Consider the following 72,089-nt stretch of genomic DNA (forward strand, 5'->3'; position numbering starts at 1 on the left):
CAAATAAAAAATGTACTGTGTTCCTGAAAAGCTTTTCCATGACATGGAATACAAAGTATAACACCAGAAACACGTTTTCATTTTTGGTACTCCCTAAAAACACTAATAATAACTTGTGACGTGTTAGAAGATGTTTTTTGGCAGTTCGTCAACTGTTAAAGTCACTTTGGCTAACTAACGTTAGCTAGCTGCTAGCTAGTTAGGGTAGTTAGCACAGCTAATCGGATGACACACTTGTCAGGTGTTACTCTCTATTTTTGGAAAATATTACCTGAAAACTTATGTTCATAATCACTGTAATTTAAGTTTTGGCCAGAATAACAATTGTGTTTGTGGTTAGTTAGTCAACACAACTAGCTACAGTGCTAGCTTCTTCAACAAGTTTGAACCGGCTAGCAAAAAATCTGGACCCGAAGGAGTTGCTAACTTCACGTTAGCTTAGCCGAAGGGGAGAGATGGACTCGAGTTGCTTTCAACTGTTCGCCAGTAACGGGGAAATGCCTTTACACAAAGCATGCAAGAATACGTCCCGAGTACCGGACTCTTTCTTACCGGAGTGTCGGCCCGATACAGTTCGTGTCTGTGCTCTCTATCTCCCGTAGGATGCGTTCGTGTTCCGCTGCTATTTCAACGCTCGCCATGTTTCCATATCCTACCGAAAAACACAGACACAGGACAGGGGCGTATTCATTACGGAAACCGTTTACCGACGCCAACAGAGCAAGCGAATTTTCTATTGGACAACTTCAGGTAGGACCCTCCCCGTTTCGTTCCGTTTTCTTCTGTTTATGAAATATTTTTCGGCGGAATTAATATACGCACCCCAGGACAGAGAAGAAACGCCGTTCCTGCGTCACCTACAAAAAACAACGCAGATAGACCCTCGGTTGAATTCATTAGTTCCCTTTCCTAGCTACTTGCCCAATTTCCTGTGATGAAGCTAGTTGCCCTCTTCTTCTGCAAAAATGTGCACTTTATAATAACGGATTTATGCAAAAAAATATTGTTTGATATACACTTATATGACAATTATAATGGTAAAGGGGCTTTACATTTCTGTGTTTTGACCATACACTTCAGTCTTTGGTGGCAGTAGCACTCCTCCTGTCGACCATAAATCATGGATTATTGGATACAAGCGAAGTAGCGGCAATGTTCCCTTTCCTTTGCACATTCATTGATAAATAATGCTGCCAATCAATAAAGTTGGAGTTTGGTAAGAGACACTTCCAATCCGTGTTTTAAAAATCCAGTCCATGTTTTACTTTTACCACGGGCCGTGGCAGGTGGGCGTGCATGAGGAAGACGCAATGCCAGAAGGGTAACTGGGCCCAAAACCTGTCTTCTCCAGCAGGTGGCGTTTTTTTTTTTTGCTGGCACAAATCTGCTATCACCCTTGACCCATCTACTTTTTGCACTGCCTCAGCATACGACACCTTCTGCACTAACTCTGTTTCTAGCCACCTCAACCTGCCTTTCTCTCACCGGACACTTCTGATCCCCAGCAACATGGGCACCCCTACAGTTGACACACACAACTTTATCCACCGAAACTACGCAATCTTCTGTCCCATGCCCTCTTGCACACTTCCCACATCTTGGAATCTCCCGCTCCTACATCACTGCTACAACATGACCATAAAGGTGGCACCTGAAACACCGCAGTGGATTCGGTACAAAAGCACTGATAGGATAACTGATATATCCTAACATGACTTTGTCGGGGTAAAGACTCTGATTCAAAACTCAAAAGGACAGAGTATGACGACCTCTGTTTCACCACACTCCCCCACCGGACCTACATCGCGCGAAACGACGGACATCACAAACACCAGGAATCTTCAACTTCAATTGCTCCACCTCCACAGAAATAACTCCTTTCATTGGTGCCCTGTTCCTAAGAGCACTCGCTCCCTCTGGGCGGAAGAAACACAAAGAAAATCACAAGTCCACTTTGGGTTACCTTCATCGATTTAGCAGTATCCAACATATGTTCCTCTTTTTCCTCCTCCTCCTTTTAAATCCACCTTTCTGTGTTCCTTTCCCAATATTCCTCTTCTCCCCGGCTTTGCCATCGGCCTAGTGACATTCCGACGTAACTCAATCTCATTATTGTCCTGCTCACCTAGATAACAAGCCTTCTCTCCGAGCGCTGACATTTTGAGAGCATAAGCAATGGCACAACTCCCAACCTTTAAAAAAAATAAAAATAATCTTGCCTCCTTCCGACTACCTTCTATTTTTGAGGACATTTATTTTATTGTTAGAACAGCCACTAAAGTATCTGGTCAATATAATGGATCCTCTGTGGTGAGGTTCAACGTGCAAAGCATCGGAGGTAAAACAACAGCAGAAGCATGGAGGTAAAACAAAATGTCCTAAGAAGCTCTTAATAACCCACTTCAAATGTACACATGAACTACTTCTTTCAAGTGAAAGTCTCGAAATGCTGCAAAAACATTGTCTTGGGATGTTTTTTGACCGGAGTAGCCTGCAGAACTGTTGGCCCTTTATGTGTGCATGTCAGACACCTGTTCATTTGTCATTAGTGGAAAATGGACAAATGTAGCTCACGAAAGGATAAGGCCTTGTTTTGAACAGTATTACAATATATTGTTTTATACAGTATTACATTATCTTCTTTTGTATATAACTTAAGTGTATTGTTTCTGTGATTTTTTGACTCTTAAAACTGTCTTGTTTTATACAGTATAAAATCAAATGATAATGTGACTGTGACAATTAAAACTGCCTGTAAGGTTATCCTTCCCACCTCTCCTGTCTGTTTTGTATGTGTACTATGTTGCCTATCCGATGCTCTACAGGCTTTGGGCCTGTCTCTTCTCTTCCAGCCCCAACAGAAGTTGTTAACCCCATTAGACTGCTGTGTAGACGAGGCCCTGGATGTCTGACTCTACTGGGGGGCCACAGGGTGGTGGTTAGAGCTGACCTGGAGGCCCTCATGTGCCGGGTGGGCCTGTTGTCTGGAGGGGGTCTGGACACGAGCCAGCACACGGAGGTAAGACACAGGTAGCCCTGACCGGGACTCAAACCCGAGTCCAGCGACTGTCAGCCCAACCATTCTTGGCAATCCTCTCATTGGCCGATAACATCTCAGTTGTGAGGGCTGCTTGAGCTAAGCCGGGTTTCCCCACACACACACAGCTCCTTCAATCATTCGTCTCAGTCCAGCCAGGACACTTCCATTGTAAATGACCTCAATTAGAAACAACAATCTATTGGATAATCTGCTTTCATATAGGCCGTTTATGTGCAATGATGTGTATAAACTCTTGATGACTGACACGGGGTGTCGTATTGAAGCCACCGCGCAGCCATCTTGGCACTCCTCCTCCTCCATTGTAAAAAAGTATTGTGTAATCTATAGAAATGCAATGCAAGTGCTTCTACACCTGCATTGCTTGCTGTTTGGGGTTTTAGGCTGGGTTTCTGTACAGCACTTCGAGATATTAGCTGATGTAAGAAGGGCTATATAAAATAAACTTGATTTGATTTGATATTACATTTGTTTAATCTATTATAGACACCTTAATGCAGACTGTTAAATTATATGAGATAAACAAAAATGAAAAAATCTATACAAAGTATTTTTGGGGGAACGTACTAATGTTACTGTCCTCACGACAACAGAAAAATACTTAAATACATGTAATTTCTGTCCTTGAATCATTGAAGTGAAATACTGTAGATTTCCATTCATTCCTATGGAGGACTGCTTCTTCCGGGGAGTTCCAATATGGCCGACCGGTGGCTTCATAGCAACCGCAATCCGGGGTTTATATAAGTTATTGTTTATGTGCTACATAGGACAATATACCGGTAGAGTATATTGGCTGTGACATCATCAATGAAACATCAAAGGGAGCCACTGCACAGCACCACAAATGCACAGCACCACAAATGCGCAGCACCATCATCCTCACACAACTACATGAACTTGATGTGCACCTCTAAGCAATCCACAATACAATACCCACATGAACTATAGAGCATACAGCTATATATAATTACAGGGCACAAAAAAAAGGGCATTACAGGGGCTATCTCTCTCTCTCTCTCTCCCTCTCTCTCCTCCCTCCAGCTCTCCACCTCTCCAGGTTCAGGGAGCCCCGGGGCTATCTCTCTCCCCCTCTCTCTCCTCCCTCCAGCTCTCCACCTCTCCAGGTTCAGGGAGCCCCGGGGCTATCTCTCTCTCTCTCTATCCCTCTCTCTCCTCCCTCCAGCTCTACACCTCTCCAGGTTCAGGGAGCCCCGGGGCTATCTCTCTCTCTCTCTATCCCTCTCTCTCCTCCCTCCAGCTCTCCACCTCTCCAGGTTCAGGGAGCCTCGGGGCTATCTCTCTCTCTCTCTATCCCTCTCTCTCCTCCCTCCAGCTCTCCACCTCTCCAGGTTCAGGGAGCCCCGGGGCTATCTTTCTCTCTCTCCTCCCTCCAGCTCTCCACCTCTCCAGGTTCAGGGAGCCCCGGGGCTATCTCTCTCTCTCTCTATCCCTCTCTCTCCGCCCTCCAGCTCTCCACCTCTCCAGGTTCAGGGAGCCCCGGGGCTACAGCATTGTGTCCTGCAGCCTTGTGTCAAAGGTCAATCAGAGCTGAGTGTTCCATTGGTTGTGACTAGAGGGCGTACAGCTACAGGAAGTGACTTTTCCTAGCAGGTTAGGATAGCATTTTAGCTGACCCTAGCCCTTTCCTAACCTTAACCTACGTCTCCTAACCTAACACATTAATTATCCTAACCTGCTGAGTAAATTATCCTAACCTGCTGAGTAAATTATTCTAACCAGCTGAGTAAATTATCCTAACCTGCTGAGTAAATTATCCTAACCAGCTGAGTAAATTATCCTAACCTGCTGAGTAAATTATCCTAACCTGCTGAGTAAATTATCCTAACCTGCTGAGTAAATTATCCTAACCTGCTGAGTAAATTATCCTAACCAGCTGAGTAAATTATCCTAACCAGCTGAGTAAATTATCCTAACCTGCTGAGTAAATTATCCTAACCTGCTGAGTATATTATCCTAACCTGCTGAGTAAATTATCCTAACCTGCTGAGTAAATTATCCTAACCTGCTGAGCAAATTATGCTAACCTGCTGAGTAAATTATGCTAACCTGCTGAGTAAATTATCCTAACCAGCTGAGTAAATTATCCTAACCTGCTGAGTAAATTATTCTAACCAGCTGAGTAAATTATCCTAACCTGCTGAGTAAATTATCCTAACCAGCTGAGTAAATTATCCTAACCTGCTGAGTAAATTATCCTAACCAGCTGAGTAAATTATCCTAACCTGCTGAGTAAATTATCCAAACCTGCTGAGTAAATTATCCTAACCTGCTGAGTAAATTATCCTAACCAGCTGAGTAAATTATCCTAACCAGCTGAGTAAATTATCCTAACCTGCTGAGTAAATTATCCTAACCTGCTGAGTAAATTATCCTAACCTGCTGAGTAAATTATCCTAACCAGCTGAGTAAATTATCCTAACCAGCTGAGTAAATTATCCTAACCAGCTGAGTAAATTATCCTAACCAGCTGAGTAAATTATCCTAACCAGCTGAGTAAATTATCCTAACCAGCTGAGTAAATTATCCTAACCAGCTGAGTAAATTATCCTAACCTGCTGAGTTAATTATCCTAACCAGCTGAGTAAATTATCCTAACCAGCTGAGTAAATTATCCTAACCTGCTGAGTAAATTATCCTAACCTGCTGAGTAAATTATCCTAACCAGCTGAGTAAATTATCCTAACCTGCTGAGTAAATTATCCTAACCAGCTGAGTAAATTATCCTAACCTGCTGAGTAAATTATCCTAACCAGCTGAGTAAATTATCCTAACCAGCTGAGTAAATTATCCTAACCCGCTGAGTAAATTATCCTAACCTGCTGAGTAAATTATCCTAACCAGCTGAGTAAATTATCCTAACCAGCTGAGTAAATTATCCTAACCAGCTGAGTAAATTATCCTAACCTGCTGAGTAAATGATCCTAACCTGCTGAGTAAATGATCCTAACCTGCTGAGTAAATTATCCTAACCTGCTGAGTAAATTATCCTAACCTGCTGAGTAAATTATCCTAACCTGCTGAGTAAATTATCCTAACCAGCTGAGTAAATTAACCTAACCTGCTGAGTAAATTATCCTAACCTGCTGAGTAAATTATCCTAACCTGCTGAGTAAATTATCCTAACCAGCTGAGTAAATTATCCTAACCAGCTGAGTAAATTATCCTAACCTGCTGAGTAAATTATCCTAACCAGCTGAGTAAATTATCCTAACCTGCTACGAATAAGTAACTTCGGGACATAGGCGTACTCCCTCTAGTCAGAACCTGTTCAATCCAACAGCAGTTCACTTCCTCTCTCATAGCCAATCAGATGCATGTTTTACATTCTGACAGCCTATCAGACACCTTGTTCCTCTTGTCAGTTCATGTGGTGTATGGAGAAGTGGTGCCTAGTCGCTAGTCTTGGGTCAGTTTGATATTTTCCACACTTACAGTACCAGTCAAAGGTTTGGACACACCTACCCATTCAAGGGATTGTCTTTATTTTTACTATTTTCTACATTGTATAATAATAGTGAAGACATCAAAACTATGAAATAACACATATGGAATCATGTAGTAACCAGGCAAATTAGTTTACATGGGTGGATCCCAAACTATATGTGTAAAGTTATAAAAACGAATTAAGTTAGTTGTTCAAGACATTTTATAGATAAAACAGTAGCATATCATTTTTAAATTTGTCCATGCTTTTTGTCAGAGAAAACGAAAGCTGATTCAAAAAGGGTGTGTGGCAGAACTCTTCCACAAAAGACTCGGGTAGAATACACATGACTATCCTCGATGAAACGTGGCTATCGAGGAGGGGAGGAGCCTCTTCTGTTCGCCTACTAACTAATTGACATATCCTTGACCACTGTTCAGGTCATGGAGGAGAGAGGACAGAGGAGTTGAGGAGAGGAGCCTCTTCTGTTCGCCTACTAACTAATTGACACATCCTTGACCACTGTTCAGGTCATATAGGAGAGAGGAAGGAAGGGGTTGAGGGGAGGAGCCTCTTCTGTTCGCCTACTAACTAATTGACACATCCTTGACCACTGTTCAGGTCATGGAGGGGAGAGGACAGAGGAGTTGAGGAGAGGAGCCTCTTCTGTTCGCCTACTAACTAATTGACATATCCTTGACCACTGTTCAGGTCATATAGGAGAGAGGAAGGAAGGGGTTGAGGGGAGGAGCCTCTTCTGTTCGCCTACTAACTAATTGACATATCCTTGACCACTGTTCAGGTCATGGAGGAGAGAGGACAGAGGAGTTGAGGAGAGGAGCCTCTTCTGTTCGCCTACTAACTAATTGACATATCCTTGACCACTTTCAGGTCATGGAGGACGGAGGAATTGAGGAGAGGACGGTCTTTTGCACAAATGAGAATCTCCTCCATTCATCTCTCAATTTGTTTCTATCTCTTATTAACCATTTTTATTTGATTTTAAATATTCATATCATATCCACAGTGATTTTCTGCATGTTTTCCCCAAATAAACTGAATGAATTGACGCCTAAGTTGTTTATTTGACCACACCCCTTTCCACTTAGTAACTCCACCCCCTCTTCCTCAACCAGTTATCGATTTCCAGGTCACACGAGGAGAGACCTTTTGCCCAAATGAGGAAAAGCCTTATTCTCTACCTCACTCTTTCTCTCACTCCGACCTCACTCTATTTCTCCATTCACAGATATCCAGACATGGTCCAACATCCAAGGACTCACAAACACATTGTATCTTACCACAGGCACACACTCACAATTAGTTGACGAAATCCACTTCTTTGGTTGTGAACACACACTCTTAACGAGAAAGTCCCGCCTCAGTCAACAGCAGCAATATGAGTTAAATTACCCTGTAAAAGGCCGCAGAGATGTTGGCTTGTAATGCAGAGTTGACTTGTAAAGCTCGTCTGTGGCTGCAGAAGCCCAGTTGTGGGTTGACTGCTACTATACTACACAGTACAGTACACTGCACTTCCTTATGTAGTGGTCCTACACCCCCATCTAGTGGTCGCTTGGTGCTATTACTGCACTGATACTGTAAGTTGAGCAATAGTTCAGAACGAGGAAGCAGGTCAACACAAGTTTAATTAGGAAAATGTTAAAGGGCCATTTTCCACATACATGTTTTTTTTTTACACCCGTTGCTTTTTGAAGAATATAACTTAGCAATGCTTCATTAGCTCGGTTCAAAGGTCAGAGCACAAAACATCAAATAAAATAAAATGCTAAGCGTGTTTTATGTTTCATTCCACTATTTCACATAGGTGGTGCAAAAAGCAGTCATTGATCAACCAATGGTGTGTTAGATACCACCCACAGATGTTTGATTGACACCCACTCATTATCATATTGGAGGAAGAAATACAGAAATAAATAAATATATAAATCAATAAAATGAATTAAAGTTTGAATAATTAGATAATGCGTAGAGAAATAATTAAATAATTAAATACATATATACAATACCAGTCAAAAGTTTGGACACGCCTACTCATTCAAGGGTTTTTCTTTATTTTGACTATTTTCTACATTGTAGAATAATAGTGAAGTCATCAAAACTATGAAATAACACAAATGGAATCATGTAGTAACCAAAAATATATTTATATTTGAGATTCTTCAAAGTAGCCACCCTTTGCCTTGATGAAAGCTTTGCACACGTTTGGCATTCTCTCAACCAGCTTCACCTGGAATGCTTTTCCAATAGTCTTGAAGGAGTTCCCACATATGCTGTGCACTTGTTGGAAAAACCATTGAAATAGTAGGTGTCCCAGCTTTTGACTGGTATTGTATATATATAAAATATATATATATAAAATTGCAACACAGGTGACTCCTGATAACTGTAACAGCTTGGGACTGATGTGACAATGTGCACTAAACTAGAGAATGCAGTTATCAGGAGATTTTATCACTGTTCACACCACAGTGGTCTCACAGCTCATCACTTAGCTAAGGACCCTGGGACTAAACATCTCCCTCTGCAACTGGATCCTGGACTTCCTGACGGGCCGCCCCCAGGAGGTAAGGGTAGGCAACAACATATCCGTCACGCTGATCCTCAACACGGGGGCCCCTCAGGGGTGAGGTACTCTGTCCCCTCCTGTACTCCCTGTTCACTCATGACTGCACGTCCAGGAACAACTCCAACACCATCATTAAGTTTGAAGATGACACAACGGTGGTAGGCCTGATCACGGACAACGACGAGACAGCCTATAGGGAGGAGGTCAGAGACCTGGCCGTGTGGTGCCAGGATAACTTTTTATGGCTGCAGGGGCAGTATTGAGTAGCTCTGATTAAAGGTGCCCATTTCAAACGGCCTCGTACTCAATTTTTGCTCGTACAATATGCATATTATTATTACTATTGGATAGAAAACACTCTCTAGTTTCTAAAACCGTTTGAATTATATCTGTGAGTCAAACAGAACTCATTTGGCACAAACTTCCTGACCAGGAAGTGGAAAGTCTGAAATCGAGGCTCTGTTCTTCTTCCCGCCTATAAATGGGCATGATACGTAAGAGTCTACGTGCACTTCATAGACCTTCCCCTGGATGTCAAGAGGCGGAGAGAGAAGAAATTTAGTGTTTATCTTGGTCTGAAGTGGAATACAGGCTCTTTGTATGACGTGTCCCTCATTTCCGGTACTCTGGGGAGCGCGAGGTGGACAGTGGGATTGCCTTCTGTTTAGCTGCCGTTATGGACGAATACTATCTCCGGCTTTGATTTTATTTGATACATGTGACCATATCATCGTAAAGTATGTTTTTTCAATATAGTTTAATCAGATTATTGAAAATATTTCGGGAGTTTTGCCGTGTTCTGTTCTCTTCCGTTTGTTGACATGGAGAGCGTCGTGCCACTTGGCTAGTGCGCGTGCTAAATCAAGAGGGAAAGTTGCCGTTCTAAATCCAAACAACGATTGTTCTGGACAAAGGACACCTTGTCCAACATTCTGATGAAAGATCAGCAAAAGTAAGAAACATTTTATGATGCTATTTCATATATCTGTCGTACATGTGAACTAGTCGTGGGCGCCCAACGTTTGGGTACTCTAGCTATACCGAAGCTACATATCGTAATGAAGTTATTTTTATAATTCTAACACTGCGATTTCATTAAGAACTAATGGATCTATCATTTCCTATACAACATGTATTTTTTAGTTATGTTTATGAATAGCTATTTGGTCAGAATATGTGTGTCAGAAAAAATCCGGACGTAGTGGGAAAAAGTAGCTAAGTTAGCACAATGTGTAACCATTGATTTCAGCTCTAAATATGCACATTTTCGAACAAAACATAAGTGTATGTATAACCTGATGTTATAGGACTGTCATCTGATGAAGAATATCAAGGTTAGTCAAAAATTATATATCTTTTGCTTGTTTGTTACGATCGCTTACTTTTGCTACTGGGAAATTGCTTGTGTTTTTGGCTATTGTGGTAAGCTAATATAACGCTATATTGTGTTTTTGCTGTAAAACACTTGATAAATCAGAAATATTGTCTGGAATCACAAGATGCCTGTCTTTCAATTGCTGTACACTATGTATTTTTCAGAAATGTTTTATGATGAGTATTTAGTTATTTGGCGTTGGTGTCTGTAATTATTCTGTCTGCTTTCGGTGCAATTTCTGATTGTAGCTGCAATGTAAACTATGATTTATACCTGAAATATGCACATTTTTCGAACAAAACATAGATTTATTGAATAACATGTTATAAGACTGTCATCTGATGAAGTTGTTTGTTGGTTAGTTTGGTTGGTTCTTGGTTAGTTAGGTTGGCTTTGTGCATGCTACCTGTGCTGTGAAAAATGTCTGTCCTTTTTTGTATTTGGTGGTGAGCTAACATAAATATACGTGGTGATTTTGTTAAAAATCGGACATGTTGGCTGGATTCACAAGATGTGTACCTTTCATATGCTGTATTGGACTTCTTAATGTGTGAAAGTTAAATATTTAAAAAATATATATTTTGAATTTCGCGCCCTGCACTTGAGCTGGCTGTTGTCATAAGTGTACCGGAGAATCACAGTGTATCGACGTCGGGCTTGCAGCCATAAGAAGATAACAACCTCTCCCCCAACATGATCAAGACAAAGGAGATGATTGTGGACTACAGGAAAAAGGAGGACCGAGCACGCCCCCATTCTCATCGACAGGGCTGTAGTGGAGCAGGTTGAGAGCTTCAAGTTCCTTGATGTTCACATCACCAACAAACTATCATGGTCCAAACACACCAAGACAGTCGTGAAGAGGGAGAGACAAACGTATTCCCCCTCTGGAGACTGAAAAGATTTGGCATGGGTCCTCAGATCCTCAAAAGGTTCTACAGCTGCACCATCGAGAGCATCTGGTATGGCAACTGCTCGGCCTCCGACCGCAAGGCCCTACAGGGCCAAGCTTCTTGCCATCCAGGACCTCTATACCAGGCAGTGTATAGAAGAAGACTCCAGCCACCCTAGTCATAGACTGTTCTCTCTGCTACCGCACGGCAAGCGGTACCGGGCGCCAAGTCTAGGTCCAAGAGGCATCTAAACAGCTTCTATCCCCAAGCCATAAGACTCCTGAACATCTAATCAAATGGCTACTCAGACTATTTGCATTCCCCTCCCCCCCCCCTTTTACACTGCTGCTACTCTCTGTTATTATCAATGCATATTCACTTAGTCACTTTAGTCACTTTAATAACTCTACCTACATGTACAGTCAAAATTGGAAGTTTACATGCACATCAGCAAAATACATTTAAACTCAGTTTTTCACAATTCCTGACATTTAATCCTCGTAAAAATTCCCTCTCTTAGGTCAGTTAGGATCACCACTTCATTTTAAGAATGTGAAATGTCAGAATATTAGTAGAGAGAATTATTTATTTCAGCTTTTATTTCTTTCATCACATTCCCAGTGGGTCAGAAGTTTACATACACTCAATTAGTATTTGGTAGCATTGCCTTTAAATTGTTTAACTTGGGTCAAACGTTTTGGGTAGCCTTCCACAAGCTTCCCACAATAAATTGGGTGAATTTTGGCCCATTCATCCTGACAGAGCTCATGTAATTGAGTCAGGTTTGTAGGCCTCCTTGCTCGCACATGCTTTTTCAGTTCTGCCCACAAATTTTCTAGAAGATTGAGGTCAGGGCTTTGTGGTGGCCACTCCAATACATTGACTTCGTTGTCCTTAAGCCATTTTGCCACAACTTTGGAAGTATGCTTGGGGTCATTGTCCTATTGGAAGACCCATTTGCGACCAAGCTTTAACTTCCTGACTGATGTCTTGAGATGTTGCTTCTGCAGCAAAGCACCCCCACAACATGATGCTGCCACCCCCGTGCTTCACGGTGGGATGGTGTTCTTCGGCTTGCAAGCCTCCCCCTTTTTCCTCCAAACATAACGATGGCCATTATGGCCAAACAGTTCTATTTTTGTTTCATCAGACCAGAGGACAATTCTCCAAAAAGTATGATCTTTGTCCCCATGTGCAGTTGCAAACCGTAGTCTGGCTTTTTTCTGGCGGATTTGGAGCAGTTGCTTCTTCCTTGCTGAGCGATCTTTCAGGTTATGTCGATATAGAACTCATTTTACTGTGGATATAGATACTTTTGTACCTGTTTCCTCCAGCATCTTCACAAAGTCCTTTGCTGTTGTTCTGTGATTGATTTGCACTTTTCACACCAAAGTACGTTCATCTTTAGGAGACAGAACGCGTCTCCATCCTGAGCGGTATGACGGCTGTGTGGTCCCATGGTATTTATACTTGCATACTATTGTTTGTACAGATGAACGTGGTACCTTCAGGCGTTTGGAAATTGCTCCCAAGGATGAACCAGACCAGGAGGTCTACAATGTTTTTTCTGAGGTCTTGGCTGATGTCTTTTGATTTTCCCATGATGTGAAGCAAAAAGGCACTGTGTTTGAAGGCAGGCTTTGACATACATCCACAGCCACACCTTCAATTGACAAAGTAAGCGCACTGGCCATGAAACCGAACTGCAATAATGTCCTTTTTGTTTTCAGTTGGTTTGAGGTCCAGACAGCACCCTCAAATAAGGTGACTGACTTTAATAGATTCGATCTAGAAGAAAAAGAAACGCACACCTATTTAGGCGAGGTGCTGACTAGCGGAGTAGAACACTATTTAGGCGAGGTGCTGTCTAGCGGAGTAGAAAACTTAAAAACAAAGGAGAGCCGCACACTCTAGGAGCTCAGATGCAAAAAATGTAATGTCCAACTTTTCGACAGCTTCGCCTTTAATAGAATCGATGCCTGCGCCCCTGCGGGAACCTAATTAGCATAACATTCACCGTAAAAATCTCTCATAGCTAGAGAGATCTGTTTATTTTGCATAGGCTACGTCCCAAATCCACCGCATCTGCTGAATTTGCCCTTCTGCGTCTGCAGTGGAAGGTGGCAGAGCTACAGCGGTTTTTGTCAGACCAGGAGACGTTCCGAAAAATCGGTCTTCTCACGAAAGTGTCTGTAGCTTCCCAACTGCCTATGAACTATTATGACCAATATTTGGAAAGATGAGACTCACGAACACAATGGTGTGCTCCGTACTGCCAACTTCTGTTTATAACGTCCTAACAGTTACATACGCTATGGAAAGGTGAACCTCTCATGAACGCGTACATGTTGATTGTTAAGCTCTAGGACGCCTACAAGCCTCCCAAGACCTGTCTGAGGGTCTCCGGGATCCAGTTTAAAAAAAGAACGGAAGTGTACAGCGCATTCGGAAAGTGTTCAGACACCTTGACTTTTTCTGCATTTTGTTACGTTACAGCCTTATTTTAAAATTGACTAAATTGTTTTTTCCCCATCATCAATCTACACACAATACCCCATAATGACATCACAATACCCCATAATGACATCACAATACCCCAAAAACTAGTTTTTATAAATATTTTTTGAAATATCAAATTTACATAAGTATTCAGACCCTTTACTCAGTACTTTGTTGAAGCACCTTTGGCAGCGATTACAGCCTTGATTCTTCTTGGGTATGACGCTACAAACTTGGCACACCTGCATTCGGGGAGTTTCTCCCATTCTTCTCAGCAGATCCTCTCAAACTCTATCAGGCTGGATGAGGTGCGTTGATGCACAGCAATTTTCAGGTTTCTCCAGAGAGGTTCAATTGGGTTCTGGCTGGGCCACTCAAGGACATTCAGAGACTCGTCCCGAAGCCACTCCTGCGTTGTCTTGGATGTGTGCTTAGGGTCGTTGTCCTGTTGGAAGGTGAACTTCCGCCCCAGTCTGAGGTCCTGAGGAGGTTTTCACCAAAGATATCTCAGTACTTTGCTCCGTTCATCTTTCCCTCGACCTGACTAGTCTCCTAGTCCCTGCCGCTGAAAAACATCCCCACAGCATGATGGTGTGAGGTTTCCTCCAGACGTGACGCTTGGTATTCAGGCCAAAGAGTTCAATCTTGGTTTTATCAGACCAGAGATTATTGTTTCTTATGGACTGAGAGTCCTTTAGATGTCTTTTGGCAACCTCCAAGCGGGCTGTAATGTGCCTTTTACCGAGAAGTGGCTTCCGCTGTCACGTTCCTGACCTTATTTTCTATTTTCTTATTTTTTTATTTTGTTTAGCTTTGTTTAGTTGGTCAGGACGTGAGCTGGGTGGGCAGTCTATGTTATTTGTTTCTATGTTTAGGTTCATTGTTATTTAGCCTTATATGGTTCTCAATCAGGGGCAGGTGTTTGACGTTTCCTCTGATTGAGAACCATATTAAGGTAGGCTGTTCACACCGTTTGTTTGTGGGTGATTGTCTTCTGTGTCAGTGTTTGTACCACACGGGACTGTTTCGTTTGTTTAGTCTGTACCTGTTTGTGCGTTCTTCGTTATTTGTAAGTTCACATGTTCAGGTCTGTTGACGTCGTTTGTTATTTTGTAGTTGTTCAAGTGTGCTTCGTGTTCGTCTTTAAATAAATCATTATGGATTCAACCTACGCTGCAAATTGGTCCGATCCTTCTCGCCTCTCCTCGTCCGATGAGGAGGACGACATAGACAATCGTTACATCCGCTGCAGAGTTGGTTGTCCTTCTGGAAGGTGCTCCCATCTCCACAGAGTGAGATGGGAGAACGAGCTCTGTCAGAGTGACCATCGGGTTCTTGGTCACCTCCCTGACCAAGGCCCTTCTCCCCCGATTGCTCAGTTTAGCTCAGGCAGCCAGCTTTAGAAAGAAGAGTCTTGGTGGTTACAAACTTGTGTGTTCTTGGGGACGTTCCACTGTGTTCTTGGGGACGTTCAATGCGGCAGACATTTTTTGGTATCCTTCCCCAGATCTGTGCATCGACACAATCCTGTCTTGGCGCTCTACGGACAATCCCTTCAACCTCCTGTCTTGGTTTTTGCTCTGACATGAACTGTCAACTGTGGGACCTTATATAGACAGGTGTGTGCCTTTCCAAATCTCGCGCAATCAATTTAATTTACCACAGGTGGACTCCAATCAAGTTGTTGAAACATCTCAAGGATAATCAATGGAAACAGGATGCACCTGAGCTCAATTTCGAGTCTTAAAGCAAAGGGTCTGAATACTCATGTAAATACGTTTTTTTGTTGTAAATTAGCAAACATGTATTCCCTTTGTCATTATGGGGTATTGTGTGTAGATCGCTGAGGGAAATGTTTTATTTCATCCATTTTAATATAAGGCTGTAGCGTAACAAAATGTGGAGAAAGTCAAGGGGTCTGAATACTTTCCAAAGGCACAGTGGTTCTTCCTTTAAAAGTTGCTGCATGCTGGGTGCCGCAAAATCCTATGGCACGTTATTTAAGTGTCATTTTTGCCATTAATGGTAGTTAGTCATAGTTAGCCCTCCAGAGGGCATCTTTGAGAAGCTAAGTTATTAAATCGCTCATTAATTAGTGCATGTCATGTCAATTTGTGCACGTTAATTTGTGCATACAAGTCATCCATGTCTTTAAATACAGTCAAGCATTTTAGTTATAAAACAAAATAACAAAGGGAGCCTTGATTAATTGTACAATCACGGCTAAAGCGATGTAATTCATGAATGCATCTGAAAGTTTTTAATATTGGCTTTGCTAGAGACTTTAAAACCTCTTTTAGGTAGAACAGACTGTATGTGAAAGATTTGTTAGAAATGTAGCTTCATTCATTCGATTAATATTATGGTGTTTCTATTCCAAGAAAAAAACGAAAATGCATTTCTTACTGTAGCCAATGTAGGCCTCAGGGTTTCAGTTAGGATAATATGGCGCTGTACAACGTGACCGGTCGGGAGTAGACCTCAGGGTTTCCGTTAGGATAATATGGAGCTGTACAACGTGACCGGTCGGGAGTAGACCTCAGGGTTTCCGTTAGGATAATATGGAGCTGTACAACGTGACCGGTCAGGAGTAGACCTAAGCGACTGCGAGTGAAGAGCAAAATAATCCTTACATTTCCACATACAAATCTGATTGATTTATAAAGACCAGTCCCGCTGCTCTGTCATTCAGTGATATATATTCCCATAGTAATTCGTTATGGATCCATACAGATGTAGTTAGAAACCAGTGTATTTGGTGGGCTATGCAAGATTTGTGTCACGTTCCTGACCTATATATGTAAGTTTGTTATGTGTGTTAGTTGGTCAGGACGTGAGGTTGGGTGGGCATTCTATGTTTTCTGTTTCTGTGTTGGTTTTGGGTTGCCTGGTATGGCTCTTAATTAGAGGCAGGTGTTTGGCGTTCCTCTAATTAAGAGTCATATTTAGGTAGGCGTTGTCACAGTGTTCGTTGTGGGTGATTGTCTTCCGTGTCTGTGTAATTGTTTGCACCATACGGGACTGTTACGGTTTGTTCGGTTTGTGTAGTCTAATTGTCCTATTCGTGCGTTCTTCTTGTTTTATGTAAGTTCGTCGTATAGGTCTGTCTACATCGTTTGTTGTTTTTTGTTAGTTTAGTCAAGTTCGTGTTTTCTTTATTAAATTATGTGTTCAAACTTCGCTGCGCCTTGGTTCCCTCAATACTCCTCCTTTTCGGTTGAAGAGGAGGAGGACCGCCGTTACAATTTGTTTTCAAAATGCCTCCAGCTGTACATCAACAGAACATGAACCATGTGTGTTCTCTTTAAAAAATATATATATATTTATTTATTTATTTATTTATTTATTTAATATTTTTTTAGGGGGTGGAGCATTAATATTGCTGATAGATTGTTGCTTCCATCAATGTAATTGTCTGCATCATTTCCAATCCCCCATATATTTTGGGGGGTAAATATATAAACTCAGCAAAAAAAGAAACGTCCCTTTTTTGGGACCCTGTCTTTCAAAGATAATTCGTAAAAATCCAAATAACTTCACAGATCTTCATTGTAAAGGGTTTAAACACTGTTTCCCATGCTTGTTCAATGAACCATAAACAATTAATGAACATGCGCCTGTGGAACGGTCGTTAAGACACTAACAGCTTACAGACGGTAGGCAATTAAGGTCACAGTTATGAAAGCTTAGGACACTAAAGAGGCCTTTCTACTGACTCTGAAAAACACCAAAAGAAGGATGCCCAGGGTCCCTGCACATCTGCGTGAACGTGCCTTAGGCAGCTGCAAGGAGGCATGAGGACTGCAGATGTGGCCAGGGCAATAAATTGCAATGTCTGTGCCTAAGACAGCGCTACAGGGAGACAGGACGGACAGCTGATTGTCCTCGCAGTGGCAGACCACGTGTAACAACACCTGCACAGGATCGGTACATCCGAATCACACCTGCGGGACAGGTACAGGATGGCAACAACACCTGCCCGAGTTACACCAGGAACGCACAATCCCTCCATCAGTGCTCAGACTGTCCGCAATAGGCTGAGAGAGGCTGGACTGAGGGCTTGTAGGCCTGTTGTAAGGCAGGTCCTCACCAGACATCACCGGCAACAACGTCGCCAATGGGCACAAACCCACCGTCGCTGGCAAAAAGTGCTCTTCACTGACGAGTTGCGGTTTTGCCTCACCAGGGGTGATGGTCGGATTCGTGTTTATCGTCGAATCAATGAGCGTTACACCGAGGCCTGTACTCTGGAGCGGGATCGATTAGGGGGTGGAGGGTCCGTCATGGTCTGGGGCGGTGTGTCACAGCATCATCGGACTGAGCTTGTTGTCATTACAGGCAATCTCAACGCTGTGCGTTACAGGGAAGACATCCTCCTCCTTCATGTGGTACCCTTCCTGCAGGCACATCCTGACATGACCCTCCAGCAAAACAATGCCACCAGCCATACTGCTCATTCTGTGTGTGATTTCCTGCAAGACAGGAATGGCAGTGTTCGTTTCTTTTTTTGCTGAGTTTATATCTATATACACTACCGTTCAAAAGTTTGGGGTTCTTTTTTTGAAAGAAAAGCACTTTTTTTGTCCATTAAAATAACATCAAATTGATCAAAAATACAGTGTAGACATTGTCAATGTTGTAAATCACTACTGTAGCTGGAAACGGCAGGTTTTTTATGGAATATCTACATAGGCGTAGAGGCCCATTATAAGCAACCATCACTCCTGTGTTCCAATGGCACGTTGTGTTAGCTAATCCAAGTTTATTATTTATAAGGCTAATTGATTATTAGAAAACCCCTTTTGCAATCATGTTAGCACAGCTGAAAACTGTTGTACTGGTTAAAGAAGCAATGAAACGGGCCTTCTTTAGACTAGTTGAGTATCTGGAGCATCAGCATTTGTGGGTTCGATTACAGGCTCAAAATGGCCAGAAACAAAGAACTTTCTTCTGAAACTCGTCAGTCTATTCTTGTTCTGAGAAATGAAGGCTATTCCATGCGAGAAATTGCAAAGGTACTGAAGATCTCATACAACGCTGTGGACAACTCCCTTCACAGAACAGCACAAACTGACTCTAACCAGAATAGAAAGAGGAGTGGGAGGCCCCGGTGCACAACTGAGCAAGATGACAAGTACATTAGAGTGTCTAGTTTGAGAAACAGACGCCTCACAAGTCCTCAACTGGCAGCTTCATTAAATAGTACCCTTCAAAACACGAGTCTCAACGTCAACAGTGAAGAGGCGACTGCAGGATGCTGGCCTTGTTATGTTACTGTTCTGAGTTAGATTCTCCATAGGGCCCACTCACACATTCCAATCCTTCACACTGAGAGGACAAAATATTTTTTTTCTGCTGCCTTAAGATTTACAATGGGCGTGAGGTGTCATAAAAAAACACCGCCCTACCTCTCTACCCCCCGCCCCACCCCCTTCCTGGCTTTCCTCTATTTCTGATGTCCATCCAGTTTTATATTTGTAACTATTTCACAAAAGTTCTGAACCTATATACATTTTACAGATCCCGTATGTTTTACATTTGTTTATCTTATTGTTATTAAGTCCCACCCTTCAGCTCCACTCAACCCCTCCCATCTATCTCTCAACATCATCCATTTTGGATTTCTATTTGCCATATATGTTTCAACTGTGCTGTGATGCTTCACAAAAGTACTGAACCTTTCTATTCTCAGTTTCTACAGATTGTAAATTAAAGATACACATTTTTGCTAAAATAATGATATTATTGATCGATTGATTATGACTTTTCAAATCACCCATTATTGCTGTCTGCAGCGTTAGTTCTAGGTAAAGGATGCAAATCTTCAGCCATTCCTGGACCATAAACGCGCTACATATGGATAGTACCAAAATAAATGATCTAATGACTCTGTCTCCTCGCAGCAAAATCTGCAGAGCTGGGAAGATTGTATCCATATACATATATATATATATATATATATATATATATATATATATATATATATATATATATATATATGATATAGAATGTTATATAGAATGTTATAATAGAATGTTATATGTATATAACATTCTATTGGTTGCAAGAATTTTGTATAATCATTTATACAAAACGAAGTAAGAAGTTTTGAATTCGGTGTCGTTTTGCATGTCAATTCATAAACCATGTGCCATGGAATCGGTACATCAAAAATCTCTTCCCAACAATTTCTTTGACACAACTGTAATTTTTTTGGTCCTTAAATTAAACTGGTATATATTTTTATTCATCACAATTGTCTTCAACCAATTTTGGTCTTTAATGCAGGGCTGACAGACAAGTTCCTTACTTTTCCCCATTCCACTTGCCTCATCCATTTTCTGTTCCTGCAATTAGTTGATTATCATTTTGGGTAGAGCAGACATTTCCATATGTCTGTGTTAGCTGCATGTGTGACATAACTCCACCAGTCCTATTTATGTTATCATTGACACACAGCCAGAGCAACTAAGGAGTGGCCCCGTAAGAAGCATCTCAAGGTCCTGGAGTGGCCTAGCCAGTCTCCATACCTGAACCCAATAGAAAATCTTTGGAGGGAGCTGAAAGTCCGTATTGCCCAGCGACAGCCCCAAAACCTGAAGGATCTGGAGAAGGTCTGTATGGAGGAGTGGGCCAAAATCCCTGGTGCAGTGTGTGCAAACCTGGTCAAGAACTACAGGAAACGTATGATCTCTGTAATTGCAAACAAAGGTTTCTGTACCAAATATTAAGTTCTGCTTTTCTGATGTATCAAATACTTATGTCATGCAATAAAATGCAAATTAATTACTTAAAAATCATACAATGTGATTTTCTGTATTTTTGTTTTAGATTCCGTCTCTCACAGTTGAAATGTACCTATGATAAAAATTACAGACCTCTACATGCTTTGTAAGTAGGAAAACCTGCAAAATCGGCAGTGTATCAAATACTTGTTCTCCCCACTGTACACCACTTGGATCCTGTTTCAGTAATAATGAAATCAGACCTTGTTGTTGCTTGTCTGATAATCTACCGTTTATATATGAGTGGTTAAAACATGCTAATAATGGTCCTCTGGTTATATCAAAAAAAGTTTGATATACCTCAACTGGTATGCCATCCAGTCCTGGAGTTTTCCCAGCCTTAAATGCTTTAAGTGCATCAAGCAGTTCCTCCTCTGTAATTTGGCCATCACCTGAGTGCAACTAAAATGTAGCTGAGATTTTGACCGTAATTGAAATAAGCATCTCCATTTTGAAAGTATTTTTTATCGTTATTTTATTAACGAAAGATGTGGATGAACAAATACTTTACAGTATATGCTTTATCCGACATTTTGCGGTTGCATGAGGTTTTGAGGTAGAAATGTAAAAACTTTAGAGTACTTTAGAGCATCGAATACATTGCAAGTTGGGGGGATTTTCCCACCTACAGTAGCCGGGCTATTAAACAACCATTTTGTAAATAAATTGAAGTACGAAGAATTCACAACCTGTTACACTTGTGAAAAACAAGTGTTTTAAAACATGTTTTTGAAATTCCTCCAGCTGTCCATCATCATCATTATTACATCATCGTCATCATGTAAATAAAACACAACAGAGGTACAAATATATGATTGAATTTTATTTGTTTTATTTTTATGCACAATCTTTTCATGCATTTTTTTGTGAGGGAAAATCTGGTCTGTGATATTGAGTTAGAAATGGTGTTCATTGTAACCACAATGTCACAAATAACCGAACACACACAACATGAGCAGATTAACTTGGTCAAAACATTTATTTATCGATCAGAAAGAATGTTGGTATTTATTTATTTAGATCCAAAGCCATTAACGAATCACTCAGCTTTATGCTGACAAATTCTCACTGGACTCTCTTCATTCAGTGTCTTCTTTCCATCAACAAAGAAGGACTCCGTGTTTCAGAAACTCACTTTATTTGTCATTAGGTTATCATAATCCATGCTATGGGTGGAGTTTGATGTATTAAAATCAACAAAATGTCAGCCTTTATATTATCCAAATGTATCTTAATAGCTTAATTATCCAAATGTTGAAAGTGTTTGTGGGCGACGGAGAGAAAGAAAATGGTGCAGTTTGAGGCCGTGTGGAGGAGTGTGATGTAGTTGGTCTGGAGATGGAGGTGGGATGTAGTTGGTCTGGAGATGGAGGTGTGATGTAGTTGGTCTGGAGATGAAGGTGTGATGTAGTTGGTCTGGAGATGGAGGTGTGATGTAGTTGGTCTGGAGATGGAGGTGTGATGTAGTTGGTCTGGAGATGGAGGTGTGATGTAGTTGGTCTGGAGATGAAGGTGTGATGTAGTTGGTCTGGAGATGAAGGTGTGATGTAGTTGGTCTGGAGATGGAGGTGTGATGTAGTTGGTCTGGAGATGGAGGTGTGATGTAGTTGGTCTGGAGATGGAGGTGTGATGTAGTGGGTCTGGAGATGGAGGTGTGATGTAGTTGGTCTGGAGATGGAGGTGTGATGTAGTTGGTCTGGAGATGGAGGTGTGATGTAGTTGGTCTGGAGATGGAGGTGTGATGTAGTTGGTCTGGAGATGGAGGTGTGATGTAGTTGGTCTGGAGATGAAGGTGTGATGTAGTTGGTCTGGAGATGGAGGTGTGATGTAGTTGGTCTGGAGATGGAGGTGTGATGTAGTTGGTCTGGAGATGGAGGTGTGATGTAGTTGGTCTGGAGATGGAGGTGTGATGTAGTTGGTCTGGAGATGGAGGTGTGATGTAGTTGGTCTGGAGATGGAGGTGTGATGTAGTTGGTCTGGAGATGGAGGTGTGATGTAGTGGGTCTGGAGATGGTGGTGTGATGTAGTGGGTCTGGAGATGCAGGTGTGAGCAGGTGGGTCTGGAGATGGAGGTGTGAGCAGGTGGGTCTGGAGATGGAGGTGTGAGCAGGTGGGTCTGGAGATGGGGGTGGGATGTAGTGGGTCTGGAGATGGAGGTGTGAGCAGGTGGGTCTGGAGATGGAGGTGTGAGCAGGTGGGTCTGGAGATGGGGGTGGGATGTAGTTGGTCTGGAGATGGAGGTGTGATGTAGTGGGTCTGGAGATGGAGGTGGGATGTAGTTGGTCTGGAGATGGAGGTGGGATGTAGTGGGTCTGGAGATGGAGGTGTGAGCAGGTGGGTCTGGAGATGGAGGTGTGAGCAGGTGGGTCTGGAGATGGAGGTGTGAGCAGGTGGGTCTGGAGATGGAGGTGTGAGCAGGTGGGTCTGGAGATGGAGGTGTGAGCAGGTGGGTCTGGAGATGGAGGTGTGAGCAGGTGGGTCTGGAGATGGAGGTGTGAGCAGGTAGGTCTGGAGATGGAGGTGTGAGCAGGTGGGTCTGGAGATGGGGGTGTGATGTAGTTGTTGTTTGTATGTGTATGTTTTGAATTGTCTCAAAATATAAAATAGAGAAACTGAAAGCCCACCTTGCCTATTTTTCGAAAATCGTCGGTCCACATGTCAAGTGTGTTTGGGCCTTTGTATTTATCTAAGTTCTCTCTCAACTCCAGGACCACCGCCAGATTTTGTGTTTTGTTGTGGCCTGATGCAGGACTAGTGCCAGAGAAGAGAGACTCTCAGACTGAAAACACATCCATTAATTCAGGAAAATATAATACATTTCTGTCACAGTTTAGACTACGGATAAATCAGCGTTCTAACTCCCCCTTGTGATAGTGTTGTGCAATGACAGAATGCCACCATCTACTACAAACGGTCGCGGCATAAACTCAAAACGTTTAATTGAGGAACCACTGCATGTGTGAGTGGGACCAGTGGACTCAATAGGCTGAGTGAATGATGAGAGGATGTCGTCAACCTTCTTGATAAACTGGTCCACAGGAGGAGGGAGGTGTAGCGGATTAAGGAGGGAAAATAGTTTCTGGGGTTAGAGGCAGAAGCTTGACATTTAGAGAGAAAGTGGCTTTAGCAGTGAATACAAAGGAAGACAAGGTAGAGGGGAGGGAGTGAAGGTCCTCCGGAAGTATTCCACATTTTCGCTCAGCTGCCCGTAGCTCTGTTCTGTAAGTTCGCAATGAGTCACTCAGCCACGGAGCAGGAGGGGAGTACCGAGCCAGACGGGAGGAAATATGGGACAGAATAAGGAGATGGACAGGTGAGTGAGGGATAAAATAGAACATCTCCATTTAAGAGAAATAAGTAGCCCCGTGCCACCACCGTGACGACCAGACGCTCTCAGACAATGAAAGAACACACAGTCAGATGCAGAGAGCAGCTGGCGTAGTATCTGGGATAATATATGTTTCCATAAGCGCAAAAGGTTTAGTGACTGAAGGGCAGCATAGGCTTAGAAGGGTTGCAGCCAAGCTTCAGGGATCCATCCGATACCACATCAGTCACCGGCTTCATTAATAAGTGCATCGACAACATCGTCCACACAAACCGTAGGTACATACGCCAACCAGAAGCCATGCATTACAGGCAACATCCGCACTGAACTAAAGACTAGAGCTGACGCTTTTCAAGGAGCGGGACGCTTATAAGGAATCCTACACCCTCTGACGAACCATCAAACAGGCAAAGCGTCAATACAGGACTAAGATAGAATCCTACTACACTGGCTCTGACGCTTGTCTGCACTGATATGGTAAATTGTGCAATATTTAATGTAATACATAAGATTAACTATCATAAATCTGTCTGAATTTGAGTGTTTACATTTCTCCAACCCCTTTCCCTCAGCTGTTTAGCAAAACATTGGCGGGTGCCCACTTTGTTGTTGTTTTAACTGCAGAGGGGTACACTACAAAGCAGGGTCAATGAGTTAGCCAGCTAACTTTGATAAGCAGCCAGAGGGGTACACTACAAAGCAGGATCAATGAGTTAGCCAGCTAACTTTGATAAGCAGCCAGAGGGGTACACTACAAAGCAGGGTCAATGAGTTAGCCAGCTAACTTTGATAAGCAGCCAGAGGGGTACACTACAAAGCAGGATCAATGAGTTAGCCAGCTAACTTTGATAAGCAGCCAGAGGGGTACACTACAAAGCAGGATCAATTCAATGAGTTAGCCAGCTAACTTTGATAAGCAACCAGAAGGGTACACTACAAAGCAGGATCAATGAGTTAGCCAGCTAACTTTGATAAGCAACCAGAGGGGTATACTACGTAGCTGGTTTGAGGAGTTAGCCAGCTAACTTTGATAAACAACCAGAGGGGTATACTACGTAGCTGGTTTGAGGAGTTAGCCAGCTAACTTTGATAAGCAACCAGAGGGGTATACTACGTAGCTGGTTTGAGGAGTTAGCCAGCTAACTTTGATAAGCAACTAGAGGGGTATACTACGTAGCTGGTTTGAGGAGTTAGCCAGCTAACTTTGATAAACAACCAGAGGGGTATACTACGTAGCTGGTTTGAGGAGTTAGCCAGCTAACTTTGCTAAGCAACCAGAGGGGTATACTACGTAGCTGGTTTGAGGAGTTAGCCAGCTAACTTTGATAAGCAACCAGAAATAACAATTGATTTTCTAATTCACTTAGTACCCTACACTTAGATATATGTTTTTTGGGTTGTTGAGACAATCAGACCATAACCCTTTCATGCTTATCTTTCTAACACGTTATTTCAGAATATTTTGGCTAGCTAAATGACTAACTTGCCAAATCATACATTGTAGTATACACTTCTGTTTCCCCCTTTCAAAATGAACAAGTAGCTACAGGCAAATTAGATACATTAGCTCAATAGTTTGACATCTTGCATCCATTTATCAAATCTATGCATTTTAGTGTTTTACAACTCTCCAACACCATCCCTCAGTTGTTTACCTAAAAAATGGTGGTTGTCTGAACTGCAGATTGTCCATTTCATACACAAAGAGTAGCAACATTACCTGTTAGGTTCAGACAACAGCCCCATTATATCATTACTGTGACATTGGACTGAGCAGGATCAGGAGGACCAGCTAGAGTTGGTCCACAGGTGTATCTCAATACTCTCTTAGTCCCCTCTCTGTGTCCTCATTTACTTTCTTTGTGGTTGTTTTTGACATGCCTCAGCAGATTAGTCTTCTGAGTGAATATTTTATCACAGACTGAGCAGCCATGTTGTTTCTCTCCTGTGTGAGTCAGTTTGTGTTTGATTAGGTTCCTCTTGACACTGAATATTTTACCACAGTCGCCACAGCTAAATTGTTTCTCTCCTGTGTGAGTCCGTATGTGTCTCCCTAGAACCACCTTCTGACTGAAGCTTTTCCCACAGTAACAACAGCTAAAAGGTTTCTCTCCTGTGTGAGTCCGTATGTGTCTAACTAGGACCCCCTTCTGACTAAAACTTTTCCCGCAGTAACAACAGCTAAATGGTTTCTCTCCTGTGTGAGTCAGTATATGCTTATTTAGGTGGTCCTTCAGACTGAAGCTTTTCCCACAGTCACTACAGCTAAATGATTTCTCTCCTGTGTGAGTCAGTATGTGTCTCCCTAGGACACCCTTTTGACTAAAGCTTTTCCCGCAGTCAAAGCAGCTAAATGGTTTCTCTCCTGTGTGAGTACGTATATGATTATTTAGGTGGGCCTTCTGAGCGAAGCTTTTCCCACAGTCATCACAGCTAAATGATTTCTCTCCTGTATGAGTCAGTATGTGCACAGTTAAGTGCTTCTTCAGACTGAAGCTTTTCCCACAGTCACCACAGATAAATAGTTTCTCTCCTGTGTGAATCAGTATATGTGCCTTAAGGGACCCCTTCTGATTGAAGCTCTTCCCACAGTAACCACAAATAAATGGTTTCTCACCTGTGTGAGTCAGCAGATGCACGGTTAAGTGTTCCTTACGATAAAAGTTTTTCCCACAGTCACCACAGCTAAATGGTTTCTCTCCTGTGTGAGTCCATATATGTTTGGTTAGGGACCCCTTGTGTCTGAAACTTTTATCACAGTCTTCACAGCTAAACGGTTTCTCTCCTGTGTGAATCAATATATGCCTCCCTAGGTCCCCCTTCTGACTGAAGCACTTCCCACAGTAACCACAACTAAATGGTTTCTCTCCTGTGTGAATCAGTTTATGCATGTTTAGGTTATTCTTGATACTGAAGCTCTTCCCGCAGTCACCACAGATGAAGAGTTTCTCCCCTGTGTGAATCCGTAAATGCATAGTTAGGTTCTCCTTGCGGTAGAAGCTCTTCCCACAGTCACCGCAGATAAATGATTTCTCTCCTGTGTGCATCCTGATGTGTCTGGACAGATATTTCTTTAGTTTGAAGGTCTTGCCACAAACAGGGCAGGTGAAAGGTTTCACACCGTGACAGAGTCGGACATGGGCCTTTAGTTTACAGGTGGAGTTGTAGCGTTTTTTGCAGAAGACACATTCACTGGGTCTCTTCTTGGTGAGAGTCACATGCTTCTGCAGATCAGCTTTCAGAGCAAAAGTTTCACCACAGTCATGGCAACACTGTTTCCCCATTGACGTGTTCGGATCCAATGGTGGGATTGAACTTTTCACACAGGAAGGAGTGAATATGGAGTCTTTGGTATCAAAGCGCCCTTGAAGCTGCTCTTCCTCCTGACTGGTCCTGACTTCCTCCTGTTCCTCTTTAATCTGTATGGTCTCTGGGTCCTCCTGTCCCAGACTGGGGCTCCACTCCTGCTCACAGTGCTGCTGCTCAGGGGGAACCTCCTCTTCAGAGACAGAGAGCTGCAGGGAATCTGGAAGGAAGGAGAGAGGAGGGGAGGTTATTTATATACTACAGAATTAAATAGAACACTTGAAATCACAAATGTGAATTATAGATCTCAATGAATATCATCATAACACCACATAATTAAATAAAACACCGTTTTTAAAACACAGCCTTTAAAACACAGCCTTTAAAACACAGCCTTTACAACACAGCCTTTAAAACACAGGCTTTAAAACATGTCTGAGTGAAGTTAGCTAAGTATTTACTCTCATTCACTCGGGTTCCTACTATGGAACACACCGCTGCCAACGTGTACAAAAGTCACGCAGACTTTTTAGTATAACTGCAAAACAAAATATTGGTTTGTGTTAAAAAAAAACAAAAAAAGTGTATCTTCTTATATTTGTAAAGATATTTAGGAAAATTCTGAATGTGTGTTCGAGGTTTCCAATAACCTTATCGCAATCAAGGATCAATTGTTTCTAGATAAAACGTTTCACACTTGACCAAATCATCGTCCTCAGCTAAAACAAAATAGACGTTGAATTACTTCAATGTAGCACTGGAGTCAGAAGGGCAACATAAGGAAGAACTTTCTAGAAATAGAGTACATTAAAATACAATTTTATTCAACATTCGTCAATGGAACAATGTGTGACGATGCTGTCCAAGCATTGGTACGTCAGTGCTACTTTTATCCCATCACAGTACAATTATTTATAAAAAAGCTACTAGTTAAAATTGTCTGAAAGCCTAAACAGTTTATTAATTTACTAGAACTATTGCAAACTATCAGTAGATCTACATACGAACCTATTCTACATAGTTGTATCTCCGGTGTGATCCGCAGCAGTCTCCGTAGCAGATCATTCTCCTCCTGGTACTCTGCTACAGTTTCCTCAACCGCACCAAAAATCTCCACAGCAGCAGATGCCGTTAAACATTCATTTAAAAACACACGAAACAACTGTAGTTTAGATGTTTTCAGTGGACTGAGAGTTGGGTATTCAGCTAGTATGGCTTCTTGATCTGGGTCCTCCTGATCACATTCACTTTTCACACAGGAAGTAGTGGATATGGAGTCTTTGGTATCAAAGCGCCCTTGAAGCTGCTCTTCCTCCTGACTGGTCCTGACTTCCTCCTGTTCCTCTTTAATCTGTATGGTCTCTGGGTCCTTCTGTCCCAGACTGGGGCTCCACTCCTGCTCACAGTGCTGCTGCTCAGGGGGAACTTCCTCTTCAGAGACAGAAAGAGAGAACTGCAGGGAGTCTGGAGGGAAGGAGGAGGAGGAGCAGAGGTTATTTATATACTACAGAATTAAATAGAACACTTACATTTTAGATCTCTGATCTACAGTGCTTTCAGGAAGTAAACGTTACAGCCTTATTCTACAATATATACAATTTTAAAAAGTAAATCCTCAGCAATCTACACATAATAACTCATAATGACAAAGCGAAAAATTGTCTTTTTAAATTTGTGCAAATGTATTAAAACAAAAAAAAACAGGTACCTTATTTACATACAGTATCAGTCAAAAGTAATTTGGACGCCATTCAAGGGTTTTTCTTCATTTTTTACTATTTTCTACATTGTAGAATAATCGTAAAGACATCAAAACTATGAAATAACACACATGGAATCATGTAGTAACCAGAAACAAGTGTTAAAATAAATCCAAATATATTTGAGATTCTTCAAATTAGCCACCCTTTGCCTTGATGACAGCTTTGCACACTCTTGGCATTCTCTCCCCAGTCTGAGGTCCTGTTTTTGCTTTGTCATTATGGTGTATTGTGATGTCATTATGGGGTATTGTGATGCCATTATGGGGTATTGTGATGTTATTATGGGGTATTGTGATGTAATTATGGGGTATTGTGTGTAGATTGATGACGGGGGAAAAAAACAATTTAAACAGTTTTAGAACTGTTTAACGTAACAAAATTATGAGAAAAAAAAATCAAGGGGTCTGAATACTTTCTGAATGCACTGTAGATGCCTTTCTAATTGTTTTAGAATGCAAAGATAAATAAATTGGTTTTAGCTGTTCTCACTAACAGCACATTATTCCATCTTGTTATTATATTTAGCTAACAGTTAAAAAAAAAATGTATGAATAAGAGTCACAAGGCTTTTGCTTTCTTGTATTCCAAATACAGACACCACTAGAAAACAGTGTCTATTCATGGTGGAAGGTCTGCGAGGATAAGCACATTCTCAAGTCAAGGTAATGTTTTTAAAAATGCTAAGTTATTTGTGAAAAATTGGCATAAGCATGTTATGGGGTTGATAAATGAGGCACCTAATGCTCTGTGGCTACGTCAGGAATTAGTTCCAGTTCTACGTAACCATATTACAGTGATTTATTTCAGCAGTATGTATGTAAAAACATCCCTGCTACCGCCACCAAATATCAAACTTAGTTTGAAGTGTTTTTGAGGAAGTTTCAACTTGCAATGCAGTATTTCCTGTAACGGTCCAACCGTTTCCATTCACAGATTTAGACACTGCTAGCTAATTATGCTAACTCAAGGCTGAAGTAAACAACGGTTCATTGTAGATTCTGACACCGTGAGCCTTCAGACACAAATCCACTGTAAGGGGCATTTCACCCCAAATATGATGTTCTCCCTTTGATAAATTATCCCTGAAGGGTTCTACTTTGTCCTCTCTGCCACAACATATGAATTCAGACACTAGTCTCATCACGGGGGGAAAAAATGTCATCGTTGATGTATTGAGTCACCATTTTATTCCAGCGGGCTGTCTCTCTCTTTCAAAGAACTTCTAAACCTATTCACAATGATATTGGGCTGGATGCTGACATGGGAAACCTGCTGAATGACCAGAGAAATGATAGCCTAAAAATAATTGCTTTGACTATTTACAGAAGAATAAGTCGTGGGATGCTTTGCTAGTAGACAAGAAATCCACAGCAGTCAAACAAACCGGGATCCAATTGGTCAAGTGTGCAGCGCCCATTATTGTTGGCTCAATAACCCACTCTTTTTTTGTATTTAACAATATCAGGAAATATTCCATAAGTATGGTAATCAGGTCTCCATAAGGACGGGATAGTAGAGATCTTAACCATTATCGCCCCATTTCAAGACTTCCTGGTCTAGATAAGATTCTAGAATCCTTGGTAAAAATGTACAACTTTGCTCTTTTTTTATCTGAGAAATGTATTTTGAGTGTAAATCAATCAGGGTTCGGTCCTGGGGCCTCCACTCAGGGTTTAGTCCTGGGGCCTCCACTCAGGGTTTAGTCCTGGGGCATCCAATCAGGGTTTAGTCCTGGGGCATCCACTCAGGGTTTAGTCCTGGGGCATCCAATCAGGGTTCGGCCCTGGGGCATCCAATCAGGGTTTAGTCCTGGGGCATCCACTCAGGGTTTGGTCCTGGGGCATCCACTCAGGGTTCGGTCCTGGGGCATCCACTCAGGGTTCGGTCCTGGGGCATCCACTCCGGGTTCGGTCCTGGGGCATCCAATCAGGGTTCGGCCCTGGGGCATCCAATCAGGGTTCGGCCCTGGGGCATCCACTCAGGGTTCGGCCCTGGGGCATCCACTCAGGGTTCAGTCCTGGGGCATCCACTCAGGGTTCGGTCCTGGGGCATCCACTCAGGGTTCGGTCCTGGGGCATCCACTCAGGGTTCGGTCCTGGGGCATCCAATCAGGGTTTGGTCCTGGGGCATCCACTCAGGGTTTGGTCCTGGGGCATCCACTCAGGGTTTGGTCCTGGGGCATCCACTCAGGGTTTGGTCCTGGGGCATCCACTCAGGGTTTGGTCCTGGGGCATCCACTCAGGGTTTGGTCCTGGGGCATCCACTCAGGGTTTGGTCCTGGGGCATCCACTCAGGGTTTGGTCCTGGGGCATCCACTCAGGGTTTGCTCCTGGGGCATCCAATCAGGGTTTAGTCCTGGGGCATCCAATCAGGGTTTGGTCCTGGGGCATCCAATCAGGGTTCAGTCCTAGGGCATCCAATCAGGGTTCAGTCCTGGGGCATCCAATCAGGGTTCAGTCCTGGGGCATCCAATCAGGGTTCAGTCCTGGACATCCAATCAGGGTTCAGTCCTGGACATCCAATCAGGGTTTAGTCATGGGGCATCCAATCAGGGATCAGTCCTGGACATAGCACTATTACAGCCACCACATTAGTTGTTAATGAGATTCTCAATACTTTAGACACTAAAATGACATGTGCTGCTTTGTTTGTGGACCTGTCTAAAGATGTTGATACTGTTTATCATGCTATTTAATTGAATAAAGTTGTCCTCGATAAGCCTGAGGTCTGACGCCTGTTCACGGTTTCATGATCATATCAGTGACAGAACTCAGGCCATCGTGATTGATGGGGTAAAGTCAGACTTTTCCTGAAGTACATCAAGGAGTTCTGAAGGACCTGTTCTTTTCACTATTTGTCAATCTGTTAAAAGTGGTACATTTAATCTCTATGCCTCATGATACTATTATGTTACGCAACTGCTGACCTAGCTGAGACAAGACTACGGTCTGACTACCCCCCCCCCTCCCCCCGCTAACTTGGCTGAGACAAGGCTACAGTCTGATTACCCCCCCCCCCCTTGCTGACCTGGCTGAGACAAGGCTACAGTCTGATAACCCCCCCCCCCTGCTGACCTAGCTGAGACAAGGCTACAGTCTGATTACCCCCCCTGCTGACCTGGCTGAGACAAGGCTACAGTCTGATTACCCCCCCCCGCTGACCTAGCTGAGACAAGGCTACAGTCTGATTACCCCCCCCCTGCTGACCTAGCTGAGACAAGGCTACAGTCTGATTACCCCCCCCCCCTGCTGACCTAGCTGAGACAAGGCTACAGTCTGATTACCCCCCCTGCTGACCTAGCTGAGACAAGGCTACAGTCTGATTACCCCCCCCCCCCCTGCTGACCTAGCTGAGACAAGACTACGGTCTGATTACCCCCCCTGCTGACCTAGCTGAGACAAGGCTACAGTCTGATTACCCCCCCCCGCTGACCTAGCTGAGACAAGGCTACAGTCTGATTAACCCCCCCCCCCTGCTGACCTAGCTGAGACAAGGCTACAGTCTGATTACCCCCCCTGCTGACCTAGCTGAGACAAGGCTACAGTCTGATTACCCCCCCTGCTGACCTGGCTGAGACAAGGCTACAGTCTGATTACCCCCCCTGCTGACCTAGCTGAGACAAGGCTACAGTCTGATTACCCCCCCCCTGCTGACCTGGCTGAGACAAGGCTACAGTCTGATTACCCCCCCTGCTGACCTAGCTGAGACAAGGCTACAGTCTGATTAACCCCCCCCCCTCCCCCCCCTGCTGACCTAGCTGAGACAAGGCTACAGTCTGATTAACCCCCCCCCCCCCCCCCCTGCTGACCTAGCTGAGACAAGACTACGGTCTGATTACCCCCCCCTGCTGACCTAGCTGAGACAAGGCTACAGTCTGATTACCCCCCCCCCCCCCCCTTGCTGGCCTAGCTGAGACAAGGCTACAGTCTGATTACCCCCCCCCCCCCCCCCCCCCCTGCTGACCTAGCTGAGACAAGGCTACAGTCTGATTGCCCCCCCTGCTGACCTGGCTGAGACAAGGCTACAGTCTGATTACCCCCCCTGCTGACCTAGCTGAGACAAGGCTACAGTCTGATTACCCCCCCCCCCCTGCTGACCTAGCTGAGACAAGGCTACAGTCTGATTAACCCCCCCCCCCCCCCCCTGCTGACCTAGCTGAGACAAGGCTACAGTCTGATTACCCCCCCTGCTGACCTAGCTGAGACAAGGCTACAGTCTGATTACCCCCCCCCCCCCCCGCTGACCTAGCTGAGACAAGGCTACAGTCTGATTACCCCCCCCTGCTGACCTAGCTGAGACAAGGCTACAGTCTGATTACCCCCCCCCCCCCCCTGCTGACCTAGCTGAGACAAGGCTACAGTCTGATTACCCCCCCTGCTGACCTAGCTGAGACAAGGCTACAGTCTGATTACCCCCCCCCCCCCCCCCCCTGCTGACCTAGCTGAGACAAGACTACGGTCTGATTACCCCCCCTGCTGACCTAGCTGAGACAAGGCTACAGTCTGATTACCCCCCTCCCCCCCGCTGACCTAGCTGAGACAAGGCTACAGTCTGATTACCCCCCCTGCTGACCTAGCTGAGACAAGGCTACAGTCTGATTACCCCCCCCCCCTGCTGACCTAGCTGAGACAAGGCTACAGTCTGATTACTCCCCCCCCCTGCTGACCTAGCTGAGACAAGGCTACAGTCTGATTACCCCCCCTGCTGACCTAGCTGAGACAAGGCTACAGTCTGATTACCCCCCCCCCTGCTGACCTAGCTGAGACAAGGCTACAGTCTGATTACCCCCCCCCCCCCCCCCCCGCTGACCTAGCTGAGACAAGGCTACAGTCTGATTACCCCCCCTGTTGACCTAGCTGAGACAAGGCTACAGTCTGATTACCCCCCCTGCTGACCTAGCTGAGCCAAGGCTACAGTCTGATTATCCCCCCCCCCCCCTGCTGACCTAGCTGAGACAAGGCTACAGTCTGATTACCCCCCCTGCTGACCTAGCTGAGACAAGACTACGGTCTGATTACCCCCCCCTGCTGACCTAGCTGAGACAAGGCTACAGTCTGATTACCCCCCCCCCCCTGCTGACCTAGCTGAGACAAGGCTACAGTCTGATTACCCCCCCTGCTGACCTAGCCGAGACAAGGCTACAGTCTGATTACCCCCCCCCCCCCTGCTGACCTAGCTGAGACAAGACTACGGTCTGATTACCCCCCCCTGCTGACCTAGCTGAGACAAGGCTACTGTCTGATTACCCCCCCCCCCCCCCCTGCTGACCTAGCTGAGACAAGACTACGGTCTGATTACCCCCCCTGCTGACCTAGCTGAGACCAGGCTACAGTCTGATTACCCCCCCTGCTGACCTAGCTGAGACAAGGCTACAGTCTGATTACCCCCCTCCCCCCCGCTGACCTAGCTGAGACAAGGCTACAGTCTGATTACCCCCCCTGCTGACCTAGCTGAGACAAGGCTACAGTCTGATTACCCCCCCCCCCCCCCTGCTGACCTAGCTGAGACAAGGCTACAGTCTGATTACTCCCCCTGCTGACCTAGCTGAGACAAGGCTACAGTCTGATTACTCCCCCTGCTGACCTAGCTGAGACAAGGCTACAGTCTGATTACCCCCCCTGCTGACCTAGCTGAGACAAGGCTACAGTCTGATTACCCCCCCCCCCTGCTGACCTAGCTGAGACAAGGCTACAGTCTGATTACCCCCCCTGCTGACCTAGCTGAGACAAGGCTACAGTCTGATAACCCCCCCCCCCCTGCTGACCTAGCTGAGACAAGGCTACAGTCTGATTACTCCCCCCCCCCCCCTGCTGACCTAGCTGAGACAAGGCTACTGTCTGATTACCCCCCCTGCTGACCTAGCTGAGACAAGGCTACAGTCTGATTACCCCCCCCCTGCTGACCTAGCTGAGACAAGGCTACAGTCTGATTACCCCCCCCTCCCCCCGCTGACCTAGCTGAGACAAGGCTACAGTCTGATTACCCCCCCTGTTGACCTAGCTGAGACAAGGCTACAGTCTGATTACCCCCCCTGCTGACCTAGCTGAGACAAGGCTACAGTCTGATTACCCCCCCCTGCTGACCTAGCTGAGCCAAGGCTACAGTCTGATTATCCCCCCCCCCCCCCCCCCCGCTGACCTAGCTGAGACAAGGCTACAGTCTGATTACCCCCCCTGCTGACCTAGCTGAGACAAGACTACGGTCTGATTACCCCCCCTGCTGACCTAGCTGAGACAAGGCTAAAGTCTGATAACCCCCCCTGCTGACCTAGCTGAGACAAGGCTACAGTCTGATTACCCCCCCCTGCTGACCTGGCTGAGACAAGGCTACAGTCTGATTACCCCCCCTGCTGACCTGGCTGAGACAAGGCTACAGTCTGATTACCCCCCCTGCTGACCTGGCTGAGACAAGGCTACAGTCTGATTACCCCCCCCCTGCTGATCTAGCTGAGACAAGGCTACAGTCTGATTACCCCCCCCCCCCGCTGACCTAGCTGAGACAAGACTACGGTCTGATTACCCCGCCCCCCCCCCCCCCCCCTGCTGACCTAGCTGAGACAAGGCTACAGTCTGATTACCCCCCCCCTGCTGATCTAGCTGAGACAAGGCTACAGTCTGATTACCCCCCCCCCCCCCGCTGACCTAGCTGAGACAAGACTACGGTCTGATTACCCCGCCCCCCCCCCCCCCCCCCCCCTGCTGACCTAGCTGAGACAAGGCTACAGTCTGATTACCCCCCCTGCTGACCTGGCTGAGACAAGGCTACAGTCTGATTACCCCCCCTGCTGACCTGGCTGAGACAAGGCTACAGTCTGATTACCCCCCCTGCTGACCTAGCTGAGACAAGGCTACAGTCTGATTACCCCCCCTGCTGACCTAGCTGAGACAAGGCTACAGTCTGATTACCCCCCCTGCTGACCTGGCTGAGACAAGGCTACAGTCTGATTACCCCCCCTGCTGACCTGGCTGAGACAAGGCTACAGTCTGATTACCCCCCCTGCTGACCTGGCTGAGACAAGGCTACAGTCTGATTACCCCCCCTGCTGACCTAGCTGAGACAAGGCTACAGTCTGATTACCCCCCCTGCTGACCTGGCTGAGACAAGGCGACAGTCTGATTACCCCCCCTGCTGACCTGGCTGAGACAAGGCTACGGTCTGATTACCCCCCCTGCTGACCTAGCTGAGACAAGGCTACAGTCTGATTACCCCCCCTGCTGACCTAGCTGAGACAAGGCTACAGTCTGATTACCCCCCCTGCTGACCTGGCTGAGACAAGGCTACAGTCTGATTACCCCCCCTGCTGACCTGGCTGAGACAAGGCTACAGTCTGATTACCCCCCCCCTGCTGATCTAGCTGAGACAAGGCTACAGTCTGATTACCCCCCCCCCCCCCCCCGCTGACCTAGCTGAGACAAGACTACGGTCTGATTACCCCGCCCCCCCCCCCCCCCCCCCCCCCCCCCCCCGCTGACCTAGCTGAGACAAGGCTACAGTCTGATTACCCCCCCCCTGCTGACCTAGCTGAGACAAGGCTACAGTCTGATTACCCCCCCTGCTGACCTAGCTGAGACAAGGCTACAGTCTGATTACCCCCCCTGCTGACCTGGCTGAGACAAGGCTACAGTCTGATTACCCCCCCTGCTGACCTGGCTGAGACAAGGCTACAGTCTGATTACCCCCCCCCCTGCTGATCTAGCTGAGACAAGGCTACAGTCTGATTACCCCCCCCCCCCCCCCCCGCTGACCTAGCTGAGACAAGACTACGGTCTGATTACCCCGCCCCCCCCCCCCCCCCCCCCCCCCCCCGCTGACCTAGCTGAGACAAGGCTACAGTCTGATTACCCCCCCTGCTGACCTAGCTGAGACAAGGCTACAGTCTGATTACCCCCCCTGCTGACCTGGCTGAGACAAGGCGACAGTCTGATTACCCCCCCTGCTGACCTGGCTGAGACAAGGCTACAGTCTGATTACCCCCCCTGCTGACCTAGCTGAGACAAGGCTACAGTCTGATTACCCCCCCTGCTGACCTAGCTGAGACAAGGCTACAGTCTGATTACCCCCCCTGCTGACCTGGCTGAGACAAGGCTACAGTCTGATTACCCCCCCTGCTGACCTGGCTGAGACAAGGCTACAGTCTGATTACCCCCCCCCTGCTGATCTAGCTGAGACAAGGCTACAGTCTGATTACCCCCCCCCCCCCCCCCGCTGACCTAGCTGAGACAAGACTACGGTCTGATTACCCCGCCCCCCCCCCCCCCCCCCCCCGCTGACCTAGCTGAGACAAGGCTACAGTCTGATTACCCCCCCCCTGCTGATCTAGCTGAGACAAGGCTACAGTCTGATTACCCCCCCCCCCCCCCCGCTGACCTAGCTGAGACAAGACTACGGTCTGATTACCCCGCCCCCCCCCCCCCCCCCCCCCCTGCTGACCTAGCTGAGACAAGGCTACAGTCTGATTACCCCCCCTGCTGACCTAGCTGAGACAAGGCTACAGTCTGATTACCCCCCCTGCTGACCTAGCTGAGACAAGGCTACAGTCTGATTACTCCCCCTGCTGACCTAGCTGAGACAAGGCTACAGTCTGATTACTCCCCCTGCTGACCTAGCTGAGACAAGGCTACAGTCTGATTACCCCCCCTGCTGACCTAGCTGAGACAAGGCTACAGTCTGATTACCCCCCCCCCCCTGCTGACCTAGCTGAGACAAGGCTACAGTCTGATTACCCCCCCTGCTGACCTAGCTGAGACAAGGCTACAGTCTGATTACCCCCCCCCCCCCCCCCTGCTGACCTAGCTGAGACAAGGCTACAGTCTGATTACCCCCCCTGCTGACCTAGCTGAGACAAGGCTACAGTCTGATTACCCCCCCCCTGCTGACCTAGCTGAGACAAGGCTACAGTCTGATTACCCCCCCCTCCCCCCGCTGACCTAGCTGAGACAAGGCTACAGTCTGATTACCCCCCCTGTTGACCTAGCTGAGACAAGGCTACAGTCTGATTACCCCCCCTGCTGACCTAGCTGAGACAAGGCTACAGTCTGATTACCCCCCCCTGCTGACCTAGCTGAGCCAAGGCTACAGTCTGATTATCCCCCCCCCCCCCCCGCTGACCTAGCTGAGACAAGGCTACAGTCTGATTACCCCCCCTGCTGACCTAGCTGAGACAAGACTACGGTCTGATTACCCCCCCCCCCCCCCCCCCCGCTGACCTAGCTGAGACAAGGCTAAAGTCTGATTACCCCCCCTGCTGACCTAGCTGAGACAAGGCTACAGTCTGATTACCCCCCCTGTTGACCTAGCTGAGACAAGGCTACAGTCTGATTACCCCCCCTGCTGACCTAGCTGAGACAAGGCTACAGTCTGATTACCCCCCCCTGCTGACCTAGCTGAGCCAAGGCTACAGTCTGATTATCCCCCCCCCCCCCCCGCTGACCTAGCTGAGACAAGGCTACAGTCTGATTACCCCCCCTGCTGACCTAGCTGAGACAAGACTACGGTCTGATTACCCCCCCCCGCTGACCTAGCTGAGACAAGGCTAAAGTCTGATTACCCCCCCTGCTGACCTAGCTGAGACAAGGCTACAGTCTGATTACCCCCCCCTGCTGACCTAGCTGAGACAAGGCTACAGTCTGATTACCCCCCCTGCTGACCTGGCTGAGACAAGGCTACAGTCTGATTACCCCCCCTGCTGACCTGGCTGAGACAAGGCTACAGTCTGATTACCCCCCCCCCTGCTGATCTAGCTGAGACAAGGCTACAGTCTGATTACCCCCCCCCCCCCCCGCTGACCTAGCTGAGACAAGACTACGGTCTGATTACCCCGCCCCCCCCCCCCCCCCCCTGCTGACCTAGCTGAGACAAGGCTACAGTCTGATTACCCCCCCCCTGCTGATCTAGCTGAGACAAGGCTACAGTCTGATTACCCCCCCCCCCCCCCCGCTGACCTAGCTGAGACAAGGCTACAGTCTGATTACCCCCCCCTGCTGACCTGGCTGAGACAAGGCTACAGTCTGATTACCCCCCCTGCTGACCTAGCTGAGACAAGGCTACAGTCTGATTACCCCCCCTGCTGACCTAGCTGAGACAAGGCTACAGTCTGATTACCCCCCCTGCTGACCTGGCTGAGACAAGGCTACAGTCTGATTACCCCCCCTGCTGACCTGGCTGAGACAAGGCTACAGTCTGATTACCCCCCCCTGCTGACCTGGCTGAGACAAGGCTACAGTCTGATTACCCCCCCTGCTGACCTAGCTGAGACAAGGCTACAGTCTGATTACCCCCCCTGCTGACCTGGCTGAGACAAGGCTACAGTCTGATTACCCCCCCTGCTGACCTAGCTGAGACAAGGCTACAGTCTGATTACCCCCCCTGCTGACCTAGCTGAGACAAGGCTACAGTCTGATTACCCCCCCCTGCTGACCTGGCTGAGACAAGGCTACAGTCTGATTACCCCCCCTGCTGACCTGGCTGAGACAAGGCTACAGTCTGATTACCCCCCCTGCTGACCTGGCTGAGACAAGGCTACAGTCTGATTACCCCCCCCCCGCTGACCTAGCTGAGACAAGACTACGGTCTGATTACCCCGCCCCCCCCCCCCCCCCCCCGCTGACCTAGCTGAGACAAGGCTACAGTCTGATAACCCCCCCCCCTGCTGATCTAGCTGAGACAAGGCTACAGTCTGATTACCCCCCCCCCCCCCCGCTGACCTAGCTGAGACAAGACTACGGTCTGATTACCCCGCCCCCCCCCCCCCCCCGCCCTGCTGACCTAGCTGAGACAAGGCTACAGTCTGATTACCCCCCCTGCTGACCTGGCTGAGACAAGGCTACAGTCTGATTACCCCCCCTGCTGACCTGGCTGAGACAAGGCTACAGTCTGATTACCCCCCCCTGCTGATCTAGCTGAGACAAGGCTACAGTCTGATTACCCCCCCCCCCCCCCCGCTGACCTAGCTGAGACAAGACTACGGTCTGATTACCCCGCCCCCCCCCCCCCCCTGCTGACCTAGCTGAGACAAGGCTACAGTCTGATTACCCCCCCCCCCCTGCTGATCTAGCTGAGACAAGGCTACAGTCTGATTACCCCCCCCCCCCCCCCCCGCTGACCTAGCTGAGACAAGACTACGGTCTGATTACCCCGCCCCCCCCCCCCCCCCCCCGCTGACCTGGCTGAGACAAGGCTACAGTCTGATTACCCCCCCTGCTGACCTAGCTGAGACAAGGCTACAGTCTGATTACCCCCCCTGCTGACCTAGCTGAGACAAGGCTACAGTCTGATTACCCCCCCTGCTGACCTGGCTGAGACAAGGCTACAGTCTGATTACCCCCCCTGCTGACCTGGCTGAGACAAGGCTACAGTCTGATTACCCCCCCTGCTGACCTGGCTGAGACAAGGCTACAGTCTGATTACCCCCCCTGCTGACCTAGCTGAGACAAGGCTACAGTCTGATTACCCCCCCTGCTGACCTGGCTGAGACAAGGCGACCGTCTGATTTTGCAGCAGTGCAGGAAGCCCTCACTGATTTAAAACGGGTACTTATTACGTTCCAAACTAAATACTTGTTTTCAAGTTCTCCTAAGATTCTCAGACGGATTACATCTCTACTCATCGGCTGGTTCTATAATCGAACGAGTCCCTGTATACAAATACTTTGGTACTTGGATTGACAATGATTTATTGTTTAAAAAACATACGAATGAGCTCGTTAATGGTCTTTCTTGTTTTACAGAAACAGATCGTGTCTCTCTCTAGTCAGCAGGAAACAGATTGTCCAATCAACCTTTCTACCAGTTGTTGATTATGGTGATACTATTTATCAACGTGCAGCTGCCTCTACTCTTAAACCCCTGGATGCCGTTTGTCATAGCGCCCTTCGTTTTATCACAGGACACAGTTTTATTACTCATCACTGTATTCTTTACCAAAAGGTTGGCCGGACCTCTTTGAAGTCACGTAGATCACATCATTACTCTCATTTTGTTTGCAAAGCCCTGCTCCACAAACGTCCAACTTTACCTAACTTCACTGTTAAGATTTAAAATGACAAGTTATCAAACCCATTCACAGGGTCGGTTAACTCTGGAGACTCCTTTGATGTCTAGAGATTTAGGTAAATCCGCCTTTAACTTCCTTGCACCTTACGTGTGGAATGATCTGCAATACACTTTAACTTTGGAGGAAAGTGGTGACTCTAGGGAATTTCAGATGGTTGCTAGGAGACGTTTTTACTGAAGAATGACCGTTTTGTGTTTTGCTTTTCGTGTGTTGTGTATAACTACATATTTTGTGCATATTTTTTTTATTTTGTCTATATTTAACTAGGCAAGTCAATTAAGAATAAATGATTATATAGAATGATGGCCTAGGAACAATGCCTTGTTCAGGGGCCGAACGACATATTTTTTTATCTTGTCAGCTCGGGGATTCGCTCTAACAACCGAATCCCTAGCAGCCTTTCGGTTACAGGTCCAACGCTCTAACCACTAGGATACCTGCCGTATATGAATGTGTAGTTTAATATGCTTATTGTATGTGTATTGTATTCCTCAAAGAGTATCTTAAACACCCCCCCCCCCCCCCAACAAAAAAAACACAAATATATATATAAATACAAACTTTCCTCAAACAAACAGCACTTGAACTTGACCCCCCCCCCCCCCCCCCCCCCCCCAGCTCTGAATTTGCTCATAACTATTTTGAGGAAAAGTGTACTTACTATGCCTGTGAGATGTGGTTGTCCCACCGAGCTATCTGAAGATAAATGCACTAACTGTGAATCGCTCTGGATAAGAGAGTTTGCTAAATTCCTAATGAAAATGATGTATTGTGATGCTAGAGGGCTCATCTGGAAAAGAGACCGTGGTCTCAGCATTGACTCCCTGTCAAAATTAAAGGTTAAATAAATACAAATCTTTACCTTCCAGATGAGAATTAAGGAAGTATCGGCAAGTAAAGGTTGGTTGAAAATGTACCGCGCTTTGAATGGACCCAAACTACGTCGTATGCAAGTACAGATTAAAATTATTGCATATCGACCGTTGCACAGCTAAAGTAATGATCTAGGCTGACAGGCGCCGCATTAGTCAATCCGACATCTGCATTGGTCGAGCAGCATTTACTGTGATACGGCCTCAGCAGATGTCCGGGCATTTATACTTCTTGCGCTTCCCGGAACAACGCAGAGCTGTTGTGAAGGAAGTTGTCAAGGAAGTGAGTTTGTGTTTATTACAAGATCTCCCGCCCTCACCTACCGTCAACCAATCATGTCAATGCGGAGCTATATGGCGCCATCCACATTGTCACAACATTTGAGAGGTGCGATGGTGTACAGAGCTCAATTTAGCCTTTTATATTATTTTATTTTTTATTCATTATACAAAATGATCAACAACTTACATCCCTACATCAAACATGTCAAATAATAATAATAATACAGGTATAAACAAAAAAATACTAAATAATACAAAAATATATAACATATATAAATAACATAAAAAATATTATATTTTCTTTTTTTTTAAATATGACAATTCTAATCCAATTGTATTCACTCTGAAAAAAATCTACACGATCCAGGAATATGTTATTCTTGTTGTTATTTATTAAGGATAATGTCTTTACAAGATAATTAAATTCAAATACAAAATATTTGTTATTATAGTGTTCAAAAAGGTAAATAAGTATTTTTTTTATTTTTATTTAAAATCTATCACAGATTTTCACCTCCACAGATATTATCAATATCAGCAAATTTGGACAACATAGAATTACATGGATATATCTTATGTAGAATCTTAAAGTGCACTTCCTTAAATTTGTTTGGTATACAATATTTGTAAGGCATCAACCAAGCTTTTTTTCCCCAGACTATGTCAGGAATAAGCATGTTCCAAAAAACAAGTTCCCTCCTCCAGGCATAAGTTGGTTCCTTGAATGGAAAAAATGTGTTTTATGTATTTGTTACAACAAGATTTCTTAAGTAAGCCCACGCCTTCCAAACTGAGTTCTGGGTAAGATTTGTCATCATCACCAAAGCTAAGATGAGTTTTCATTAGTGTAGTTAGACCACTGGGAACGGCTTTGATCACAGAAATAAACTCTCTGAAAGGTATTGGAAACTCTGTCAATGTTATAAATTGTTCATATGTGAGAATATTACCCTTGTTGTCAAAAACATCAAGAACAAAGTCAATATTCCTCTCATGCCAGCTGGGGTAGAACAATGACTTATTCCTTACAGTTTTCCCCATGTTATGTGGGGAAAAATTGTGCAGGATACATATTTTCCAGGACATTAAAGCTTGTTGGTGAAACCTAGCTAATTTAGCAGGTAATCTTTCAGGAATATAATTACATTTCAGTAAAAATTGACCTCCCAAACTCCCATCTTATTAAAACACATTGTTTGGCATTAAATACCAAATTGATTCTGTATTGACCAAACATTTTTTCAACCAGTTGATCTGGAAAGTGATATTTATGTCAACAACCTCCAACACTTCCAGACCTCCTTCAGGTCTTTAATTCGAGAGGACTGACTTCTTCACTTCCAGACCTCCTTCGGGTCTTTAATTTGAGAGGACTGACTTCTTTAAGTTTGTTTGACCTATTTTTTTTACAAGTCAAGAAACGTCTTGTTGATCTCTTTACAGGTAGAGGCATTTACACATAAAGATAATGAAGGGGTACACAAAGCGAAACAGCCCCTCTGCCTTGGACAGAAGTACTCTCCAAAGTATAGAAAGATACCTTTGTAGACAATTATTAAATATATTCTCGGTTTTATACATTTTAGGAGAGAAATTCATATGTTGTCTGTTTTCCTAAATATTTAACACCGTACTTTAGAGGAATGTTTTTAATTTCTTTATCATCAGAGTCATATAGACATAATATTTCACATTTAGAAACGTTCAGTTTTAATCCTGATGCAATAGAAAATGCAGTTATAGCATTAAGGGCATGGGCGACCTGGTCTTTGTCTCTTAACAAAAGAGTAGTATCATCAGCCAATTGGGACATTTAGATTTCTTTGTTAAAAATGGTTAAGCCATACAAATGTGCATTATTCAGAATATCTAGAGGTAGAAGTTCCACAACCAAAATTAATAAAAATGGCAAAATTGGGCATCCCTGTCGTACACTTCTGTTGATACTGAATCTTTTGGATGTATTACGGTTTAGTAACAGAACTATTTATACATTTTTTTTAAAACATGCGAATGACCTTGACAAAATAAAAATTGCCGAAACCCAAAAAGTTTAAGTGACCTAAAGAGAAATTCATGTTCCATTGTGTCAAAGGATTTACAGAAGTCCAAAAATAAGACAACCGCATCTGAGTCAATTGCATCTGTATGATCTAGAAGGTCCAAGACTGAACGAATGGTAGAGCTTATGTGACGGCCCTTCATAAAAACCTGTTTGAGTCTCATTTATAATGGTATCTATTCCTTTCATTAATCTTTTGGCATAAACCAGAGCAATCAATTTGTAATCAATATTTAATCAAGTAATTGGTCTCCAATTGTCAATAAGAGAAGGGTCTTTATCGGGCTTCAGTGAAATAAGGGCCTGTTTCATAGTGGAGACCATTTCACCTTTTTCAATGCAATCTTGAAACATTAAAAATAGTGTGCTCTAGTAACCTCCAAAACTGTCTATAGAATTCAACTGACAGGCCATCAGTGGCAGGAGATTTCCCATTCTTCATTGAATTCAGAGCCTCTCTAATTTCTTCAATTGACAGAGGTGAATCGCAAACTGAGTGGAAATCATCCTCAATTACAGGGACATCATTCTGAATGTGGCAAATGTCACAACCATCTTCCTGAAATTGTGAGGTGTAAAGGTTTTCATAAAAGGAATTGACAAATGTTGATATTGTAATGGGATCTTTGCATAAAACATTATACATTTTAAGTGCAGTTATATATTTTCTTTTGTAGTTTCTCTTTTCAAGTGCAAAGCAATTAACTGGTGTTTCTTTCCCCCTCTTCAATCCATTTTGCTCTTGATCTTTGACAGATCTGTGTAAAACTGTTCTAATTCTAGTTGTAAAGATTTAGATACAGACTCTTCTTCTTGAGATGATCTTTCTGTAGAAAACTGTCAAGCTTGCTCATCAACTCTTTTTCTCTAAGATTCTTCAGGTGCTTCAGCTCTTTGGCACGTTTAATGGCTACAACTCTGACTTTAAATTTGAAGAATTCTACTTCCTGGACCCAAGTCTTCTCTTGCAAAAAATAATAATCTTTGGCTAACGATTTGATGTTTCCAGTGAAAATAGGATGTTTAAGAAGTGTGTTGTTTAAATTTCCAATATCCTTGAATACCTTTAGATTTTTTTAGTAGCTTTAAAATTCAGGGAAATCAAATGAGGATCAGAAAAGGGAGCCAACTGATGATCTACATCTGTAACAAAACGGGAGGAATTAGGAAATCTATTCTAGATTTTCGTTGGTCCAGGTATAACCTTTTGCATCCGGGTTGAAATAACGCCCGGCATCAACAACAGAGAGATCATTGCATAATGTTGTGGCGATATTGCTATTTTGAGAGCTTTGACTCATTCTAGGAGGAAAACGATCAGCAGAGTCCATCGGGTGTTTCATTAAAATCCCCTGAGAGAATTAGAAAAGCCTCTGACTATTTGTAAACCCTGTCGTTTTCTAGGAAGTTGGGCAAAAGGGGTCTTATTTGAAGCATGTGTCCATACACATTGTCAAGTTGAACAGTTACTATGACCCATCTCCCAACCTGTGCAGATGTGTATTCTAGAATGTCGCCTTTAAACTTGTTGATAAGCGTCAAAACACCAGCAGAATGGTTTGATCCATGACTGAAAAAGGCCATGTCTCCACATTGTGACTTCCAACATTTCAAGTCACTTTCACTTTCCTGAAGGGCAAAATCTGCGTTACTGCGTTTACAATATAACAATAAAGCTTTACTTTTTGTAAGATCTCTCAAACCACTAGCATTCAGGCTAACGATATTGAGTGAGTTTAAAACAAACTTCTGCATTAAAAAAAAGATAGAGGCAAACTAGACAACAGAGGTGAACAATAAAACAAATCTGGCCTGTGTGTGCCTCTGGAGGGTTCGCGAGTTGCGTCACACCATCCATACAACGCCTACGACCACATCTTCAAGCATAGCATAAATTGTCTCTTAGTCGCCCTTCTTAGACGTAACCGAGTGCAGATAACTGTAAGCTATTTCAATCATCTTTTCGTGACAAAGACAACTGTAAAATTAAAACAAATTAAAAAAAAAATAATTCTTAAAATTGTTGAAATGGTGATCTCTTATAAGTAGAATTGAGTAGAACTATAGCTAGCTATAGGTATAATTTAATACGATTACGAACCTATTCTACATAGTTTTATCTCCGGTGTGATCCGCAGAAGTCTCCGTAGCCGATCATTCTCCTCCTGGTACTCCACTACCGTTTTCTCAACTGCCCCGACAATCTCCACATCAGCCGCCGTTAAACGATCATTTAAAAACACACGCAACAACTGTAGTTTAGACATTTTCAGTCGAATGAGAGTTGGGTTGTCTATTTAGTTCGGTCAATATGTCTTTCTTTACTCCACAAAAGGAATGCAAAAAACCAACAAACTCGTCTCCAATCCTACTTCCGTGTTGTAGTGAAATCATTTTAGAAAACGCAATGGTTCTAGTGAGGGTGAGCAGCGCCCCCAGCTGGATGGAGGTTTACTGTGCAAGGCAGCCTACAGACCAGTAGTAAAAGGGAAACGATGACTACATGTAGACAAAAGGTGGTTATCATAAGTACAGGATGATCTGAGAGAATCAATTATTAAATCAGGAGTCGACTGAATATCATTACTCTATACAAGATTAAATCACTATCGTCAATGAGCAGCATTAGGTCAGAACTGATAAGAAACACTATCGGAGAAATGCAATATGTTTTCTTGAAAGCATATTTGAAATGTATCAATCTTTTTATATAATCTGGGCTTTTACGACAAATCCAGACCAGTAATACATTCAGTCTGGGGTGTGAATACTTTCCGAAGGAGCCGTATGACCGGTGTAGATTGGGTTATGTTCTGTAATGCTTATCTATGAATATTGGATCAGGGTTATCTATGAATATAGGATCAGGGTTATCTATGAATATAGGATCAGGGTTAATCTATGAATATTGGATCAGGGTTATCTATGAATATAGGATCAGGGTTATCTATGAATATAGGATCAGGGTTAATCTATGAATATAGGATCAGGGTTAATCTATGAATATAGGATCAGGGTTAATCTATGAATATAGGATCAGGGTTATCTATGAATATAGGATCAGGGTTAATCTATGAATATAGGATCAGGGTTATCTATGAACATAGGATCAGGGTTATCTATGATCATAGGATCAGGGTTATCTATGAATATAGGATCAGGGTTATCTATGAATATAGGATCAGGGTTATCTATGAATATAGGATCAGGGTTAATCTATGAATATAGGATCAGGGTTATCTATGAACATAGGATCAGGGTTATCTATGATCATAGGATCAGGGTTATCTATGAATATAGGATCAGGGTTATCTATGAACATAGGATCAGGGTTAATCTTTTATTCCCTGATAATGACAGGAAAAACTTCAATAAACAAATGCTGTGATGCCCTACTTCTCCAACTCCTCTTCCAAATGGGTAGACAATATAACAATCTCGTTTCACCAAAGCGTATAATATAAGGTAGATGCAATGTACAGTATAGCCTATGGGCTGGGCTAGACAACTTTCATAATGTATAATAATGTACAGTATAGCCTATGGGCTGGGCTAGACAACTTTCATAATGTACAGTATAGCCTATGGGCTGGGCTAGACAACTTTCATAATGTACAGTATAGCCTATGGGCTGGGCTAGACAACTTTCATAATGTACAGTATAGCCTATGGGCTGGGCTAGACAACTTTCATAATGTACAGTATAGCCTATGGGCTGGACTAGCCAACTTTCATAATGTACAGTATAGCCTATGGGCTGGGCTAGACAACTTTCATAATGTACAGTATAGCCTATGGGCTGGACTAGCCAACTTTCATAATGTACAGTATAGCCTATGGGCTGGGCTAGACAACTTTCATAATGTACAGTATAGCCTATGGGCTGGACTAGCCAACTTTCATAATGTACAGTATAGACTATGGGCTGGGCTAGCCAACTTTCATAACGTATAATAATGTACAGTATAGACTATGGGCTGGGCTAGCCAACTTTCATAATGTATACTAATGTACAGTATAGCCTATGGGCTGGGCTAGCCAACTTTCATAACGTATAATAATGTACAGTATAGCATATGGGCTGGACTAGCCAACTTTCATAATGTATAATAATGTACAGTATAGCCTATGGGCTGGACTAGCCAACTTTCATAATGTACAGTATAGCCTATGGGCTGGACTAGCCAACTTTCATAATGTACAGTATAGCCTATGGGCTGGGCTAGCCAACTTTCATAATGTACAGTATAGCCTATGGGCTGGGCTAGCCAACTTTCATAATGTACAGTATAGCCTATGGGCTGGGCTAGCCAACTTTCATAATGTACAGTATAGCCTATGGGCTGGGCTAGCCAACTTTCATAATGTACAGTATAGCCTATGGGCTGGGCTAGCCAACTTTCATAATGTACAGTATAGCCTATGGGCTGGGCTAGCCAACTTTCATAATGTATAATAATGTACAGTATAGCCTATGGGCTGGGCTAGCCAACTTTCATAATGTACAGTATAGCCTATGGGCTGGGCTAGCCAACTTTCATAATGTATAATAATGTACAGTATAGCCTATGGGCTGGGCTAGCCAACTTTCATAATGTACAGTATAGCCTATGGGCTGGGCTAGCCAACTTTCATAATGTATAATAATGTACAGTATAGCCTATGGGCTGGGCTAGCCAACTTTCATAATGTATAATAATGTACAGTATAGCCTATGGGCTGGACTAGCCAACTTTCATAATGTATAATAATGTACAGTATAGCCTATGGGCTGGACTAGCCAACTTTCATAATGTATAATAATGTACAGTATAGCCTATGGGCTGGACTAGCCAACTTTCATAATGTATAATAATGTACAGTATAGCATATGGGCTGGGCTAGCCTTGGGGTACTCCCTTGGTTAAAGGCATTAAAGGCAGTGGCTGAGACAGCAGATTGTCTGACTTTATACACTGCACTCTTAGAAAGAGGTAGTTAGCAAACCAGGCCAAAGACCCCTCAAAGACATCAATACTCCTTAGCCGGCCCACAAGAATGGAATGGTCTACCGTATCAAAAGCTTTGGCCAAGTCAATAAAATTAGCAGCACAATATTGCTTAGAATCAAGGGCAATGGCGACATCATTGAGTATCTTTAAGGTTGCAGTGACACATCCATAACCTGAGCGGAAACCAGATAGTATTCTCTCAGGTATACAATAGATATCAAGAAAGCCAGTCAGTTGATTATGGACAAATTTTTCTAACACTTTTGATGAACAGGACAACATAGAAATAGGCCTGTAACAGTTAGGATCAGCTTGATCTCCCCCTTTAAATAAAGGACGAACTGTGGCTGCCTTCCAAGCAATGGGAACCTCCCCAGAGAGGAGAGACAGGTTAAAAAGGTCAGAGATAGGCTTGGCGATGATAGGGGCAGCAACCTTAAAGAGGAAAGGGTCTAAATCATTTGACCCTGATGTTTTTTTTGGGGTCAAGTTTAAGGAACTCCTTTAGCACCTTGGACTCAGTGACTGCCTGCAGGGAGAAACTTTGTAGCAGGGCAGGGGGAAAAGAGGGAGGAGCATAGGTGCTAGTCAAATTAGAAGAGGTAGGAGACATTGGACGAATTGATTTTAGGCCACGGCCTAAAGGACAGCTACATGATTTAAAGAAAAGCAGCAAATAGACAAAACATTGTCTTTTATTAATTGAATGTGAAACAAAGAGAAACAGGAAGTTTATGATTACATTTATAAACCTGGTTCGAACCCTGAATGCTGATTGGCTGAAAGCCGTGGTATTTCAGACCATATACCACGGGTATGGCAAAATATTTATTTTTACTGTTCTAATTACAGTGGTAACCAGGGGTTTGTGGTTTTTGGCCAACATACCACGGCTAAGGGCTGTATCCAGGCACTCTGCGTTGCGTCGTGTTAACAACAGCCCTTGGCCGTGGTATATTGGCCATATACCATACCCCTTTGTGCCTTATTGCTTAATCACAGCAGTCAAACGAGTTAAATCGACATCCATTGATGGAAAATGATCTGCCGAGTTTAATAGGGGAGAATGAACTTTTCTCTTGCCACATATTCAAATTCCTTTATTACGTCATGTCACAGCTAGCAATAATTGTTATTTTGAAGAAAACCAAATTTAGCTTCTAACGTCGTTACAAGTTACTGTGATGTTCATATTCCTTCTTAATTGGCTCGTTAGCGTCACGGGAAAAAGGGTTTATTGCATAGATATGACAACTCCTCTCTTGCTGTGAAAAAAAACAAAAATGGGGCTAGTTTTCAGGCCTTTAGGGCGGGTTTTGAGTGGTCTTTGGGCTAGACATTTTTGCATGACCTGGCAACACTGACTTGTTGAGTCCGACACCTCGGACAAGCTCACTTTATATCATATGAAAGCCAGTGAGGGCTATGGCAAAACTGAGCTATTTCAAAAAAGTAATATTTAAATGGTTAAATAATCTAATAGTCCACGAGGAGTACTTAATACTTTTGCTACATTGTTTGCTAGCTGCATGAAAAGCCAACTGACATTTACTCCTGAGGTGCTGACTTGTTGCACCCTCGACAACTACTGTGGTTATTATTATTTGACCATGCTGGTCATTTATGAACATTTGAACATCTTGGCCATGTTCTGTTATAATCTCCACCTGGCACAGCCTGAAGAGGACTGGCCACCCCTCATAGCCTGGTTCCTCTCTAGGTTTCTTCCTAGGTTTTGGCCTTTCTAGGGAGTTTTTCCTAGCCACCGTGCTTCTACACCTGCAATGCTTGCTGTTTGGGGTGTTAGGCTGGGTTTCTGTACAGCACTTTGAGATATCAGCTGATGTAATTGGGCTATATAAATACATTTGATTTGATTCTCATTGACCACCAAACGTTGCTAACGCTAGCTAGACACTTATTTTGGTGTTGTTTCTGATTGTCTCTATGTGCTCTGCAGTGTGAGAGTTTCAGTGATGACCTTTGAGGGAACATACTGCAGGTTAGCTGAGGTGGGACTACTGACAGACCAGACTGGAGGCAAGGTGAGAGGCACAGACACACCTGTAAATGGTACTGATAGCGTCGGTCTTTAAGGATTCAGAAAAATAAAAACATTGAGGAAGAGTTGTGGTAGAGAGATTAGGAGATTATAGGTTTAATTTACATGCCAGGTGTGTGGGATTGTTTTACCAGTCAGACGTTGAAAGAAGTGGTTCCTGGTTGCATTCACAGTGTTCTAGAACAGTCTTAATATGTCTGTCATCTTTATCACAGTACTCTGGGCATTTCAAATATGTATTTTTCCTCTTATTTGAGGAAAATAAATATCGAAAGTTCACTCATCTCCTACTTTTTCCTCTCCTCTCACCTCTTGCTCTCTTTCCCCTCCGTCTTCCTCCTCTCTCCTCTCACCTGTTCAGGTGAACATAGTAAACATTGGTACCGTAGAAACAGAGATCCAGTCAACTCTGACCGTCAACATCTTAGAAACGGGCATCACCTAGCAACTGATGATGTGCGAGTATAACTTCATTATGGGCCAGGTATCTCTCTCACACAGGCACACACAGTGACCCCATAGTGATGCCCAGTTTGTGTGTGTGTGTGTGTTGTACAGGTTTCATGCACTTGCGTGTCTTTTTGTGGAAAACTCTTTGTGCATACTGCCCTGTCGTTGAGATGCATCGAGTTTCCTTGTCGGCCTATTTTTTTTAACGGGGAAACTGAAGCCAGCTCTATAGCCTATTGCCTGCTTCTGTTTGTCTTTTATTAGAGAAAACATTGTTTCACATTCTTTATTTGCTGCTTTTCATTAAATCATGTAGATGTTCTTTGGGCCGTGGCCTAAAATCAATTTGTTCATATAGGTGCAGAATATTATATTTTCTATCTTAGGATACCGAATATATAAAAATAAACGGCCTGGTTTCCATGAAAACGCTGGTGAATGATGCGTCAAATTACACCGATTGGCCCAGAGGGGGGCGCTGCATCATCCTGGGGGATGTTTACGGTTGCCTTGTTTGCGTTTACGTTTGGTTGTCAACTATCTTGAATTGAACATGAAATCAATAACAAAAAAGCACCATGTCATTGGACTTCAGTTAAAAGTCGGTAAAAAAAAAAAAAGACAAAATACCGTTACATTGATGACTTTTTGCAAATCCAAACAGTTTCCCACATTGATTAGACGTCATAACATAGATTTTTTTTGGGGGGGGGGGGGGTTGAAATGACATGGAAACATAGTTGATTCAACTAGTCTTTGCCCAGTGGGATGATGGGAAATGTCTTCACTTAGCCGCCCACAACGAATGAGACATCAACATATTCTGGACAGTTTTCCCGAACACCATTTTGTTACTTGACTGTCATTCAGAAAAATATTTCCTTGATCAGCTGATGATGGTCAACAGTATCACGAGGCCTAACAAAACAGATGGATGCCAAATTGCACATCCAACAAATAGGTCTATTAGCCTACGCATAGACTATTGAAGTACCAGCCCACACTGGGCAAAAAACTGGTAGAATCAACATTGCCCAGTGGGACACAAGTTAGGTGACTCTTTCGGTTAGAAGCATTTGATTTTTCAATTGCATACATCATTTTGTATTTGTGTGCCCATAAATCGGTTTTCACAGCGTAGCTTAAAATATCAATATGAACATTTTAAAAAAAACGGTTTAAAAACACATCATCTCGTAGACTCTGCGAGACTTTTTGTCCCGCTGATGGCCCATAAGAGGTTGAATGGTTCCTTAATGGTTTCATAACTGATTAGAATGAAGCTTCCAGAATATTCACACCTACTGATGATTCTGCACATAGCCAGAGTCATCTGGACACTTTCTGTGCAGGTCAGTCATTTCCGTCTACTTTCATATCAAAACAATACAACCGGTAGTCTATTAACAAAGACTTTACATTGGTCTTGATTCCTATAGCCTAATACTCCTCTCTAATCGATGAAAAGACTGTGCTGAAAATGAATGCCCTTGCAAAAGCCAATTATTATGTTTGAGTAGGCTAGGCTTACTCAATGAAAGATCATAGGCCTAGTTGAATTAATGTATTAGTAGGCTTATGGATAAACGTTTCAGTTATTTGCCAACCCTGTTTTATTTATTCTGTCTAAGAAGGAAGGCAACGAATGGAGCACATTCAAAAATACAAATGTTATGTTTTCTAAATGTTTTTTATACAGTATTCTGCCCATATGAACAAATGTACACACAATATATTACTGCACTGTCGGAGCTAGAAACACAAGCATTTCGCTACACCTGCAGTAACATAACTGCTAAACACGTGTATGTGAAAATACATTTAATTTGATTTTGATATTCTGCCCAGCTCAACAAATTGATAGACAATATTCTGCCCATATGCACTATTGTAAAGTGGCTGTTCCACTGGATGTCATTAGGTGAATGCACCAATTTGTAAGTCGCTCTGGATAAGAGCGTCTGCTAAATGACTTAAATGTAAATGTAAAATATGAATGAATTGCTATTCAATATTCTGCCCATATGAATGAATTGCTATTCAATATTCTGCCCATATGAATGAATTGCTATTCAATATTCTGCCCATATGAATGAATTGCTATTCAATATTCTGCCCATATGAATGAATTGCTATTCAATATTCTGCCCATATGAATGAATTGCTATTCAATATTCTGCCTATATTAATACATTTATTTTAGGGCATAAGTGAACCAATATATGACAGCATTCAGGTTTAACCGAGTTCCCTCAAAGAGCCAATAGACAGCCGTTATTCCTCAGCCAATCTTGCACACAGAGCCGGTCTTGACCTCCCTGGGGCCCTAAGCAAAATTCTGCTAAGGGGCCCTCCTACCTGACCCGTGAGCCATGTAAACCATTTGTCATTGTCACACAGTCACACCTGACACCCCAGTGCTCCCACTACAATCCTCATTCCTTTAAAACAGTTGGCTCCCATCTGTTGGTCTAAGAACAAGTAGACCAATACAGAACAGAATGAGGTATAAACAAACAATATTTATTGAATATAATATTTTCTATAGAACCTTAAGATACAATGGGGCAAAAAAGTAAGTTCAAACAGGTGCCATTAATACAGGTAACGAGTGGAGGACAGAGGAGCCTCTTAAAGAAGAAGTTACAGGTCTGTGAGAGCCAGAAATCTTGCTTGTTTGTAGGTGACCAAATACTTATTTTCCACCATAATTTGCAAATAAATTCATTAAAAATCCTACAATGTGATTTTCTGGATTTTTTTCTTCTCATTTTGTCTGTCATAGTTGAAGTGTACCTATGATGAAAATTACAAGCCTCTCATCTTTTTAAGTGGGAGTACTTGCACAATTGGTGGCTGACTAAATACTTTTTTTGCCCCACTGTAAGTGAATATTAACATAAATAAGAAATCCAGTCCAGTATAATTCAGTCCAGTATAACCCAGTCCAGTATAATCCAGTCCAGTCCAGTATAATTAAGTCCAGTATAACCCAGTCCAGTATAATCCAGTCCAGTATAGTTCAGTCCAGTATAGTTCAGTCCAGTATAATTCAGTCCAGTATAACCCAGTCCAGTATAATTCAGTCCAGTATAATTCAGTCCAGTATAGTTCAGTCCAGTATAATTCAGTCCAGTATAACCCAGTCCAGTATAATTCAGTCCAGTATAATCCAGTCCAGTATAATCCAGTTTAGTATAATCCAGTCCAGTATAATCCAGTCCAGTATAATTCAGTCCAGTATAATCCAGTCCAGTATAATCCAGTCCAGTATAATCCAGTCCAGTATAATTCAGTCCAGTATAATCCAGTCCAGTATAATCCAGTCCAGTATAATTCAGTCCAGTATAGTCCAGTCCAGTATAGTCCAGTCCAGTATAGTCCAGTCCAGTATAATCCAGTCCAGTATAATTCAGTCCAGTATAATTCAGTCCAGTATAATTCAGTCCAGTATAATTCAGTCCAGTATAATCCAGTCCAGTCCAGTATAATTCAGTTTAGTATAATCCAGTCCAGTATAATTCAGTTTAGTATAATCCAGTCCAGTCCAGTATAATTCAGTTTAGTATAATCCAGTCCAGTATAATTCAGTCCAGTATAATCCAGTCCAGTATAACCCAGTCCAGTATAATCCAGTCCAGTATAATTCAGTCCAGTATAATCCAGTCCAGTATAATCCAGTCCAGTATAATTCAGTCCAGTATAATTCAGTCCAGTATAATCCAGTCCAGTATAATCCAGTCCAGTATAATTCAGTCCAGTATAATTCAGTCCAGTATAATTCAGTCCAGTATAGTCCAGTCCAGTATAATTCAGTCCAGTATAATTCAGTCCAGTATAATCCAGTCCAGTCCAGTATAATTCAGTCCAGTATAATTCAGTCCAGTATAATTCAGTCCAGTATAGTTCAGTCCAGTATAATTCAGTCCAGTCCAGTATAATCCAGTCCAGTATAATTCAGTCCAGTCCAGTATAGTTCAGTCCAGTATAGTCCAGTCCAGTATAATTCAGTCCAGTCCAGTATAATTCAGTCCAGTATAATTCAGTCCAGTATAATTCAGTCCAGTATAGTCCAGTCCAGTATAGTTCCGTCCAGTATAATTCAGTTTAGTATAATTCAGTCCAGTATAGTCCAGTCCAGTATAGTTCAGTCCAGTATAATCCAGTCCAGTATAATCCAGTCCAGTATAATTCAGTCCAGTATAATTCAGTCCAGTATAATTCAGTCCAGTATAGTCCAGTCCAGTATAATTCAGTCCAGTATAATTCAGTCCAGTATAGTTCAGTCCAGTATAATTCAGTCCAGTCCAGTATAATCCAGTCCAGTATAATTCAGTCCAGTCCAGTATAGTTCAGTCCAGTATAGTCGAGTCCAGTATAATCCAGTCCAGTATAATTCAGTCCAGTCCAGTATAATTCAGTCCAGTATAATTCAGTCCAGTATAATTCAGTCCAGTATAGTCCAGTCCAGTATAGTTCCGTCCAGTATAATTCAGTTTAGTATAATTCAGTCCAGTATAGTCCAGTCCAGTATAGTTCAGTCCAGTATAATCCAGTCCAGTATAATCTAGTCCAGTATAATTCAGTCCAGTATAATTCAGTCCAGTATAATTCAGTACAGTATAATTCAGTCCAGTATAATTCAGTCCAGTCCAGTATAACCCAGTCCAGTATAATCCAGTACAGTATAATTCAGTCCAGTATAATTCAGTCCAGTATAATTCAGTCCAGTATAATTCAGTCCAGTATAATTCAGTCCAGTATAATTCAGTTTAGTATAATTCAGTCCAGTATAATTCAGTCCAGTATAATTCAGTCCAGTATAATTCAGTTTAGTATAGTTCAGTCCAGTATAATCCAGTCCAGTATAATTCAGTCCAGTATAATTCAGTCCAGTATAATTCAGTTTAGTATAATTCAGTCCAGTATAATTCAGTCCAGTATAATTCAGTCCAGTATAATTCAGTTTAGTATAGTTCAGTCCAGTATAATCCAGTCCAGTATAATCCAGTCCAGTATAGTCCAGTCCAGTATAATCCAGTCCAGTATAGTTCAGTCCAGTCCAGTATAGTTCAGTCCAGTCCAGTATAATTCAGTCCAGTCCAGTATAATTCAGTCCAGTCCAGTATAATTCAGTCCAGTATAATTCAGTCCAGTCCAGTATAATTCAGTCCAGTCCAGTATAATTCAGTCCAGTCCAGTATAATTCAGTCCAGTCCAGTATAATTCAGTCCAGTATAATTCAGTCCAGTATAGTCCAGTCCAGTATAGTTCAGTCCAGTATAATTCAGTCCAGTCCAGTATAGTTCAGTCCAGTATAGTCCAGTCCAGTATAATCCAGTCCAGTATAATTCAGTCCAGTATAATTCAGTCCAGTCCAGTATAATTCAGTCCAGTCCAGTATAATTCAGTCCAGTATAGTTCAGTCCAGTATAGTCCAGTCCAGTATAATCCAGTCCAGTATAATTCAGTCCAGTATAATTCAGTCCAGTATAATTCAGTCCAGTATAATTCATTCCAGTCCAGTATAATTTAGTCCAGTCCAGTATAATTCAGTCCAGTATAATTCAGTCCAGTCCAGTATAATTCAGTCCAGTCCAGTATAATTCAGTCCAGTATAGTTCAGTCCAGTATAGTCCAGTCCAGTATAATTCAGTCCAGTCCAGTATAATTCAGTCCAGTATAATTCAGTCCAGTCCAGTATAATTCAGTCCAGTATAATTCAGTCCAGTCCAGTATAATTCAGTCCAGTATAATCCAGTCCAGTATAATCCAGTCCAGTATAGTCCAGTCCAGTATAGTTCAGTCCAGTATAATTCAGTCCAGTCCAGTATAGTCCAGTCCAGTATAATTCAGTCCAGTCCAGTATAGTCCAGTCCAGTATAATTCAGTCCAGTATAATTCAGTCCAGTCCAGTATAGTCCAGTCCAGTATAGTTAAGTCCAGTATAATTCAGTCCAGTCCAGTATAGTTCAGTCCAGTATAATCCAGTCCAGTATAGTTCAGTCCAGTATAATTCAGTCCAGTCCAGTATAGTCCAGTCCAGTATAGTCCAGTATAATCAAGTCCAGTATAATTCAGTCCAGTATAATTCAGTCCAGTATAATTCAGTCCAGTATAGTCCAGTCCAGTATAATCCAGTCCAGTATAATTCAGTTTAGTATAAATTAGTCCAGTATAGTTCAGTCCAGTATAATTCAGTCCAGTATAATTCAGTTTAGTATAATTCAGTCCAGTATAGTTCAGTCCAGTATAATTCAGTTTAGTATAATTCAGTCCAGTATAGTTCAGTCCAGTATAATTCAGTTTAGTATAATTCAGTCCAGTATAATCCAGTCCAGTATAACCCAGTCCAGTATAATTCAGTCCAGTATAATTCAGTCCAGTATAGTCCAGTCCAGTATAATTCAGTCCAGTATAGTTCAGTCCAGTATAATTCAGTCCAGTCCAGTATAATCCAGTCCAGTATAATTCAGTCCAGTATAATTCAGTACACTATAATTCAGTCCAGTATAATTCAGTCCAGTATAATTCAGTCCAGTATAGTCCAGTCCAGTATAGTTCAGTCCAGTATAACCCAGTCCAGTATAATTCAGTCCAGTATAATTCAGTCCAGTATAATTCAGTCCAGTATAACCCAGTCCAGTATAATTCAGTCCAGTATAATTCAGTCCAGTATAGTCCAGTCCAGTATAGTTCAGTCCAGTATAACCCAGTCCAGTATAACCCAGTCCAGTATAATTCAGTCCAGTATAATTCAGTCCAGTATAATTCAGTCCAGTATAATTCAGTCCAGTATAATTCAGTCCAGTATAATTCAGTCCAGTCCAGTATAATCCAGTCCAGTATAATTCAGTCCAGTATAATTCAGTCCAGTATAATTCAGTCCAGTATAATTCAGTCCAGTATAGTTCAGTCCAGTATAATTCAGTCCAGTATAATTCAGTTCAGTCCAGTATAATTCAGTCCAGTATAATTCAGTCCAGTATAGTCCAGTCCAGTATAGTCCAGTCCATTATAGTTCAGTCCAGTATAATTCAGTTCAGTATAATTCAGTCCAGTATAGTCCAGTATAATTTAGTCCAGTATAGTTTAGTCCAGTAGAGTTCAGTCCAGTTTAATCTAGTCCGGTCCAGTACAGTAGGCTTTTTCTTTGTATTGTCTTTTACCAGATCTATTGTGTTATATTCAAACTTCAAAGTGTTTCCTTTGAAATAGTATCAAGAATCAGCATATAATTTCTTCAGGTCCTGAACTACAGGCAGTTAGATTTGGGTATGTCATTTTAGGTGGAAATTTGAAAAAAGGGGGTGGATCCTTAAGAGGTTTTAAGATTAATAAGCTTTTTTTTGTGTGTATGAAAAATTTCTATGTCGTATAATTTCAGTTCATGAAACATGGGACCAACACTTTAAATGTTGCGTTTTATAGTTTTTGTTCAGTGTACATTGTGTAATTTACTAAATGGTCCTTGACTAGCCCCATATCGAATGTCAAACCAGAAATGTAGCATGTCATTATGATGTCATTATGATGGGGTCGTGTGCAGCTGTCCTCTGAATGGATAATTACTGATGCTGTCAGCTGAGGGCAGGACAGAAATAAACCCGTATAAAACCGTTAACAGTTTTTCATTCTGTGACATAAAATGTTTTCCTATCATCTCGCAAGTCTCCTTTTTTTTGGACGAGACACACTTTATGACCAAAATTATCCTATTTACACTTTGTAGTCCACTATGACACTATAATTAAATGTCTCTGACTCATATCGATGCCACATAGGCCGTTTTCAAAATGGGAAAAAAAGTAGCTTTTTAGGGGCAGTCGCTCTTTAGAGTGAAAAAGAGAGTCAGCGTCACTAGGTCACTGTGGAATTGCCCTGGAGCAGGGGTATTTAACTCTTACCCTACGACACGCGTCAAACTCATTCCACGGAGGTCCAAGTGTCAGCGGATTTTCACTCCTCCCTTGTGCTTGACTGATTGAATTAAGGTCACTGATTAGTAAGGAACTCCTCTCACCTGGTTGTCTAGGGCTTAGTAAGGAACTCCCATCACCTGGTTGTCTAGGGCTTAGTAAGGAACTCCCATCACCTGGTTGTCTATGGCTTAGTAAGGAACTCCTCTCACCTGGTTGTCTAGGGCTTAGTAAGGAACTCCTCTCACCTGGTTGTCTAGGGCTTAGTAAGGAACTCCTCTCACCTGGTTGTCTAGGGCTTAGTAAGGAACTCCTCTCACCTGGTTGTCTAGGGCTTAGTAAGGAACTCCTCTCACCTGGTTGTCTAGGGCTTAGTAAGGAACTCCTCTCACCTGGTTGTCTAGGGCTTAGTAAGGAACTCCTCTCACCTGGTTGTCTAGGGCTTAGTAAGGAACTCCCCTCACCTGGTTGTCTAGGGCTTAGTAAGGAACTCCTCTCACCTGGTTGTCTATGGCTTAGTAAGGAACTCCTCTCACCTGGTTGTCTAGGGCTTAGTAAGGAACTCCTCTCACCTGGTTGTCTAGGGCTTAGTAAGGAACTCCTCTCACCTGGTTGTCTAGGGCTTAGTAAGGAACTCCCCTCACCTGGTTGTCTAGGGCTTAGTAAGGAACTCCTCTCACCTGGTTGTCTAGGGCTTAGTAAGGAACTCTCCTCACCTGGTTGTCTAGGGCTTAGTAAGGAACTCCCATCACCTGGTTGTCTAGGGCTTAGTAAGGAACTCCCATCACCTGGTTGTCTATGGCTTAGTAAGGAACTCCTCTCACCTGGTTGTCTAGGGCTTAGTAAGGAACTCCTCTCACCTGGTTGTCTAGGGCTTAGTAAGGAACTCCTCTCACCTGGTTGTCTAGGGCTTAGTAAGGAACTCCTCTCACCTGGTTGTCTAGGGCTTAGTAAGGAACTCCTCTCACCTGGTTGTCTAGGGCTTAGTAAGGAACTCCTCTCACCTGGTTGTCTAGGGCTTAGTAAGGAACTCCTCTCACCTGGTTGTCTAGGGCTTAGTAAGGAACTCCCCTCACCTGGTTGTCTAGGGCTTAGTAAGGAACTCCTCTCACCTGGTTGTCTATGGCTTAGTAAGGAACTCCTCTCACCTGGTTGTCTAGGGCTTAGTAAGGAACTCCTCTCACCTGGTTGTCTAGGGCTTAGTAAGGAACTCCTCTCACCTGGTTGTCTAGGGCTTAGTAAGGAACTCCCCTCACCTGGTTGTCTAGGGCTTAGTAAGGAACTCCTCTCACCTGGTTGTCTAGGGCTTAGTAAGAAACTCTCCTCACCTGGTTGTCTAGGGCTTAGTAAGGAACTCCCCTCACCTGGTTGTTTAGGGCTTAGTAAGGAACTCTCCTCACCTGGTTGTCTAGGGCTTAGTAAGGAACTCCTCTCACCTGGTTGTCTAGGGCTTAGTAAGGAACTCCTCTCACCTGGGTGTCTAGGGCTTAGTAAGGAACTCCCCTCACCTGGTTGTCTAGGGCTGAGTAAGGAACTCCCCTCAAAGTATTCACACCCCTTGACTTTTTCCAAATTTGTTGTGTTAGTCTGAATTTAAAATGGACATGTTTGTGTCACTGGCCTACACACAATAACCCATGATGTCAAAGTGGAATTATGATTTTGTCTTGAGGCAATAAGTATTTGAACCCGTTGTTATGGAAACACCTAAATAAGTTCTGGAGTAAAAATGTGCTTAACAAGTCACATAATAAGCTGCATGGACTCACTCTGTGTTCAATAATAGTGTTTAACATTTTTGAAGGACTACCTCATCTCTGTACCCCACACATACCATTATCTGTAAGGTTTCTCAGTCAAGCAGGGAATTTCAAACACAGATTCAACCACAAAGACCAGGGAGGTTTTCCAATGCATCACAAAGAAGGGCACCTATTGGTAGATGGGTAAAAAATAAAAATCCTAGTGAAGTTATTAATTACACTTTGGATGGTGTATCAATACACCCAGTCACTACAAAGATACAGGCGTCCTTCTTAACTCAGTTGCCGGAGAAGAAGGAAACCTGTGACTTTACAAAAGTTTAATGGCTGTGATAGGAGAACTGAGGATGGATCAACCAGTACAGAATAAAAAATATTCCAAAACATGCATCCGATTTGCAATAGGGCACTAAAGTAAAACTGTGTCAAAGAAATTAACTTTATGTCCTGAATACAAAGCATTATGTTTGGGGCAAATCCAATATCACTGAGTATCACTCTCTTTATTTTCAAGCATGGTTGGTGGCTGCATCATGTTATGGGTATGCTTGTCATCGGCAAGGACTAGGAACATTTTTTTTAGGATAAAAAGAAACGGAATAAAGATAAGCATAGGCAAATCCTAGAGGAAAATCTGGTTCAGTCTGCTTTCCAACAGACACTAGGGATCTTTCTCAAAATGCAAACGACCGTGCTCCGAGCATGCACATGGTAGGGTCGGAGTACGTGTCCAAATCAAAGTATGTGAAACGGAGCTTGGAGGGCACTTCTCGAATGCGTACTAAGTTTGTACATATTTTGAAGCATGCATCGAGGCTTCAACAGAAAGTATGCAAAGAAGTTTGACGCAACCACGTAAAAAATCACGCACATTTTCTCAAAATCACTAGTGGCCATATTTGCGCTGAAGCGAGAGAAAATACACTCCGACTTCGGAATGAAACGTTGCCTATTCACATCTCATATGTTGCCTGACTACAATATTATCTTGATAAGTTAATAAATACATGCTGTGTTAATTTTGGTATGGTTACCTGCCTATAATACCCACTGTAGTGTGCATAGACAGCAAGCTCATAATAAGTCAATAGGGCTGACTGGCTAGCTACTAGTACTGTTAGCTAGCCAGATAGCCACAAAGAATTGCTACCTAGCTACCCACCAATAATTGACATCTACCTTGGATAACATTTGTTTTAGGTCATTTTTTCCCTGTTATACTATCTGGTTAGCTACATTATTATGATTCATATATAGCTAGCTGATAGTTATGAAGTAAAACATTTGCTTTGTTTATATCTTGTTTTGTCTCTATTGCCGTTGTTCTGGCTAGGAGGAGGAAGGTTCTGTGAATGGGTAAGTCCATAGTAAGTCAATAGGGCTAACTGGCTAGCTAGCATACAAAGAATTGTTATCAACTGTACCTTGCATGAAATTAGTTTTAGGTCATTTTTACCTGTTTAACTTGCTAGATTACAACAATTCACATATATCTAGATGATAATTATGAAGTAAAACGTTTGATTTCTGTACATCTTGTTTCATCTCTGTTGTTGCCATTGTCCTGGCTGCAAGAAGGTTCAGTGAATGGGCAGATGCAGCGTGAGGTAATACAGTAGGGGGAGTGAGTGCTTCTCAAATGTAATGTTTTACCCGTTCTCCACACTCGTCCTCCACGAGAACGTACTCAAGAGAGCGTGGAGCACGATAGCGTGTGTATTGAGAAACACCCTGGGAGACAAATTCACCTTTCACCGTACAGATTTGGAGGTAGGACGGTAGGCTGTTTGGAGAGTTTATCAAACAGAATTTTTTATTTTTTATTTTAATTTATGCCCCACTTCTTAAACCAAAGTTGCACCCCTGCATTTTTATTTATTTAACTAGGCAAGTCAGTTAAGAAGAAATTCTTATTTTCAATGATGTCCTAGGAACAGTGGATTAACTGCCTTGTTCAGGGGCAGAACGACAGATTATTATCTTGTCAGGCTCAGGGATCCAATCTAGCAACCTTTCGGTTACTGGCCCAACACTAGCCACTAGGCTACCCACTGGGGGAGGGACACACACAGAGAGTACGGACTAGTCTGCTTTCACGCTCCCTACATGTCTATCATTAATATATCATGTTAAACTGACCCCCACATGTGTTTGTCAGTCTGCGTTTAAATAAGGCTTTCCGGGGTTACTAGACTGTAAGATTCAGACATATTGAATTATTCAGGCTTCGTGTGCGTGTGTGTGTGTGTGTGTGTGTGTGTGTGTGTGTGTGTGTGTGTGTGTGTGTGTGTGTGTGTGTGTGTGTGTGTGTGTGTGTGTGTGTGTGTGTGTGTGTGTGTGTGTGTGTGTGTGTGTGTGTGTGTGTGTGTGTGTGTGAAGGTGGGCTGTGGTGTGTGTGTTGTGCGTATGCAATTATTCAGATAGGTTGCTTGGATCGTCATGGTTGACTCTCTCTCTCACACACACACGTTAATTAAATGTTTCGGTTTAACCAGAGTATCTATTCCCGTTGTTAAAATAAAAGGTGGCCTCTGCGTCAAACACACACAGAACAAATGCCCACGTGCTGTCAACAGAGACAATATTTTCGTTTCCTGTTTCCCGAGAGAGATATTTGGGACGCACTCTGTATTTTATCTCAAGGTAGTCTCCTGTGGAGAGAACAGACTAGTCTACTATTGGGAGTACAGACTAGTCTACTGTGGAGAGAACAGACTAGTCTACTATTGGGAGTACAGACTAGTCTACCGTGGAGAGAACAGACTAGTCTACTATTGGGAGTACAGACTAGTCTACTGTGGAGAGAACAGACTAGTCTACTATGGAGAGAACAGACTAGTCTACCGTGGAGAGAACAGACTAGTCTACTATGGAGAGTACAGACTAGTCTACCATGGAGAGTACAGACTAGTCTACTATGGAGAGTACAGACTAGTCTACTATTGGGAGTACAGACTAGTCTACTATGGAGAGAACAGACTAGTCTACTATTGGGAGTACAGACTAGTCTCCTGTGGAGAGAACAGACTAGTCTACTATGGAGAGTACAGACTAGTCTACTATTGGGAGTACAGACTAGTCTACTATGGAGAGAACAGACTAGTCTACTATGGAGAGAACAGACTAGTCTACTATGGAGAGTACAGACTAGTCTACCATGGAGAGAACAGACTAGTCTACTATGGAGAGAACAGACTAGTCTACTATGGAGAGAACAGACTAGTCTACTATGGAGAGTAGAGACTAGTCTACTATGGAGAGAACAGACTAGTCTACTATGGAGAGAACAGACTAGTCTACTATGGAGAGTAGAGACTAGTCTACTATGGAGAGAACAGACTAGTCTACTATGGAGAGAACAGACTAGTCTACTATGGAGAGAACAGACTAGTCTACTATGGAGAGTACAGACTAGTCTACTATGGAGAGTACAGACTAGTCTCCTGTGGAGAGAACAGACTAGTCTACTATGGAGAGTACAGACTAGTCTACTATGGAGAGTACAGACTAGTCTACTGTGGAGAGTACAGACTAGTCTACTGTGGAGAGAACAGAATAATGGTTCTAAACCCTAATAAACACATTTTTCTAAGGGTGTTCGGTAGGCCCATGGCGGTTATAAGGGTGTTCGGTAGGCCCATGGTGGTTATAAGGGTGTTCGGTAGGCCCATGGCGGTTATAAGGGTGTTCGGTAGGCCCATGGCGGTTATAAGGGTGTTCGGTAGGCCCATGGCGGTTATAAGGGTGTTCGGTAGGCCCATGGCGGTTATAAGGGTGTTCGGTAGGCCCATGGCGGTTATAAGGGTGTTCGGTAGGCCCATGGCGGTTATAAGGGTGTTCGGTAGGCCCATGGCGGTTATAAGGGTGTTCGGTAGGCCCATGGCGGTTATAAGGGTGTTCGGTAGGCCCATGGCGGTTATAACATTTACATTTACATTTAAGTCATTTAGCAGACGCTCGGTGTTAGGTAGGCCCACGGTGGTTATAAGGGTGTCCGGTAGGCCCATGGCGGTTATAAGGGTGTTAGGTAGGCCCACGGTGGTTATAAGGGTGTTAGGTAGGCCCATGGCGGTTATAAGGGTGTTAGGTAGGCCCATGGCGGTTATAAGGGTGTTAGGTAGGCCCATGGCGGTTATAAGGGTGTCCGGTAGGCCCATGGCGGTTATAAGGGTGTTAGGTAGGCCCATGGCGGTTATAAGGGTGTTAGGTAGGCCCATGGCGGTTATAAGGGTGTCCGGTAGGCCCATGGCGGTTATAAGGGTGTTAGGTAGGCCCACGGTGGTTATAAGGGTGTTCGGTAGGCCCATGGCGGTTATAAGGGTGTTAGGTAGGCCCATGGCGGTTATAAGGGTGTTAGGTAGGCCCATGGCGGTTATAAGGGTGTTAGTTAGGCCCCATGGCGGTTATAAGGAATTGTCTTGAGAATAGAACGTGTGCAAGAAATAAACTATAATCTTATAAGTACTAAAATGGCGACTGGTGGAATATGCTGCTTGTGCTATGTGGTTAGTAGGCCTATGGTAGTGAATTAAAGTGTCAACATGTGTGACAGGCGGAAAGAGAGAGCTATTGTAGTTGGAACGATGGCAGGCGAGAGACAGAGAGAGAGAGAGAGAGAGAGAGAGAGAGAGAGAGAGAGAGAGAGAGAGAGAGAGCGAGAGAAGCTTGTGCAATGGCAGGAGAGAGAAATAATCACTGCTTGATTCTGTTGGCGCGAGTGAAGATGGAGGAAATGGCTGGAATACCGTAACATCTTAGAATGGAGCCAAAAAGGGCTAAACTGGTCAATCGAGATAAGCATCGGTATGATAATGCCTCATTCGAGTGTGATTCATGAGCAAGGATAGTCTATTTGGGGGGGGGGGGGGGGGGGGGGGGGCAGTTTGCGATCACAAAGATGTTGACGGATGCATTGGGAGGAGTGGAGCCAGTCATATTGACTAGGAGTGGTAGGATGTTGATTTCATGTGTGTCAAAAGAACAAAAGCAGAAAGCACTATGGATGTCCAAATTATCCACGTGTAACAGTTTAACAGTCCCCTCGCCCATACCCGTGCTCCTCTGCACACATCAACAACAGTCACCCACCCAGCATCGTTACCCATCGCTCCACAAAAGGAGGGAGGCTCTTTCAGAGCAAGGGGAACCACTACTTCAAGGTCTCAGAGCGAGTGACGTCACCGATTGAAAGGCTATTAGTGCGCACCACCGCTAACTAGCTAGCCATTTCACATCCGTTACACACACCACCGCTAACTAGCTAGCCATTTCCCATCCGTTACACACACCACCGCTAACTAGCTAGCCATTTCACATCCGTTACACACACCACCGCTAACTAGCTAGCCATTTCACATCTGTTACACACACACCACCGCTAACTAGCTAGCCATTTCACATCCGTTACACACACACCACCGCTAACTAGCTAGCCATTTCACATCCAATACACACACCACCGCTAACTAGCTAGCCATTTCACATCTGTTACACACACCACCGCTAACTAGATAGCCATTTCACATCCGTTACACACACACCACCGCTAACTAGATAGCCATTTCACATCCGTTACACACACACCACCGCTAACTAGCTAGCCATTTCACATCCGTTACACACACCACCGCTAACTAGCTAGCCATTTCACATCCGTTACACACACCACCGCTAACTAGCTAGCCATTTCACATCCGTTACACACACCACCGCTAACTAGCTAGCCATTTCACATCCGTTACACGCGCATGAAGTGCAATGCTATGATTATCGGAGTAGGACAGTGACAAGAAGGTGTCATATCTGGCGTCTCCATGGAGATGGAGGCTTCATGGTTTATTAAGATGAACATGCCACGAATAGTTGATTCACGTCGCTTAACCCACACTGTGAATAGAAAGGAGGAAAAGCATTTCTGTATTATTGATGTTTGATGAAGAAGTTCTCCCGACCCCATATACAGCTGGGATATATGAGATATGAGGCGGGAGCTTATAAAGCCACTTCAATGTCATAAATGTAAAAAGTTTGGCCACGTGTCAAGTGTTTGCAAAACGGAAATATCACTCTTGAAGAGTCTGAGGATGCAAGGTGTTGCAATTGTGATGGGAATCACGTTCCAGAGTTCCCAGAGTGCCCTGTTGGGGTGAAGGAGGTCAAGGTAGGAAAGGTCAGGGCTGGGGAGAAGGTCTACTATGCAGAGGCAGTGAAAAGGGTTGAAGCAGCGAGTAGAGGTGATGGCAGAAGATGCCCAACAGTCTGTAGATGTCAGTCAGTTGAGAAATCCTGAAACACTAATCATGAAAAAGGTTGATTATTTTGTGTTTATTGTGCAGGTGATTCATTGTACAGGACAAACTAACAAAAAAAAATGGAGGAAACTGGAAATCACTGTGAAAGCGGTTAGAAGTTTCTGGAATCTCTGTGATTTCACAGCTGAAATATTGCAGGGAATGCTGTCTGAAGATGCTTCCCCCTCTCAGGCCCCAGAGACTGTAGGGATCTGACTACATTTTACTAAGTGAAGGAGTACATTACATTTTATTATATATTTAAATAATATGAGTGTGTTATTATTTATTTTAGAAATGTTTTTTGTTAAAGTATCTCAGTTTTTACCTCACCCAGTAGGTGGTGGCAATACAGAGAGAGAGAGAGAGAGAGAGAGAGAGAGAGAGAGAGAGAGAGAGAGAGAGAGAGAGAGAGAGAGAGAGAGAGAGAGAGACAGAGAGACAGAGAGAGAGAGAGAGAGAGAGAGAGAGAGAGAGAGAGAGAGAGAGAGAGAGAGAGAGATGTATTTATTCCTGAGATCGATGTTAATCTATGCAAGAGGCTAACAAATGATTTAGATTCAACAGAAATGGTTGTGATAATTGTTGGATTGCAATGGAAAGAGTAGGTGTAAGACTATTAATATGAACGGGACTCTGCATCAGTGTTATAGTTTAAGATCTGGGAAGTCAAAACGTGAGGGTTTAAGGGTAGACATAACAATGCTGTTGTCCGGGTAACCAGGAGATGGTAATGAAGTTGAGCTCTGTTGGATTCCGGGCTCGTATGGGAATTCAGGGAAATGATATAGTAGATACCGTAAAATGGCTAGAAGAGCAGTAAAATAAATAGTATTGTGGATATACAGGCGCAGTTGGGTCGAAAATGGGTTAGATTTTTTAAATTGAACTAGGTCAGTTAAGAACAAATCAAAATCCTTATTTTCAATGACGTCCTAGGAACAGTGGGTTAACTGCCTTGTTCAGGGGCAGAACGACTTGATATTTACCTTGTCAGCTCGGGGATTCGATCTAGCAACCTTTCGGGAGATAGTGTCATATAATGGGAACAGCATGGAGGAGGTTATGTTGTGTAGGATGAGATTCGGGATTGAATTGATCTTTGAGAACGGATAGGGAAACAAGGACTTGATGAGAAAAATCAGTCAATTGAAATAAATGAATTTAGTTTAAATAATCTATCGATTTCACATGACTGGTAATACAGATATGCATCTGTTGGTCACAGATATCTTCAATAAGAAATGGCTTCACGATATTTTTTTGTGCATTTAAATGGCCGTCGATAAAATGCAATTGTGTTCATTGTCCGTAACTAACGCCTGCCCCATACCATAACCCCACAGCTATCACGGTGCTCTCTGTTCACAACGTTGACATCAGTGAACCGCTCACCCAGATGTCACCATACACGTGGTCTGCGGTTGTGAGGCCAGTTGGACATACTGCCAAATTCTCTAAAATGACGTTGGAGAGAAATGAACATTCTCTGGATACAGCTCTGGTGGACATTCCTGCAGTCAGTATGTCAATTGATGGCTCCCTCTAAACTTGAGACATCTGTGTCATTGTGTTATGTGACAAAACTGCACATTTTAGAGTAGCCTTTTATTGTCCCCTAGCACAAGGTGCACCTGTGTAATGATTATGCTGTTTAATCAGCTTCTTGATATGCCACACCTGTCAGGTGGATGGATTATCTTGGCAAAGGAGAAATGCTCACTAACAAAGATATAAACAAATTTATGCACAAAAAAATGTAAAAAAATAAGCTTTTTGTGCGTCTGGAACCTTTTCTGGGATCTTTTATTTCAGATCATGAAACATGGGACCAACACTTTACATGTTGCGTTTTATATTATTGTTCAGTGTATTTTGTAAAATGTATCATGTAGAAAAGAAAAGGTTGTATGACAGTATCAGAGAGGGTAGATGGGAACGGGGTGGTATTTTGGGTTGAGGGGGGGGGTGGAAGTACTGAGGTTTGTAGGGAAATATTGTATTTTATTAGAAATTCATTAGGAGAATATAGTGGTATATAGGTCGTGGCCGTCGTCACATTCCTGTACAGTAGGTGGCGGTGTATGCACCTGTCAGTTGGTTGCGATTCGCCATAGAAAACTTAAAGAAGAAGAAGAGGCGTTGCGTTCGGAGAGAAGAGAGAGACTGAAGAAAGAGAGACGGAGGACGGGAAAGTAGAAGAGAGGAGGGAATAGTAAAGAATTCAGAAATATACTTTTTTTTTTGTCTACGTAAGGTTAGGTTTTCCGTAGATGAAGGAAAAGTCAGCCGCTTTTACGTTGCAACAACACGAGGACAGAGGAGAGACGGCACGGAAGATATTCTCTTTGTACTTAAAATAAGTGTAGTACTGCTGGTTTGTAGGCTATCCTAAACCTTTATACGCTGTATTCTAATACTGTAAATAACCAATTATATAGCCTTTAAAAAAAATATATATGTATTTTTAGGTCAATTTGGAAACCACGAAGTGAACCAAATGCCGTGCTCTTTTTTTGCAAGAAGGCAACAATAGCAGTAATATACTTGAAATTTCTAGCTTCTCCTTATGAGAATCACGGCTGTTTAGCAACCACCAACACCGCGACGAACAATACAAAACAACGCGTCTGAAATTCGCACTACCACCAGAACTTTCAGGATTTTCTTCAGCGGACCGACCATGGCTGCGGTTACCAGCCCAGAGACGAGCCCTCAACCCCGTGTATATTTCCAGACGGTAGCCGCCGGTTCAACCGAAGAACCGGAGATACCTGTTCGGAAGCAAGGGCGAGTAACCGTCAAATATGACCGGAAAGAACTAAGAAAGAGACTAAATCTGGAGGAATGGATAATCGACCAGCTAACGGTTCTTTACAACTGTGAGGTGAGATACCGAAAATAAATTACACACATTTTAGATATCGCAAATGGCACCATATTGTCAACTACTTTTGACTAGGTACTATGAGGGCTATGGTCAAAATTATTGCACGAGGGAGTAGGGCAACGCTTCCAAACCAAGGGTACCTCGCCTGTCCACAGACCCATGAGACCATAGGGCTACTGGTAAAATGCACATGAGGGAGTACTGCAGGGGACTTTGGGTAGAGCAAAATTCAGTTGGTGGTACAGTAACCCGAAAAAGGTTGGAAACCACTACTGAAAGGCTACCGTATCACATCGATTACGGTTAACGAGCCCCCTGAGGTTCACTAATGAGTTAACTGAAAGATGGTATTTATTTTAAAGTAGAACAACATTGGTGTGCTCAGGAATAGGCTGACTAAACATCATCATTATAATAACATAGTATTTCACAACATAACATAGTATTTCACAACATAACATAGTATATCACAACATAATATAGGCAAACTAAACATCAGTATCATTATAATAACATAGTATATCACAACATAATAGTATATCACAACATAATAGTATATCACAACATAATAGTATATCACAACATAATAGTATATCACAACATAATAGTATATCACAAAATAATAGTATATCACAACATAATAGTATATCACAACATAACATAGTATATCATAACATAGTATATCACAACCTAATAGTATATGTTGTGATATACTATGTTATGTTGTGATATACTATGTTATGATGTTATAATGATACTGATGTTTAGTCAGCCTATACAGTAGACTGGCTGGAGGGGGAGAAAGACAGACAGTAGACTGGCTGGAGGGGGAGAAAGACAGACAGTAGACTGGCTGGAGGGGGAGAAAGACAGACAGTAGACTGGCTGGAGGGGGAGAAAGACAGACAGTAGACTGGCTGGAGAGGGAGAAAGACAGACAGTAGACTGGCTGGAGGGGGAGAGAGAAAGACTGTAGACTGGCTGGAGAGAGAACGAGAGACTGTAGACTGGCTGGAGAGGGAGAGGACTGGCTGGAGAGAGAACGAGAGACTGTAGACTGGCTGGTGAGAGAGAAAGACAGACTGTAGACTGGCTGGAGAGAGAACGAGAGACTGTAGACTGGCTGGAGAGAGAACGAGAGGCTGGCTGGCTTGCGAGTTCTTTGTTTCTGGCCATTTTGAGTCTGTATTGGAACCCACAAATGCTGATGCTCCAGATACTCAACTAGTCTTAGGAAGGCCAGTTTTATAGCTTCTTTAATCAGGACAACAGTTTTCAGCTGTGCTAAAATAATTGCAAAAGGTTTTGGCTGGCTAATAGAAATAAGCCTTTTTTTCCCTACTGTATGTGACGTTGGCACAAGGGAATAAACATTGTTTGTTTTCCTAAACCCATGTCCCCCCCCCCCCTGC

The 72,089-nt window shown here is 43.5% G+C and overlaps 3 protein-coding genes across 3 annotated transcripts in view; 1 reads left to right on the forward strand and 2 right to left on the reverse strand.

Annotated features, from left to right (window-relative positions):
- exoc6b (exocyst complex component 6B) overlaps positions 1-841 on the reverse strand; it is a 178,021-nt gene extending 177,180 nt beyond the window's left edge. Inside the window, exon 1 of the mRNA XM_055911912.1 lies at positions 553-841. Within this exon, the coding sequence (XP_055767887.1) occupies positions 553-641 (89 nt within the window). The 5' untranslated portion in view covers positions 642-841. The remainder of the gene's footprint in view (positions 1-552) is intronic.
- A 20,609-nt stretch (positions 842-21,450) lies between these two features.
- LOC129843291 (oocyte zinc finger protein XlCOF6-like) lies at positions 21,451-46,691 on the reverse strand. Its single transcript, XM_055911915.1, has 3 exons — positions 46,414-46,691; positions 28,291-28,746; positions 21,451-27,502 (listed from the first exon to the last, which is right to left on the reverse strand). The coding sequence occupies exons 1-3, from the start codon at positions 46,577-46,579 to the stop codon at positions 25,824-25,826; spliced, it is 2,301 nt and encodes a 766-aa protein (XP_055767890.1). The 5' UTR covers positions 46,580-46,691; the 3' UTR covers positions 21,451-25,823.
- Positions 46,692-69,914: 23,223 nt separating this feature from the next.
- The window catches only part of LOC129843289 (protein phosphatase 1 regulatory subunit 14B-like), a 62,195-nt gene continuing 60,020 nt past the window's right edge, over positions 69,915-72,089 (forward strand). Inside the window, exon 1 of the mRNA XM_055911913.1 lies at positions 69,915-70,674. Within this exon, the coding sequence (XP_055767888.1) occupies positions 70,471-70,674 (204 nt within the window). The 5' untranslated portion in view covers positions 69,915-70,470. The remainder of the gene's footprint in view (positions 70,675-72,089) is intronic.

The sequence above is a fragment of the Salvelinus fontinalis genome, unplaced genomic scaffold (assembly GCF_029448725.1).
Source record: "Salvelinus fontinalis isolate EN_2023a unplaced genomic scaffold, ASM2944872v1 scaffold_0106, whole genome shotgun sequence".
Taxonomy (NCBI): domain Eukaryota; kingdom Metazoa; phylum Chordata; class Actinopteri; order Salmoniformes; family Salmonidae; genus Salvelinus; species Salvelinus fontinalis.

Bases quoted from the DNA above. Each gene is read 5' to 3' on its own strand.
- LOC129843291 (XM_055911915.1), bottom strand. From the start codon at position 46,579: ATGTCTAAACTACAGTTGTTGCGTGTGTTTTTAAATGATCGTTTAACG. The intron at 28,747-46,413 runs GTTCGTAATCGT...CCTTCCCTCCAG, and splicing joins GATAAAACTATGTAGAATAG to ACTCCCTGCAGTTCTCTCTT. The intron at 27,503-28,290 runs GTTCGTATGTAG...CCTTCCTTCCAG, and splicing joins GATACAACTATGTAGAATAG to ATTCCCTGCAGCTCTCTGTC.